General features: G+C 61.4%; 3 protein-coding genes across 8 annotated transcripts; all 3 read right to left on the reverse strand.

Annotated features, from left to right (window-relative positions):
- Window positions 1-7,474: 7,474 nt before the first annotated feature.
- CYB561D1 (cytochrome b561 family member D1) lies at window positions 7,475-14,477 on the reverse strand. Of its 3 annotated transcripts, none has more exons than XM_075909945.2 (3): window positions 14,288-14,477; window positions 13,295-13,332; window positions 7,475-11,912 (listed from the first exon to the last, which is right to left on the reverse strand). In XM_075909945.2, exons 1-3 carry the CDS (start codon window positions 14,442-14,444, stop codon window positions 11,409-11,411), a joined length of 699 nt encoding a protein of 232 aa, XP_075766060.1. In that variant the 5' UTR covers window positions 14,445-14,477; the 3' UTR covers window positions 7,475-11,408. The 3 variants fall into 3 exon arrangements, with proteins under 3 accessions (XP_075766060.1, XP_089629771.1, XP_006132219.1); XM_089773645.1 differs by lacking the exon at window positions 14,288-14,477 and adding an exon at window positions 13,502-14,151; XM_006132157.5 differs by lacking the exon at window positions 14,288-14,477 and adding an exon at window positions 13,419-14,151.
- A 1,079-nt stretch (window positions 14,478-15,556) lies between these two features.
- ATXN7L2 (ataxin 7 like 2) lies at window positions 15,557-34,367 on the reverse strand. 4 transcript variants are annotated; one of them, XM_075910004.2, is made up of 12 exons: window positions 34,209-34,367; window positions 27,940-28,011; window positions 26,896-27,000; window positions 25,296-25,500; window positions 24,320-24,627; window positions 23,194-23,276; window positions 22,569-22,813; window positions 22,166-22,358; window positions 21,784-21,905; window positions 21,152-21,199; window positions 19,203-20,046; window positions 15,557-17,745 (listed from the first exon to the last, which is right to left on the reverse strand). In XM_075910004.2, the coding sequence occupies exons 1-12, from the start codon at window positions 34,339-34,341 to the stop codon at window positions 17,731-17,733; spliced, it is 2,373 nt and encodes a 790-aa protein (XP_075766119.2). In that variant the 5' UTR covers window positions 34,342-34,367; the 3' UTR covers window positions 15,557-17,730. The 4 variants fall into 4 exon arrangements, with proteins under 4 accessions (XP_075766119.2, XP_075766120.2, XP_075766121.2 ...); XM_075910005.2 differs by having other exon boundaries at window positions 27,940-28,008; window positions 34,209-34,366; XM_075910006.2 differs by lacking the exon at window positions 21,152-21,199 and having other exon boundaries at window positions 15,560-17,745.
- A 5,397-nt stretch (window positions 34,368-39,764) lies between these two features.
- On the reverse strand, window positions 39,765-56,015 carry SYPL2 (synaptophysin like 2). Its single transcript, XM_075909921.2, has 6 exons — window positions 55,762-56,015; window positions 55,604-55,675; window positions 49,988-50,112; window positions 44,548-44,749; window positions 43,614-43,805; window positions 39,765-42,955 (listed from the first exon to the last, which is right to left on the reverse strand). Exons 1-6 carry the CDS (start codon window positions 55,807-55,809, stop codon window positions 42,827-42,829), a joined length of 768 nt encoding a protein of 255 aa, XP_075766036.1. The 5' UTR covers window positions 55,810-56,015; the 3' UTR covers window positions 39,765-42,826.
- Between the last annotated feature and the right edge of the window lie 11,438 nt (window positions 56,016-67,453).

A 67,453-nucleotide genomic window follows, 5' to 3' on the forward strand; every position in this document is an offset into this window, starting at 1 on the left:
CAGGATCTAAAACTTCACATGCACTAAAATAGGATCCAATTGTAACATTCAAATTGATCAGTTACAAGAGCACCTCTGACTTATGCATATTTATATTCATAAGCTAATGTTCATAAAGCATGGGGGGGCCACCCTTCCAGCCCTCTGCTCATTTCTCTGGCTATTTCTGAATGTTTCATTTGCTGACAGTTTTCTGGTAGAGAGGTGCATAGCACCGATATCGGGCTCCGGGTCTCAGTGCATGGTCTCAGTGTGTGCATGTGAGTGTATGACTGAGGTCTATAAAATCTTGACAGGTGTAGAGAGATAAGGAAGAGCTATTTACTCCTTCTCGTGCGACAAGAACTAGGATCACCAAACGAAATTAATAGGCAGCAGATTTGAAACAAAGAAAAGGAAGTTTTTCTTCACCCAGCGCATAGTCAACCTGTGGAACTCCTTGCCAGAGGATGTTGTGAGGATCAAGACTCAAACAGGGTTCAAACAACAGCTAGATACATTCATGGAGCTTAGGTCCATCAATGGCTATTAGCCAGGATGGGCAGGGATGGTGTCTCCAGCCTCTGTTTGCCAGAAGCTGGGAATCAACAACAGGGAATGGATTATGTGATGATTCCCTGTTCTATTAATTCCCTCTGGGGCACCTGACGCTGGCACTGAGGGCAGACAGGATACTGGTTCAGATGGGCCATTGGTCTGACTCAGTCTGGCCATTCTAGGTTTGGGTCCCTTCACCAGCGCAGGATGCTTTGCAGACCATGCCTGTCGCTTAGGGTGACCACACGTCCCATTTTGGTTGGGACACTCCCCATGTTAAGCTCTGTCCCAGCTGTCTCAGCATTTTCCCCAAGAGCAAACAGAACAAATGCCCGGGGATGCCCGAACAGCGGGGTGTGGAGGAAGGTGCAGTAGTTCCAGCCCTGATCTCTGGCCAGCCCCGCATGTGGGGAGAATTCAGGCCAGCCTCACACCGTGTCCCATTTCCCCTTGGGGAACTATTGTCCCCCAGAGCTGCAAGGAGGAGCTGGCAGAAGCAGCCATTGCAGGGAAGCCATGGGGGGCGGAGGGGGCAGTCACACCTGCAGGCGGGTCCTTTTCAGAGGCTAAACAAGCTCAGCCCTTGCCAATTCCCTGACATCTATAAGGTGGAACCGGCGTGCCCAGGGGAGCCTTGGCGAAAGGTCGGTGCGGCTGTGAGGTGGAGACCCAGACACGTCCGCCTCACACCTGAGCTAGCGTTGCCTGTAGCCATGGTGCACAGGCCTCTGTGAAGGTGCGTTGGGGTTTTCCCATCTCCTGCACCCCTGTAGTGGCACGAACAGACCCCACCAGCCAGTAGAACAGAGGGAGTTTATTGCTTCTCCAGGATACAGCACAGCACAGATGTCATCTGGTTACAGGAACTGGGGCTAGGAGGCCTCAGTGCCCCCCTTGAGATGGGGGTGACTGGGCCCCTAAATTCCAGCCCCTTTCCCTAGGCTGTCTCCTCCATGCTCCCAGACAGAAACTAACTAACTCTCCTCCAGCCCTGCCCCCCAGCCAGGGGACATTCCACCTTCCTTTGTTTCTCCCCCTGGGGGGTAGCTGGTCGGACAGGTTGAGAGACCCTTTTTGCATAATGACTCACCCCCTGCCCGGCTGGGCCGTGCTACAGACAGCAGCCAGTGGGGGTCACCCACAGCCCACTGCCCAGCATAGCAACCAGCAAGGTACCCCCACTACGTCACAGCCTCCAAATTCCAAAACGAGCCCCCTTGCCCGGCTGTGTCCCAGGAACCTTCCCAACCCTCCAGCCCACCTGCCATCACACGTTTCACATACACAGCCTGGGCCTGGGCTCACCACGATGCTCCTCCGGCGGGAGAGGGCAGCTGGGTTAGCCTACGAATAGACAGGCACGCCGAGGCACCAGGACACACAGTGACAATTTCTCACAGTCAGTGGAAAAACCAGGATTAAAACCCAGGCGGCCTCACCACCTGTCACTAGATCCTGTTCTCCTCCCAGGGCTAGGACCAGACTGCAGAGTTCCCATCCCCCCCGCTACTCCAACCACTAGTTGACACTTCTGCTACCAGTCAGCACCTCGTGTGTTAAAGCAGCGCCTGTGCTAGGAAACAGCTCCACACCCAGCGTCCCTCCACCTACCCCCGGGCGTCCAGGCACCCCCAGAGCCCGCCAAGCAACGCTGCAGACACACAACGGAGGCGCACTGGCTGCTCTGCCTGCCCTGGCCACCGAGCACCTGTGGGGCACAGACTGACGGAGGCCAGGCCCAGAGAGGGAGCTCTCCAAGGAGCAGCAGTCCCATCCCCTGCCTGCTCATACAGCCAGCGCTCAAGCCAGCCCTCCCACTCCCAGGACACCAAGGCTGGCTTTTGCACCCAGTCCGGTGGCATAGGGCCTGGGGCCTATGGGGCCAGTGCTGCTCCGGAGGAGCACAGGCCTCCCTTTCCTTGCTACTGTTCATGGGGAGGTGCTGAGCCTCTCTCCAGATGCCACCCACAGCCTGGGCAGCAGCAGCTGCAGATCTTGGGGCACCCTGGAGAGCTAGGGGCCCTGAGTGAGCTCCCAGGGATGTCTGAATAGGCAGACAGAGTGGGATCCATGCTGCAGAAATCCCCTCCGCTCTCTGGCAGGTATTAGGGCTTTGAAGCCATCTCCATACGAAGGGGATAATACCTGTTAGCAATTATATTAGCACCTACGTCAGTCTCGCTGGGCGAGGGCTCTGTGCTGCTGCTCCGTCCAGCCTGGTGGACTCTGCAGAGATGCCCATCAGAGGCCCTCCAAACTGTGCGCCACCGCTCAGGAGAGATTCCAATGCCACCCAGTTGATTAGCAGAGCACCCGCAGCTGGCTTTGTGTTTCTGTTGGTGGTGCACACTCACACATGCCTCAGTGCACATACAATATTATTCTGCACATAGATGGAAACATCTGCTATTCTGTGCTGGGTTTTAGGGGCTGATTCTCTCACAGCCATGACAGCTTCTGAAGCAGAAGCTGGAGATGGGGAGCAGCCCTGGCTAAGCAGCCTGCCTTCCTGAGGGCGTCTAGGGCTAAAATGAGCCACGTGCATAGAGCCCCCCACCCGACAAACGGGTGTCACAAGGTCACTGAACCAGCAATGTCTTGGGATGATGTTACCTGGCCCCACAGCCCCCATGAATGACGTCAGCGCCGGGCTCATGGGACTAGGCTCGCCACCCCTCCCCGAGCATGCACACGTGGACACATGGACCCATAAGGAGCCCACGGATCAGTGCTCACCCTTCTCCAGTATTTCAGGGGACCTCCCTGCATCTGGTGTCCTCTGGCCTTTAGATGGACCCAGCCCACCACGCATTGCATGGGGCCTGCCCAAAGCTGAGATCCTCCAGGTAGGCAACTGCTGCCACACTTAAAAGCAGCTGGATTTTCAGGGACATGGAACGTGTCTGGCTCCCACTGAGAGATCTGGGGCTGGATCTGATGGGGCTCAGCACTAGAGACAGGTCCCCAGCACACAGGCGCCCCGGCTGGCCTGTGTTTTCAGGGACCCTGCTGGGTCAGGCACCTAGGAGACATGGAGGGCCCTGGGGAGGCGAGCGGAAGGCAATGCGGGAGGAAGGAGAGCACAGGAGTTGAAGCTGCTAGGCAGCATCAGGGGAGTCTGGAGCTGTTCTCAGGCATGAGAGGGAGGGGGAAGCTAACTGCAGAGTGCAGGGGGAGCAGGGCAGAGAAGGGCATGCAGCGGGCAGTCAGAGGAGGCATGGAGGGGGGAGGACGCTACAGAGAGCTGGGGAAGGCGGGGTGCGGAGCTGGAAGGAGGTAAGGGCATGACCCAGGGTGGCAGCGGCAGGGCAGGAAGGTCAGGTTACGGGAGAAGAGGAGGCTGCAGCTGCCAAGGCAGAAGGTGGCAAAGACCTGGAGAAGGGCTTGGCCAGTCTGGCGGGGTGGGTTTGGGATCCCAGGTCAGAGGAGTGTCCCAAGCAGGAGGGTGCCTGGGGCACTGCAGGGCTGCAGCTCAGAGGCCTGGCATGAGAGGCTGGCCTGTTCTCGGCACCCACCCCGGGCAGGACAGAGCCAGCGCAGAGACACAGCCCGCAGGGTGGCTGCCAGGCTGCACCTGCCCTCCCCAGCCTCCCCCACCCCAGCGCTGAGTGCAGCCGGTGTGCAAAAAACTGCCCCGTTTCCCCCCGGCCTGGCTGGCCCAGCGTGCGGCTCTGCTCCCAAGCGCGTCCGGGTGCCCCTCGCAAGCTGCTGCATCCGGAGGGAGGAGACATAGGGGGAGATCCCAGGAGTTCCCTCTGGTGGGAATCCCCCTCCCAGCACCCCACGCTGCCCCCCTTGGGTGGCCAAGTCCAGGCCCCTTGTCTTGTTTCCTAGGAAACTTGTCTGGAGCCTCCCCTCCCCCTCCAACCTACTTCTGTTCCTGCTCCGCCAGCACAGCAGCCAGCCGCGGGTCCCCCGAAGCGCGCAAGCCTGTCACAGCCGTGACACGAGCTGGCAGCCACGCCGCCTGCATCCTGGCTGGGCTTCAAACGCACCTGGCGGAGCAGAGACTTGAAAGGGACGCGCTGTCAGCCGGGTGCCTCCAGGAGCCCGGGGCGGGGGATCCAGAGAAGAGAGCGGGTTGCAGAGTCTAGCCAGGCAGCTCTGCGCCAGCTTGCTCCTGGGTGGAACCGTCTCCCCCCAGGGCTCAGCACCCAGCAAGCGGGGCAGGTGAAATCCACCAGCCCAGATGCACAGGCTCCAAGGCCAGAAGCAGCGCCCAGCAATCACTACAGCAGAGCGCTGAGAGAACCCACATTGCCTCGGGACAGAGAACCCGTCAGGCCCCATGGCGGCAGCTTGGGTAATTCCCCAGGGCTAACCATCGCCGCCTTAGCACTGCTCTGAATCCCGCCTGCGCCATGGGGCCAGCGGCCACTTGAAACACTGGCCCCGTGTGTTGGTTAAGCTACAGAGATGGGCTCCTGGAGCTGATGGCCAGAAGGCAGGTGTCTAACCCTCGAGTCGTTCCCCGGCTCTTCGCTGACCCCTCTCAGCAGGGAACAAGCTGACCAGGTTGCTCTGTAGCAGCGACTCATCCCTTTTGTTGTCCTCCCCCCATCTGTGTGCCAGCTGCAGCCGTATGGGCGGCAGCTGCATGGCGCTGGTAAAACGCTGAAGCGCTTAGGGCCGAGCCCAGATCCCTGCAGGGCCCACTGGACATGCCGCCGCGAAGCAGGGGTCTCACATTGCCAGCCCAGACCTAGCCTCGCTGCTCGCAGCCGTGGGGCCGGGAGCACAACGTGCCTGCCTGATTCCGGCGCGGATCACCAGGGGGGCAACAGGCCACGCCCCCCCCGTGTACAAAGAACCCACCTAGGGTGACTGGACCTACGGCTTGACTGATGGGGGGGGGCAAATAACAAAAAACAGGGCCGGGGTACAGTCAGAGGGAGGGAGCGGGATGGGGACACTGAGCAGAGAACCTGGGATAGAACCCACCGCTCCTCAGAGCTGTCCAGGGACGCGCCCAGAGCAGCCTTCGCCCTGAGCCATAGCTCTGTTACCAGGGTCAATAGAACTGGGCCAGCTGGCCTGGCCTAGGAAGGGTGCGGACAGGGCCAGTTCCCGGGACTGGGGGAAGATCAGGCAGGCTAGGAAAGGAGGCGGGTCTGGGAGTTAAGGCACCGACTGTGGGGTGGGCTGGGTCCAATCCCTCGTGATCCTGGGCACGTCAGTGAATCCCATGTTGAGTGCCCCCCCCCCCCCCCCCAGCGACCCGCTTTCCCGACAGCCGCCCCTAGCCCGGGGCCTGTTCTCACTCCTACAGCCCCAACGCACATTTGAACGGCGGGTCCCTCGCTGCCCGGCCCAAGATCGCCTCTCCGGAGGCCTGGAGAAGCAGGATTTGGATCCAGCATGTTGCCCTCCGCACGAGCAGCGGGCAGAGCCCCGCCTCGGGGCGTCCCCTCCAGACCCTAGGACAGGGGCTGCCGGCCCGGCGGGCTCCAGAGGACCGAAGAGCAGCGGGACTCCCCGCTGCAGGCCCGGCCTCGGAACTCCCTCTGCTCGCTGCTCCCACGTGTTGTGCCGGGGGAGGGGGGAAGCGACTCACCAGGAACAGGAGCAAATCCCGGGCGACGAGCCGAGGTCAAATGCTGCTTCGCCCCCAGGGCAGCGCCTGCCCCGCGCGGCCCTGCCTGCCAGCCCCCGGCGGCCTAGCCTGTCCGCTCGGCTCGGCTCGGCTCCCGGGCGGCAGGCTGCCGGCCGCGCTAACTAGCTTAGCTAGGGGAGGAGGGGCAGGAGAGACGCCGCTTCCCACCCCCGGGCCTGCCGGGGTCCGTGCAGGAGTGAGGGTGCCCGCTCACACTGCAGCTCGCTCCCAGCGCCACCGACCCGAGCTGCGGGGCGCAGGCAGAGGCCGGGCCGCCCCCGGGAGGGGCTGTGTCCGGGCCCCGCGCACCCACTGGCCGGCGGAGCATCACTCGCCGTGGCTGCCCCGAGACGCAGGAGTCCCTGTCTCACCAGCGGGCCCTTCCTCCGCCTCGCCGGGGAGCCCGAGGTCTCCAGGCTGCGAGCGCTCGGGGCCCTGGCGCTGGACGGGACGCGGAGCATTTGCTGAGTCCGACGGAGCGAGCCAGCTCCGCCCTGTCCTGCCAGCGGGGCTGCTGCCCTGTGACCCCCGGCTGACACCCCCCATCTGCAGGCGCCAGGCGGCTCCCCGGCCAGGAAGCCTTTGCAAGCAGCACCCCCGTGTGGGCAAGCACCGCGCCGGCAGCCGCTGGTCCGCTGCTGTGCGGCTGAGCCGGGATGCGGCTGCTCGGGAGCAGCTGGTGGCCGCATCGGGCAGGGCAGGGTCGGAGAGCCGCTCCCCCTCCCGCACGGATCGCTGCACGGCCTCGTGCTGGGCAGGGGGCTTTGCTGCTGAGGGAGGGGGTGCTAATGTATCCACCCCCCCCCCCGAAGAACAGAGGGGCCCCAGTGGGCAAGTCCCCAGCCCCTCTCGGTGCAGAAGCAGGAGTAACTAGGGGCAACAGTCCTGCCCACTTCCCAGGGGTGGCAACAAACATGCAGTTTGCAACAGCTTCTCCTCGTTCATGCACCAGGAGCGGATCCCCCTGCCCACCAGAGGGAGCTGGGCAGACATTCCCCCCTGCTGGTCTCAGGCCGGCCCAGTGGTTTGAGCAGGAGGGCTGGAGTCAGCTGTGCATTCTGCTGCCATCCTTACCTGGGGCACCGTGGTACCTCGCTTTGCCCGTGTGTAAAACGGTGCGAATATGCCAGGGGAGGGCAACGAGGTGATTGGCAAGGCTGACCTGCAACGTGGTGAGAGGCTGATGACAGGTGTCCCGGTGCAGTGCTGCCACTCAGACCCAGCGGCGCTGCGACAGCAGCATGGTGCTTGGCGCTCCTGCCCCGACACCCCCTCTTCCTACAAACACTCAAGCCCTCCCCTGCTGGTCGCCAGCCCGCCAGGGCTTCAGCTGTTAGCTCCCCACCAGCCCTGCAAATCAAGGGAGTTTCCATCCTAGAGCTTGCCCAGTCGCATGTTAGCAGCAGAGCAGGGAAAGGAGCCAGACCTGGTGTCAGCCACTGGACTCTCGCCTCTTCCTCCATGCCCCACCTCCCAGAAAGCAAACACAACGGGCTGAGCTGGGGTCAGGACCACCCTGCCAGCAAAGCCGCCGTGCGTGTGCGCCGCAGACAGAGCACTCAGCAGCCAGGGTTTCATTGTTGCACACCAGAATTACATTCCGCAATGGGCCCATCGCTGCAGGGCTGGGTTTGAAACACACCACACAGGCTAAAAGCACCCACAACACACCGGTGAGACAGATGCCCATGACAGCGCTATTGGGAATGCAGAGGACGGTGACAGCAATAGCAGGGTGAAGAGCCCTTGGCCACTGTGTGATCTAGAGTCACCTGGAGAGCTGAGATCAAACCTTCACGCCTTAGTTTACCAGTGAGCCTCTTCCACTGAGGTTACTGTGTTCTTGCCACCCTCTGCCCCGGAAGCTGGCAGTCACCAGGGCAGCATGCTGGCTTGCTCAGAAAGCTGGAATCAAAGCCTGAACAAAACCCAGCAACTGTGGGGTGTGATCAGAGGCCCAGAGACTTCACTGCATCTGCCCCCACCTCCCAACCTGTCTGCCCTAGCAGCCAGCAGCCCAGCATAGCCGCTAGCCAGTCTGCTCTCCCTCTCCCCCAGGCTACAGTGCTTCTGTTTGATTTCCACTCCTGCTACGATCCACGACAAGATGTGCCATAATGAGGTCTATGAAGTCTGATATTGTGAGGCTTGCTGCATCTGATGGTGTGCCAGGCAAACCCCAGCCCTGCCTGGCCTGTTCCTACGGACAGCAGGTGGAAACGGTCAGAACGAGATCCCAGACTGCAGCTCTCCCAAGAAGTGATCTCGAAGCAGCTGCTTTTTCTGTTTCCACCCCAGCCCAGGGCAGGGACAGTTGGGGATTTGTACAGTGCCAAGAGGCCCTCCCAAGGCAGTGCAAGGGTAGGGGACAGTCCTGGTACCTGGCTCTGCACTAAGGAGCAGCTCAGATCTGGATCGGGACCAAACTGATAGGCCACACTGTATGGGACAGCCAGGCAGGGTCTCTCCGGAGCCCACAAAGTGGCAAGTTCCCTCCAATGGCCCAGCACCCAAAGCCCGAGCTTGCAGCAGGGGGGTGTCCCAGGTCACAGCAGGAAGCACCCACCACCTGGAAAGCTCCCTGCAGCCAGAGGACGTGGCTGTCAGCATCCAGGACTGCACTTCATTAGCTCCCCGAGATGGGACATTCCCACCACCTCAGGGCACGGACTCAGCCCGGCTTCTTGGACCCTAACGCAGGGGCGAGAAGGGGTTCCGTTGGGTTAGAGGAGCTGGAGCTGCTGGGAATGCAGCTGAAAGGACAGTGCTCAGCATGGGAAGCGCAAGTGATGCTCCTGCTTGCCGCAGCCCACTCCCAGCTCTGCAGGGTTAATTCAGAGCAGGTGGAGTTTCAGAAAGCGGAGTGAGCCCTTGGGGAGGGGAGCGAGAGCTGGCGCCAACCCCGCGTGCACAAAGGAATCAGCAGGCCCTTTCATTTTCCACTCGGGTGGGACTGAGCAGAAGACAGCACAAGGATTTCAGCAGCATGTTCACAGCAAGAGCCATCAAAGGGCATCGCAGCTCCTGCATGGGTCTCCGCCCTGCTAGCAGATCTGCTTTGCTCCTGCTCCCGCCCCGCCGTGCCAGTTTGCCCGCTGCACGTTTACCCACCCCACCAGTGGCTGATCCTCAGCAAGAGCAGCAGCCTAGCAGAGCCAGCAGTTAGCCAGGGCTGTGGTGCTGAGGATCCCAGGGGCAAAACCCATTGTGACCATGTGGGGGGCATGACGTTGCCAGCTAGTTTGCACCTCCAGCTCCTGCTTTTCCCCTCCACACCTGCCCCACCCTGAAAACTAACAGGAAAGAAGGTAAATGTGCAATTTAATCCAGCATCCCCCAACTGGGCCACTCTCCAGCAGGTTCCCTGGATGCTGGCGAGACAGCAGCGGAGCAAGAGCGGGTGAACCGGCAGCATCCCTGGAAGGGGAATACAATGCAAGCCAGTGCGGCACTTCCCTGAGATTCTGGAGACAGACCTGAGATTGAAATGGCTCAATACAGCAGCCGAAGGCTAAGGCTACATCTACACTGCGGGGAGTATAGCAACGCAGCTGCAGCAATGCCTGTGTGCGCCCGTAGTGTCTATGCTGCCCACAGACGGAGCAGGAACCTACCCGAGTGAAGAGAGCTAGGCTGGTGAAAAACTGCTTCCATCAACCGACAGCCAGGGTGAAGTCACTGCAGCCCCAGCAGCCGAGCTTTGGACCAGATCCAAAGTCTAAGTCCTGGGGAGTTACGAAGGCCCCAGAGCTAGTAACCCTACCCCTGGCTACAGCTGCAATGCCACCCCCAGCGGCACTGCTAACCTGGTGCGCTCCACTGCCACCCACTAAGCTGGCCCACAGCCTCGGCCCCACAGCAACATGCCGCCGCAGCGGGGGCCAAACAAGCAGAAGTCAAGTGCTGCGACTGGCCTCTGAAACAGGGGGCTTCACAGGACGTGGAGGGTGGCCAGCAAGGGCAGTGCAGGCAGCAGCCTCCCTGGGCTCCCCCATGTCCGGGGCAGGGCCGGATTAAGGCATGGGCTAGCCGGGCAGCTGCCCGGGGCACCAACCTATGGGGGGCACCTGATTGCAGCTGTAAGGGGCACACACCCAGCTTCCGGGCTGCAGCAGCTCCCAGCGGCCGCCTGGGGTGGGGGCCACATTAACCCCCGTAGCGCTGGCCAGCAGTACTCTTCCCCTCGCGGCCACGGGGCCCTGCACGGCCAGGCTTGGCCTGCCCCAGGCTGCGCGCCAGCGGTGGTAGCTGGGCCGGGCACCGCACACACGTCCTGCCATCGCCGTCTCCGCACGGCCTCCCCCACATGCTGAGTGGGGGCGGGGCCACATATGCACCCTCCCCCACCCGGGGTGCAATTAAAGTGTCTGCCCGGGGTGCTGGAATGGCTCGGTCCGGCCCTGGGCAGGGCGAAGGGGAACGTCGTGCTTGTCAGGGGTCGCACTGATGACCATAGATCTTGGCTTACCCACAGAACGGGCACAGCCGGGCCCACAACAGGACAAGTTCCCAGGCTCAGGGCCACCTGTCTGTGGCGCGACCCACTCCCTAGGATCTAGGTGCTTATGTGCATGCCTCTGGCCTAGCTGGGCCACTGCCACGTCACACAGGCTTTGGAACAGGGCCCATCTTTCCCGCCCCGCCATGGCGAGAATCCACACAAAAGGCCCCGTATCCTGCCAACTGCTCCCTCAGACTGCCGGTCCCGGGGGGAAGGGGTCCAGCCGCCCCCAAATCCAACCCTGCCGCACTGGAAAAGCCAGGGGCTCTGCAAGGGCCTGTGTGAGTCGGGGCCACACACAGCAGGGGAGAGGGCAACAGGAAGCCCAAAGTAACATTAGGAACAAGAATTAGTCCAGTCCGAAGAGAACCGGGGGCCTGCAGCCAGACGCACCCCGGAGCTCTTTGCCTCCTCTCCAGCCCCACAGCTCTGGGGTGGAACTGCACACGGACGGGCCTGAAGAGCAAAGGGCAGGGCCGGGAACTCCAGCGGGAGGCAGGAGCTCAAACCCGGGCCTGGCTTAGTTGTGATGTGACAGCTGAGGATCTACGCCCACAGGGCAGCCCTGCTAGCCACACACAGCACTGCAGGGTGGGAAGGGACGTGCTCCCAATGCACACGTGCACTGTGGCAGAAGGGCAGCCTGGAGCTGAGATATTGGGGGGAGGGGAGGAGATGACAAGGGATGGGCAGGTCAGAGCTCAGACCCGGGGTGGAGGGAGAGGGATGGGCAGGCCATGGGGAGATAGAGGCACAGGGAGAAGGAGAGGCCTGAGCTCACACACGCACCCTTTTCTTCAGTAGGTGAATGCTAGTGGTCTGGTTCATGATCACCAGGGCAGGGTAGAAGGGCAGTGCCAGGCAGAAATACCAAGCCACCCCTTTGATCTGTGCCTGGAACCAGTCCGAGCAAATCCCGAGGACCACCGTGAAGGTGGCCAGCAGGCAGACCACCAGGCCACCCGTGATGTGGTAGAGCCTCAGACGTGCCACAGCGGAGATCCCCAGCAGCTGGGGGAAGCGCAGGCTAAGCCCACACAGAGCTTGCCCGCAGGTGGCAGCCAGAGTCAGGACGCCCAGGAGGCTGTGCCAGGAAACCATGTGTGGGAGCTCGCTCCGATTCTTGCTGGAGACGATGAAGCCCAGGCCCAGCGCAGCCATCACGAGCACCAGCGTCTGCACAGCCCAGTGCAGCCACACCTTCCCCTGGCGGGAGCAGAGGCAGAACGGGGAGCTCTCGGGCGAGAAGAGAAGGATGGCTTCAGGAAGGCAGAGGCAGAACTGGGGAGACAGGAGACAATTAGCAACACGATGCCCGGCTGCCCTGCACCCCACTGGCCAAGGACTCCGCGAGGGACAGCAAGTGAGCCAGGGATGGAAGAGCACAAGGGGAGAGTCCATGCTCCCACGGGTAGAGCCAGATCACCCCCAGCAGCAAGACTCAGTGTAAGTAACGGGGCCTGGAGACTCGGCCTTCCCTGCGAGTCAGCACAGTGCTAGCAAATCACGCACACGTCTGCTCCCCTCAGCAGCGTCAGGGCCATGCAGGCACAGGTCAGGCAGCACACAACACTGCTGCGGCACACGCGGACACTGCCGCGGCTCTAGCGTGGCACACGTGGACACTGCCGCGGCTCTAGCGTGGCACACGCGGACACTGCCACGGCTCTAGCGTGGCACACGCGGACACAGCATCCACTGCCAACCTCTTCCCCAACTTCCCCACTGACCAGCCCTAAAGAGACCCCTACTGCATGTTCATGGGGGCCTTCGAGGCCCCTCCCCCCACTGGAGCTCAGGTGGGATGCACTCCTGCAGCTCCCGTGTTTCTGTGCTGGGGAGGAGGGTCAGCAGGGTACGCTGGGCTGGAATACGTAGCCCACGTGCGTTGCAAGATATAGCTAGTCCCTAAGGCCTGTCATGGGAAGAGGCTTTTCTGGGGGTTTAGAGTTTGCCCTTGTGTTGTTCTCATTTAACTTGTGCCTGCAAGTGAGTGTAAATGTGCGTGGAAAATGGTGACTGGTGGCCAGTCTATCAATCAAACTAATCAATAATTCTCATCCACTTCACATGCAGAGGAACTGCCTAGCTCCTGGCAGCCTCCCACTGCCCACTCAGAATTCCCAGCGACACTCACTTCCCTTGCTGAAGTCACAAGCGTCCCACCTTCACCCACCCCCCTGCTTTCAGCCATCGGCCCAGCAGCTTTGTCTTCCAACAGATCCTCCAAACCGCCACCGAGCCATGCCTGGAGCCAGAGAGATGTCGGCTCAGGGCTAAGAGCTGGCATTCAGGTGGCATCCTGCCAACCAGGGAGCACCTACTTGAAACGCATGGGCAATACATTCATTACTGACACCAGTCGCTTACTCTAGAGACCAGATGCTCTGGAGTCTCTGCATCTTTCCAAGCACCACATCCGCCCACTGAAAGCCTGCAAGCCAGTGAGCGCAAGCCTGCTAGGCCATGCTAGTCCTCAGGAAGATAGCATGTGCTGCGGCAGATCATGGTCTGAGTCCAACAGGCTCAACCGAGCGCATGCTGCCAAGGGCGGTGCTATCTGAAGGACCCACGGCCGAGGAAGCCAGAGTCTCCAAAAGCAAACCAAAGCAGCCACAAACCCTGGGCATTTCTAGCAGATAAACAGAAAAAAATAAACTTACCGCTAGAGACATGAAGACCGGGTGCCAAGAAAACAGACCTGGAAAGGAGAGAGACAGTGCTTAGGGCTGGGGAACAGGCGATGATGCGTCAGTCACCCATTCTAGACGAGAGCACTGCTCCTACCTGGCAGTTGCTCTGGCCTGGCTGGGGAGCAGGGATGGAGAGTGCATTGAACACTCTGGCGCGTTGGTCTGAATCCTGCCTACCTGGTGGGTTTGGGGAGGCCTGTGGAACGCAGTCCCTTTCTCCCCTTCCCGGGCGGTCGCTATTTCTAGCCTTTGCAGAGAACAACCCTTCTCAGATGTAACCAGTGCTTCTTAAAACCTGCCGCATGTTCTCAGTGGAAGCCAGCCTGAGTGCGGCTTTTTAAACAATGTTAAATTCGCCTGGGTCTTTGCACTGCAACGTCTCAGGGATGCTCCTTCTTTCACGCACTTCTGCCTCCTCTCCCGCAGAAGCACCGAGCTGACCCAGACACTGGCGATACTGAAACTGCCTTGCTGGGAAACTTGCGACGCGCTGAGTGGAAAGCTAAGCGGGCCATAAGGTCACCCCCTCGCCTCCCCCGCTCTGCGAGGTCCCTTTAAAAGCCAGCGTCACCCATGGCCGTGGGGAGTGACTGGCAGCGAGGAGCAAAGAGCTGGCTCCTGATCTCCGCCCCCAGCGGCCGGAGGGACGAGGCCCCTGGGGAATGCTGGGCCAGGATGGCTCTGGCCAGCCCCGGCAGCAGGGGAGACGGGAGACGCCCCAGGGCAGGGAGGCTGCTCTCCCCTGCAGAGGGACGCTCCAGAAGGGGGTTGGGACCTGGCGCCTTGCAGCCCCCAGTGCACCAGCCCGGGACACCGCGCAGGGCCGCCCAGTGGCTCCGCAGCCGGCTTCCAGCCCCCCCACTGCCTGCCCCCCATCCCGCTTCACCAGCCCCCCCTCTGCCTGCCCCTCATCCCGCTTCACCAGCCCCCCCTCACTCCCAGGCCCGGCCCTGCCCCACTCACTGGTGCCGGGCCGGGAGAGCAGCAGCAGGAAGAGGGCGAGGCCCAGCGCCACCACGTGCGCCAGGAGGCCGGCGCCCCGCCGCAGCCAGCGGGAGACGCGGGGCTCCGGGCTGCATGGCGGGGCTGGGGGCGGCCTCGCCCCGGCGGCACCGGCCATCGGGGGCGGGGTGGGGCCAGAGGGAATGGGAGGGGCGAGGGGGGGCGGGGGCAGAGGGCGGAGAGGAGGAGCAAAGGGGAGGGAGGGGCTAGAGGGGGCAGACGGGAGGGGCCGGGTGCATGGGAGGGGCCGAGGCAGGTGGGAGGGGCCGAGCAGAAGGGGAGGGGGCTGACGGGAGGGGCTGGGTGCGTGGGAGGGGCCGAGCAGAAGGGGAGGGGGCAGAGTGCATGGGAGGGGCCGAGGCAGGTGGGAGGGGCCGAGCAGAAGGGGAGGGGGCTGAGGGGGCAGACTGGAGACGGGAGGGGCCGAGGCAGGTGGGAGGGGGCGGGGGGAGTCTAGGAGGAGCAGAGGGAGTGGGAGGGGGCGGGGGGAGTCTAGGAGGAGCAGAGGGAGTGGGAGGGGGCGGGGGGAGTCTAGGAGGAGCAGAGGGAGTGGGAGGGGGCGGGGGGAGTCTAGGAGGAGCAGAGGGAGTGGGAGGGGGCGGGGGGAGTCTAGGAGGAGCAAAGGGAGTGGGAGGGGGCCGAGGGGAGTCTAGGAGGAGCAGAGGGAGTGGGAGGGGGCGGGGGGAGTCTAGGAGGAGCAGAGGGAGTGGGAGGGGGCGGGGGGAGTCTAGGAGGAGCAGAGGGAGTGGGAGGGGGCCGAGGGGAGTCTAGCAGGAGCAGAGGGAGTGGGAGGGGGCGGGGGGAGTCTAGGAGGAGCAGAGGGAGTGGGAGGGGGCGGGGGGAGTCTAGGAGGAGCAGAGGGAGTGGGAGGGGGCGGGGGGAGTCTAGGAGGAGCAGAGGGAGTGGGAGGGGGCGGGGGGAGTCTAGGAGGAGCAGAGGGAGTGGGGGGGGGCCGAGGGGAGTCTAGCAGGAGTAGAGGGAGCCGGGGTAGCTGAAGGGTGGGTCTGGGGGACTGGAGTCCTAGTGGGGGGGAGGGGTAGTGGTACCCTTTCTCCTCTCCCTTCCATTAGCCACTTCTCCTCCCCCAGGAGCCCTGACCCTGGGCCACCTGCCTTTGGGTTCATGGGCCACGGCCCAGGGCGCTTGCCCCTATGCAGCCTGTTTTCCAGGAAGGCAGCCTACCTGGGAGGTCCAGGCCGCATCGCCCCTTTGGGCCGTTGTCTGTCTCGTGCCTGGTCCCCTGCTGTGCCAGCTGGCAGCCAGCCCAGGATCCCAAAAGAGGCAGCTCCAGAGGGGTTTAAGATGCAGGCCCCCACCCCGGCAGCATGAATTCAGCCTTCCCCATGGACCGCAGGGGCTCTGCTGCCCGTGGCTAGCAAGAACAATGGGGTTGGAGTTATCTCCACAAAGAGGGGACTGGTCACTGACACCCCCCCTTCCTCCCAGCAATGGATGCTGAGGGCTTTTTCTAAAACCCGGCCGTGTGTGCCTGCCAGCCCGTACTGCTCCGCTGGCTCCACCTGGCCTAGGAAAGGGCCTTTCCTCACTCACCTTGGCCAGCCCGCAGCAGCGTAGCCAGCACTGCCCAGCGTCCAGCTTGCTGAACACTGGCCTTATAAAAGCCTATTTTCAGTCGCTTACAACTTTGCCAAACTTTAACCAACTGGGCTGAAATGTTCCACACCGAGTGTCTGCACCATGCTCTCTTTTTGTGGGGGAGTGAAGGGGGATTTCAGCCAACACAGTCCAGCTGCTTTTGAGATGAAGGCTAGTGAAAAATACCTTGTTTTCCTCCCTTTAAAAAATTCTGGTCCCCTCTTCTTTGGAAAACTCCAGCACCTCCCTGCTTCGGGGCCAGGCCTAGAAACTTGACAGGGTGGTAGACATGTTCTTTGCCCTCCCTGTGTCCACACTGCAACGTGTAGCTTAACACGTCAGTGAGAGGCTGGCAAGGCACGCAGCAGGGAGGCTCCAGTAGCTGGGCCTGAGGACATGACAGCTCAAACCAGCAGCAGACAGGGGACCTGGCTTGGGCCGAGAAGAGCCGGGTATTACTGTAGTCACACCTCCAGGTCCGTGTCATGGACCATTGCTGAGCACTGTACAGATGTCAGCCCGAGGCCCGAGCCACCCCTCCCAGGAACAGCCCTAGCCTGTTTAAAGCCAAAGGCCTCTCCCCCAACAGCCTGTCCCTGGAATGCCAAATGAAAGGAGTCAGTCCTTCAGCCTTCCTCCAGGTCTCACCATCCAGTGACATCGGATACTAACCAGCTTTCTTGGAAGTGGGGAAGAAAAGGCAGCTGGACCGTGGGCTTTTACCCCCTCTGTGCCTGTTTCCTTCCCGCCCTTGGTCTAATCCAGGTTGGGGCAAGGACTTTCTCTGACCATGGATTTGTACAATGCCCCAGGGCCTCGAACCATTCGCACAGTGCTACAAATAATTCATAACAGCAGCGTTGAGGGGTTGGACCAGTACGAGCTGGGCCAAGCCACAGATACGACTCTCAGGCAGACCACGACTGGCTCCTACGGCCGGTCAGGTACGAAGCTTCTCCAGCAAAGCCAGAGAGTAACATGAGAACACGGGGGTGGGGTTGAGGCTGTCCCCGGGGAGCGGCGTTCTCTTTCCATCACACACGCACTTCACTGGGTGCTAGTCGCTGCCCGGGCTGAGAACACGAAGGGGCACTGAGGTAGCGATTGGGCCAGATCCAATGAGCAGCAGAGGGAATCAGAAAAATGGAGGCTTCACGCAGCAGCCTGAGCTGTTGCACTAAAGGACTAGCGTGAACACTGCATGTTCCTGACAAGCCCCCTTCCAGGCCAACACACACACGTGTGCCACCAAGCACAGCTTTGGGAGAAGGGAAACGCCTACATGCCAGCAATGGGCAACCTGCAACAAAAAATGCATGCCAGGGCTCAGCCTGCCGAGGGATCCATCTCCCCCCACGTAGCCAGTTGGAACATCTGCTTCCTCACCCTCTGGGATGAGGTGGGACCTGTCCCTGTCCCTGCCCCAAGCTGAAAGCCACAGGCCACACCACCCTTTCAATACTGGTTTTTCTTTTTTTTAAAAAAGAAACAAAAACAGCAATAATAATTCTTATAAATATCCCAGCCCGGCTGTGTGGCTGCCTCCTCGGTCCAGTCCATCCGCTTCCAACCTCCTCCCAGGTGTGGGTCGGGTTTGCGTCTCTACGGTTTCCCCCTTGGGATTTTGTTCGTTCAGGTTTTTTAGCAGCAACAGAACAGGAAAAGAGTCTTGAGGTATTTTTATAGAGTTTTTTTCTTTTAAAAAAAATAATATAAAGTTATAAAAAGCAGCGGCCTCTGAATCTGACCCAGGGCCTCCCAGTCCTCAGGACCGATGGCTCCGTCTGCATCGCACAGGCACTTGCTTGTTAATGCGCTTTCGACTGTAAGGAGACAAGAGGACGGGGGTCAGCACAGAGACAAAGGAGCAGAGCAGACAAGCGTGGAGGGCCAATGCTCCTCCGCGGCAGGGGCTCGGGAAGGAGGGTGACTTGTCAGGCGCTCAAGGGCTGTGTCTAATTGGTGTCTACTTACAACAACAGCACCTCCCTTGTTTGCATCTGAATAGCTGAATGAGCGCTCTCCGCGCCAGGGCCCTTCCGAGAAGGGAAGCATGGAATTGGCATTGCGTGGCCCGGGTGGAGATCTGCGACGTCACAGCCAGCGTGCCTCCCCCGGAATCGCCCTGGGCCCTGAGAATCCAGCGCGGCTCTGGCTTTGTGCACAGCGAGGGCAATAAAAGGTTCGCCAGGCCACGGTAAGAGACTCTAGTGGCGTTCACAGTGCTCCCGCACTGATCCTGTGGGACACTCTCCTGTGACCCGCCTGGCCCTGCAGGGCTAATGGGACTAGATACCCCCACCCCCTGTGGCTAGGCAGGCCTTGCAGGTCAAATAGGAACAGACCTTGCCCCCTTCCTCCCCCCACTAAGCTGGCCCTACTAGGCTACTGGGAATAGACTCCACCCTGCTGGCCTAATGGGAGTCACAAGGAGGAGAAACATCCGTTTGGGGGGGCGGGTTGGCAGCAGCCATGACTGACGCAGCCAGAAAGCAGGTCGGCTGAGAACAGGGACGTTTCGCCTCTCAAAGCAGAACAGCAGGTGAAAGCTCATAGCCCCCAGAAAGCGGGTCAAGGTCGTTCTGCTTGTGTTACCGGTGGGGAAACTGAGGTGCTGAGCGGGGCTGGGAACAGGGACTGTTTCTTGGCAGAGTTCGGCAGCTCGTCCATGGCCCCCCCCCCCACAGCGTTCTGGACCCCCAAATCTGTCTCGCCCTTGAGCCAGCCCTCACCTATATGCCTCATGTCAGCAGAAGCCCCCACCCTTCCCAGCAGTCAGCGCGCCCCAGTACCATTCCCTGTAGTGCTGAGAGCGCCACCAGGCAAGGCCTCTGCCTCAGTCCCACAGCACCTCCTGCTGGCCGTCCTTAGCCTGACCCCCCACCCTGCTCAGCAGCCGTTTGCCCCCAGCCCACTCCTGGCAGCACCACCTGCTGGGGAGGAGCCCTCCATAGAGGGCTTGCAATACAGACCACTGAGCACACAACAGCTCCCCTGGGGGCCTGGGGACGAGCTGCCAGCTGACTGGGCTTCAAGGAGCAGAGCAGGGGCTCCTGGCAGCTATTCTGTGCGCATCTGCTCAGCGCCCCGGAGCTCAGCAGGGCCCGTGCGGGAAGGCTGCCTACACGCCAGGGTGCAGTGGGCCACAGGCGAGGAGGGGGACCGTGGGATGAGAGCTGCTATGGAACGAGGGGGACGACAGAGCGGCAGGGGGCGACCCCGGGGCCCACCGCTCTCTTGGTGGGCAGGGCAGCCTGCTGCGGGGCGCACGGGGACGTACTTTGAGTGTGTTCCGCTTCTCCTCGAAGCCCAGCGCGGCGACGGCCTTCTTCCTGCGCACAGCACAGCCCGAGTCGGCGGCGGCGTGGTGCTTGGCCTTCACTGGCCGGCAGTAGGTGGCCGCGTTCTTGCGCTTCTTGGCCTCCTCCTCCGAGAGGCAGTTGGCCTGCAGCGCTTTTGGCCCGTTCAGCGGGGAGCCCCGGTTCTCCAGCTGGGAGGCTTTGACCGGAGGGTGGCCGGGAGCCCGGCAGTCCAGGTGGCCGGCCCGCTTGACTCTGGAGCCTGGCGAGATGGTGCCGTTGAGGGAGGTGCTGGAGGGGGAGCCCAGGGAGGGTTTGGGCTTTGCAGGCGGGTGGGGCACGTGGCAGCCAGCCAGCTTGCCCTTGCCCGGGTCCAGGAGGCAGGTCCGTTTGTACGGGGGGCCAGTCGCAGCCCCCAGAGGCTGCTTGCGCTTTCGGGCCAAGGCCTCCGGCTCCGCCCCATTCGCCGTCTCCTTGGCTTTGGAGGACTTGCTGGCCTTGGTGGAAGGCAACTTGCTGAAGGATGGCGAGGGGGTGTTGGCCGGGAGCGGGGAGGTGATGGACTGGCTCCCGCCCGTGCAGTCGGACTGGCTGCAGGCGGCCGCGGCGTGGGGGGAGCCCACCGTGTAGCTCAGGCTGGGGTGGCCCCGGCTCTCCCTGGCGGCTGTGGCTGTGCAAGACAAGGAGGTCCGCCCGGGGGCGCCGTGGGGAAGGCTGCACACCTGCGAGGAGCTGCCCATCTGGGAAGTGCTGGACATGGAGGAGCCCGGGCCAGCGGGCGACAGGGCCGGGTGCTGCTGGGGGTCAGCGGCTGGCGGGATCTTCCTAGTGAGGCCAAGAGGCAGAATCAGAAAGGGGGGAGGAGGGGCTGCTGCTCATTCAAATGACACCCACAGATCTCAGCCCCCCGTAGGGATAGCACAGGTTAGCCTGACCCTTGCAGCTCCCTGCCCGCCCTGCGGGGCACACGGCCGGTAAGGGCTGCTCCAGCTGGCCGGAGTCACCCCTGTCCGTGGCAGCCCCCCCGCAGGTTACATGCTGGGGCTCCCCTGGAGCGGGGCGCAGCGGCTGGACGGCTTTGCTGCGGGCTCTGCTGAGCTTTGTGCCGCAGACCCCGCAGGGCCTGTGACCGCTTTAACCTCCCTAGTCCCCCCTCTGATCCCCACATCCCAGCCATCCACCTGCCCTTCCCCCGTCTCTTTCCAGGCTGTACCCCCCCTCACCCACCTGCCTTTCCCATCTGATCCTGGGCCCTGCCTTCCCCATTCCCCTCCACCCCCTGTCCCTCCCATCTGATCCCAGCCCCCCTCCCAATCCGATCCCAGGCTCTCTCCGCCCACATGCCCGTCCCTCATCCAATCCCAAGCACGCTCCCCTCACACTCCACCCACCTGTGCTTCTCCTAGCCAATCCCCGGCTGTCTCCAACCCTGCCAGCCCCCTCCCCCATCCGATCTAAGCCGTGTCCCGGCTTTCCACTGGCTCCGTCCCCCTTCCAATGAGATCTGCCTCCTCCCCACCCACCTCCTCCCCACTCTAGCCCTGTCTACCTGCTGGGGACCCTGGGCTATTCCCCCCCCGGCTGACTCTCTCCCATGCACCTGTCAAGCCCGGTGCTCCAGCCCCACCTGCTGGGAGCAGGCAGGACTGAGAGTGGCTGCAGGTGGGGGAGGGTGTCGGGGAGCAGGGATAGAACAGGCCAGGGAGGTATGAACCGACCCAACACAGGTTCACACGAATTACTGAGGTTCCTGGCAGGACCCAGCACTTAACACTCCCATGGGCTGAGATCTCAAAGCACATTCCAAATGCTAGCTCAGCCCCAGGCCCCTGACAGACTCGGGACGAGATGGGGAAACTGAGGCAGCAAGGGGGCTGGCCCAAGTCACTCAGTAAGTCGGAGTGAGCTAAGAAGAGAACCCTGCTGTAACCTCTGAACACCGCTCGCCCTCTTTGGAGTCCTGCTCACAATGGCCGTCCTGCAGGCAGAAGGTGGGGGGGAGACAGGGGCAGGAGCAGGCATTACCGTACTGACTGAAATAGAAGCCACCCTCTAAATGTAGTAAGGCCGACAGGAACAGAAGTGATTGACACGTCGGCTGACCTCCCTTCCAGAAAACTGCCTCCTTAGCGCTCCCTTGGGTCCCCTGGGGCTTCCTCCGCAGCCTTGCTTCCAGCCTGGGGTCACGACACCCCTCGGCCATGTGGGGCGAGCGTTCCCGCGTGAACGGCTGCAGATCCTACCGTGCGTTTTCTCATGGCCCTCCCAGCAGACTGAGTGCCAAGCAGGCACCGCAGCCGGCAGAGGGGTGATGGTCGCCCCACCCTCGGACAGCTGGCTGGGGAGGGGAATGGCTGGACTGGGAACTGCCAACAGCCCCTCCGGCTTGCACTCCCCCCGCCCAGCACTCGGCTCTGTCCGCCCCCTTCCCTGCCCACATCGAAATGCAGAGCAGGGGCAGTGCCGCTCGGCCAGTCTCCCTCCCAGCCTGAGCCGAGAACGATTTCCTCCCGCACACCCCGGCACCCAACCCCAGCCCTGCCTCCCTGGCCGGACACTCACTTCCACATGTGCGAGCTGAGGTGTCTCTCCAGCATGGAGCTGAGGGCCGAGCAGAACCGGTCCAGCCGTCGGTTGAACACGTAACAGCCGGGGCTGACCAAGCGGCTTCCGAAGGTGCAGAACTGGTTGGGAGTTAGGAGGGGGGAGCGTCAGGGAGGCTGAGACCCACTGAAAGCATGGAGTAGCCTCCCGCCGTGGGCCGGGAGCCGAGCCCGTAGCATGGCAGAGGGGGCGGTCTGCCAGCTGGTCCCCATCCCCCAATCTCCTCCCCCACCCCAAATATGGGAGCGCTGCGTGACGCCGAGCTCCAAGCGCCTCCACGTGACAGACGCTGCTCCTGAGAGTCACGGGCCACAGGCCCACCCCTGTGCCGAGCGCTCACCGCCTGAGGCCGTGGTGGCCGCATTGCATAGTGACAGTCCAGCCCGTGGGATTCCTCGGCCGCGTCGTCCTCGCTCTCGTCACTCGACACCCGGCTGCTGCCCTTGGGCACGGGGAAGGGGTAGAGCCCTGGGTCTCTGTCACCACAGGATGCGGGCGGCTCCTCTGGGTCGCTCTCTGAGGACACCCTGGAACTGAGCACAACGAGAGGCGGAGGAGTGAGAGCTACATCTCTGGGGCCAGCGGGGGCACGGCTGGAAAGGCAGGCGGGGCTGCTGCCTGGTTCTGCGAGGATCCCTGCATGGGGACGGCAGAGCCAGCTCCGCAGAGGCGCCGGTGCAGCACCCTCCTACGCCGGGACTGCCACGCGCCGGGGAACCCGGGGGCGCCTGTTGCTGTGTTACCTGGGAAGTGCACAGTGGGAGTGGGGCTGCCTTGCTCGGCCAGGGGACGTGCTGGGTAGAACCAACGAGGTCTGCGCCCCAGAGGAGGCCTCCTGGGAGAGTCGGTCGGGGGGCGCTTCCTTCCTCACCGGGCTCTTCTCCTTGGGGGACTCCCCCTTCCGGGAACTGGCCTTCAGCTCCGCCACCAAGACGTCAAAGTCCTTTGCCCGACCCTGCACCTCGCGGCGCTGGTGCACGGAGTGAATCTGAGACAAGGGCGGGGGGAGAGCATCACCGCCCGGGCTAGGCAGAGCCCCATGGGGACACCCTCGAGTGCCAAAAGGCCCCAGGGGCTACAGACCCTCATACTATTCCAGCCCGTGGAGATTCCTCTGGGCCTCCCGGGGACAGGCCTGTGTTTGGAGCAGAGGCCCAAGGCTCCCATTTCCCTGTCTGCATGCATGCACGGGGCCTCTGAGAGCCAGCCAGCGTTACAGCGCCTGCCCCTCTCCTCCAGCAGCGCTAGACCCTCACGAGGTGGCACTTCATAGCCATGCAAATGCTTCCTGCACAGCCCTCCAGCCGGGCCGTAGGGGCCCAGAACTCACCCCGCCTCCGATTGCTCCCCCAGGAAGCAATGACACACCTTGCAGGTCAGCAGCCGGGTGCAGATCTTTTTGGTGTCGGGATTCACAACTCCACATTGCCTGTTCAAATCACACTCCTTCCCTGCAGAGCAGAAAGACAGAGCTGAGATGCAGGGGAGGGAAGTTACCAGGCTTGGCTGGATCCCCTGCGCTCGCCCTGCTCTTCAGGGTCTTCTCCAAACTTCCTAAGATCCCTGCGCTTGGCCTGCAGCTCCGATACGGTCGGCTGCTGGAGCAAGCGCTTGTGACGGGAGGGTCTTGCCATTTCAAAAGGGAAAATCTTGCTGCTTGCCTCTATTTCCCAGGGATGCCGCGATCACTGGCTTTCACGCTCTTTGCCGCTGGGCACAGCGTGGGCACGACAGCAGCGGTGCTTTATAAAAGCCTCCCCTGGAGACGGGAGGCCCCGTACTCAGAATTTGTCGGTGCAAAGCAAGGGGGGACTGGGAGCGTACGGCCGTGGGTACGGATGCCAGGGTGGATTTCAACACACTGGAAGCAGCGTTGGGCCAGCGCAGGAGATGGAAAGACATGCAACCCATTCCCTGAACACCGTGGGAACCACTCACTCAGCCTCACAATCCTGGGGAAGCCACTGATGTTCCCATTGTCCAGGTGGGGAAACCAAGGCACTGCGCATTTAAGTGACTTGACCAAGTCAGCCCAGTGGGCCAGTGGCAGGGTGGGATGAGGACATTGATGGCCTGACTCCCATTTCTGGGTTTAAGGCGCTGTCTCAGGCACACTCTCGCAATACGCAACGGGCAGCCCCATAGGCTAGCTGGGCACCAGAGGAGTCCGAGGATCTGAGCGGGCCTCAGTCTGCCTGGGGCTCCAATCAGAGGAGGGCTCTGTGGGCTGAAGAGGGAGTGGCTCAGCTGGGGGGTGTGGCAGGAGAGAAAGGGAGATGCCAGGATCTCTGCTCCCCCCATAGGGCAGAGAACAGACCCCCCCCCACCCAAGGAGAGAGGCTGAATTGAGTCGCTAAGCACCCGTGGCTGGCAGCCCAATACTGAGCCATGCAGCTGTTGCATCGCACGGGCGCCCAAGGGCCCTGCTCAGCGGCACCTTGGCCTGATTCAGCCCCACCCCAGCGAGCAGCGAAGCAGGACCAGCAGGACTCACGCGCCATCTTCTTGTGGGATTTGGGGGGCAGTTTGGTGGGGCCCGGCTCCTTTTCCCCCGTGGCAGCGGTGCTCTCTGGCTTCCTGTCCAGGCCGTCGGTGGGCACGACGGAGTCGACTCCTGCCTTGGCTGGCACAAGCGGCTCGGTGGGTGACACGGCCAGGGACAGCTTCCCCAGGAGCTCTTTGGAGCTGGCAGACGGCTGCCCGGGGATGGAAGCAGCCGCCTTCGGAGGCACCTTGATGCCGTGTCCATCTGGCTTGGGAAGGCTGGAAATCTTCTCCAGGTTCACCACTGGCATGAACAAGCTGGAAGGAGACCAGAGGGTCTGAGAACTCAGCTGGGGAACCTGCCAGCAACAGCCGCAAACAGAGGGTACCAGAGCCTTGGGCTTGTGGGACCTGGACCCTGGGCTCCCCTTCTGGGCCCCGGGGCAGGGTCTGTCCACCAGCCTTGAAGTCGTGGGTGCTCTGGCCCACCCGGGTTGCAGGCAGCCGCGGCGGCTGGGCTGAACGGGCACTGGGAGGTGAGGGCTGGACGTGCTAATGCAGGGCCCTGACACCCTTGTGCCTTTCCCTGGAGAGGGACCAGCCAGCCCGGACCAATGGTCCCCGCTGAGGAGGCACAAGAGGTGGTCTGGTCCAGAGGGAGCTGCTCTGGAAACATCTCCACCTGCTCCTGGAGTGGGGCCTCCCCTCCCCCAGCACATGGGGGGGTCAGGTTCCCGCCACTGTCCCCCTTCACCCCCTCCCCATGTCAGACCCAGCTGGCTCCTCCCTCCACCCCCCCCCCGCACAAAAGCAGGACGAAGCTTCCCCTCCTCCCCCGCCCCGTAGCCATCCTGCCTGGCCAGCCCCTCACATCAGAGGGGCACAGGTTCCCCCCCACGCCAGAGAGGGGCCGGGCTCTCCCCAACACTTTGGTGTGGGCCCCTGCCCCCCGTGAGGGCCGGCCCCCATTCGCCCAGCCCACTCACCAGAGGTTGTCTTTCTGCGCCTTGTCCGGCCTCTCGGGCGCGTGCTGGGGCCGGCTGCGGGAGCTCTGCGACTTCTCCCGCGAGGCCTTGGCACTGCCATGGGCCCCGCAAGCGGGGGGCTGCCCATTGACGGCATGGCACTTCTGGGCGTTGGCGGACGCCTGCGCCCGGGCGTAGAGCTTGCTGAGAGGTCCGTGCCGTCTCTCTGCGAGGGAGACCAAGGCTCCGTCAGTGACATGGGCCCGGCCCGCATGCTCTCCAACACCCCAAAGCACCAAGGGCCGCCTGAGTCTGCAGCCAGGCAGCCCCGTTCATCTCACCGCCAGCCACTCTGAAGGCTAATGATGAAACAGCCACGGTCACGTCCCTGCCGACCATTTCAACAGAACCCCCCAGCCGGCCTGGGGCAGCCCGTGCAAGGCCAGCCTGCTGGGTTGGCCTCCGCCGCAGGGCTGGTCAAGAACCCAGCAGGCGGGCTCCTGGGCCTGCGCACAGTCCGCCTGGCACCCCCTCGCCTCTGCCAGGCAGCCCACGCGTTCGGGAGCTGGCCCAGCACACCACGGCGGGTCCAAGCGCCGACCACTCTCAGACCCTTCCACGCCCCGGTGCGGCATCCGGATCCCAAACAGGCTGCCCCACTCCTGCTCCCTGCAGGCCCCGGAGAACAGCCCCCAGGCCAGGCAGGGCAGCCAGACACCCCTTGCTCTGCCCACCCAGGAACCAGGCCCCCTGTGCTGTTCTCCCCCTGGTCCTTTCCACAGCACCGGAGGCAGCTCTCTCGCCCTGCCAGGGACTGCCGGGGGCTGGAGTGCGCGATGGGCGCCCAGCGGCTGGCAGCTCCCCCAGGCTGCGGAGGAGCTGGCGGGACTGTGGGGGGGGGGAGCAGAGGACAGTGGCTGGGAGGGAAACACGGTGCCAGCTCATCACTTCTGGAAGGGCACTAAGAGAGTTTCCCAAACGGGCTCTGGCCCCCTTGTGAGAGATGGGAAGGCTCCAGATGGGCCACCAGGCCCTAGGCGCACACTTCTCCCAGCCCAGAGTGCGGGCCCCCCCCACGCAGCCAGGGGGGCTGGGCCTGGCCGCCCCTCTCACGGCCTGGCCGCCCCTCTCACGGCCTGGCCGCCCCTCTCACGGCCTGGCCGCCCCTCTCACGGCCTGGCCGCCCCTCTCACGGCCTGGCCGCCCCTCTCACGGCCTGGCCGCCCCTCTCATGGCCTGGCCACCTCGCGGCAGCACCACGACGCCCTGCACCTGGTCACAATGCCCAGAGAAGGGAGCCAGGCCCAGCCCCACAGGCCGAGCTGCTGGCCCCAGGGCTGCCTCGCCCCCCACTGGGCAGCACGAGGCCCGCAGGGCCAGTGGGGGGGCGCATGTCGCCAAGCAAGAGCCAGTGCAGGGAGTGGGTGGCCTGGGTGGTCAGCAGCTTCCTGCACAGCCCCCCCCCTCCCCCCGCCCCCATTTCTCTCCCCACTGCAGAGCCTGCCCCAGGCCCGGGCTAGAAGGCGGCGGTGTGGCCGGGGCAGAGCCCGGTGAAGGAGCATAGACCCGGGGTTCCCGCTGGGGCCCAGCTGCTGAGCTCCCCCGCAGTCCATCCGCTTACCGCAGTGCTTCTGAAAGGCTTGAGGCTTGACCACTTGGCTGCAGTGGTTACACACCACCAGGTAGAACTCGTCATGGGCGGGGCAGTGCCCAAAGATAGACATGTCTGCCAGGGCGAGAGACAGAGCCGTGAGGGGGAGGCCACCAAGGGCCTTGTGGCCTCGGGAGGCTGCGGCTGCCCAGGCCCAGGGAAGCCCGTGTCCCGTGCCCAGGGCCAATGGAAGTCCCGTCCCTCTCCAAGGGTGAGCAGGGGGCTCCAGCTCAGCGCCGCTGCCACCCAACGGCACCAAGCCAGAGCGGGGCCCCTCCTGGCAGTTCCAGCAGGAGCCCAGGGTCAGCTGGGCCATGGAGGCCGACTGCCCACTCAGCCGTGGTGCTGGCCCCCCAGGGCCTCGCCGGGAACGCCAAAACCTCGGCTTGTCAAGCGTTCAGCCGGGACAGCCTGCAGCCCTGCCCCGCCCCGAGAGCGGCTGGGCCAACGCCACTCACTTAGGCCACACGCACGCTGGGTTTCCGGGGCCCTGCCTGCTGTCACGCTGAGGGGATTACAGAGCCCTGGGCAGGAGCCTCCCGCCCACCAAGCAGGGGAGGAGTCGGGCCTGCAGTGACGGAGAACACCAGCCTTGCCGGAGATGTGGGGGGCCCAGAGGAGCCGCCAGCCCCCACAGGCCGCCTTGGGCTCCCGGCCAGCCCTGCAGAGCTCCGCAGCGGGCAGTGAGGCCACAGAGACGCACAGCCTGGGAGCATGGTACCCTGCCTCTGCACCATCCACTTCCCCCCGCCCTCTGTCTCAAAGGGGACGGGGCATGGCCAAGGGGGCTGATGTGACTAGGCCGGGGCAGAGCCTCTCCTCCGAGGGGTCAGGCCTGTGAGAACAGCCCAGGCCAAGCCAAGCGACGCCGACAGCCTCAGCCACAAAGTTACCTGCTGATGTTACCAAATCCACAGCTGCTCCTGTGCTAGCCAGCCCCCCCCACTAACGGAGACCCAGAGCCGGGCTGGGGCCAAAGGAACAGGTTATTGAGGGAGCGGGACGTGCTCTTACCTTCCTTAATGAGGGTCATCGCATCCAGTTTCTTGCTCCCATTCTTAGTGCTCTCCTCCACCTCGGCCCCTGCTAGAGACAATCAGCCCCATCAGCAGCGCCAAGAGCCCCCAACCCAGAAGCCACCCAGAACCACCAGGGCCTGCTCCCCACCGGCTGACGGGCTGAGAGTGGAGGAGAGCGGACTGAAGAGCCCTAAGAATCAGCCAGGAACAAGGTGCAGGGCCTGGGTCTCAGGGAATCTGTCCCCAGGACCTTCCCTTAGCCTCCCTGAGTCAAGCAGGACATCAAAGAGCCCTCGATGGGCTATTCGCCACATGGCAGGCGGGGGTGCAGCCCTGGGCAAAGGGATCTGTGTCTGGGTCTGCAAAGGGCCGATAGCGCAGCCCCCTTCCCTGCAAAGCACCACACCCGCCCGCGAGGATCCTGCAGGACTCCGGGTTTGTCTACACAGCCAACGCTACTCCCGAGTAACAGGAGTTCAAAGGGCAGTCTATTGCGGAACAGCTTCCTTTGGGGACACTTTTCCCAGCTTTTCCCTCCATTCCCAGGGCCCTGCTGGCCATCTCGGCAGAAACATCCAGCCAAACACGTCCAGCCAACGTGGCAAGATATCCGGGTCACGCATCTGTCCCAGCACTGCTCCTCACAGCACATGCGGAGAGCCCCGAGCTCCGGGGCTGCCCCCACGTCCCTGGGACACCATCCCCCAGCCAAGAGGATCTGCAGAGGGTGGGGGCAACCAGCTGACTCCACACACATTTTCCTTTCCTTGAGCTCAGCGATCCGCAGACCAGTGTGACCGTGCACCCCGCTCCCTGCATAGCGCAGCCTGGGGAGCTGCCCTAAACAATCCTTCCAGCAGATCATGGAAAGGCAGATCTGCCTGGTATCACTCCCAGCTCCATCCCCGCACACAGAAGGGCAGGGAGAGGGTCAGAGGGGAGACATCTCCTGGAGCACAAGAGCATCCCACCCCCTCTACTCCTGTCCTGGTCCCATGATCCCCTGGGGTTGTGCCAGGGCTGCTACACTGCACACGCAATGGGGTGCACGGTGCCTACACGCCAGCTCCAGGATTCCAAACAGCCTGGTGCCACCCGAGCGCCACCTGCAAACAGGGGGGCTGGGTGGGTATTCCGGGTGGGGAAGGAGCCGTGGCTCATTGAAGTGCTTTAGGTGCACAAAGAGAATCGGTTGCAGGGGCAGATTCCGGAGCAGATGTGACTCCAAATGGGGCGTCGTGCAGTTAAAGCACCAGCCTGGGACACAGGAGATCTGGGTCACGCTTCTGCTCCCCACTGTGCATTTCTGAGCAAGTCACTTCATCTCCCCACGTGAGAGGGGCGGATGGTTCTTCCATGCCCCCAGCCTTTGTCTAGCTGGGCTAGAGCAGCTACAAGCTGTGCCCATGCAGCCCCAGCGCAAGGGGTCCTGAGCGTGGCCAGCTTTGGGCCTCTGCGTGACCCTGTCCCCCACGCTGTGCCCGTCTCTCGACCATTCACCCAGGCACCCCTGTAGAATGCAACTCAGCAAGCCCCACGGGAAACGGGGCACGGAGAGGCTCATCCGCCCACCATCCTGCAAGAGCACAGCCAGGGCCAGACGTCCCGACTCCCAGGGCCTTGCTTTCATCGCTCTGACTGCTCCCGCTGCAGCCGATAGCCGGACACCCCCGCCTGCACGTGCAGGGCAGGACACAAGCGGAAAGAGGTTGCTGTGTAACGCCGTTGGCGGAGTCCAAACACGGACCACTCTCACAAGCCATCGGGCAGTAAGGAGCTGATGCCCACTCGCCCTTCTCCTGGCGCTGTCATTTCTTTGGGCGTTAAACCCAACTGATGCTTTTTAAAGAGTAGATTTGAAAAGGATTCTAGAAATTATAGCCCGGTAGGGCAAATCCATGGCCCGGTCTCGGGGGGGGGGGGGGACGGGGGGGGGACCCAAAAGGCTCCCAACAACAGTCAGCCTCGGAGAGGGGAATCTCTGCATTTTTATGAAGCAACAACTTGAAAAAAGCTGCCTGGATGTGAAATGCCACAGTGTGAGATAGTTCAGGCCAGGGAGATTTCTGGGAAGAGACTCAGATAAAAACTAAACTAGGCTTTCGCCAGCCCCCATCGCTGGACCATTTTCAATCTACAAGCAAAAAACATAGCCCTCGGCAACAGCGTGAACTTGTCTGTAAAGGGAATTTTCCTCGCAGCCCGGCTATAAATCCCTGAAAACACAGGAGTCATTATGCAAACTCCGCCAGAGCCGGAGCCCTAAGTAGATCAGGAAGCACGATGCTCTAACTACATCAAGAGCAAGGGAAAGATAATGGAGGGGGAAGGGACTGTAAGAAGCGTCAGTCACCAGGGACAGCTCCACAGGCCTCTGCTCCCCCACTTCCAGGGCAGCACAGGAGCAAACAGATGACCCCCCCCCCCCCATGACTTCTAGAATTTCAAGGACAAAAGTCTCCAGAGACAGCTCCACCCCCGGGGAAAGAGGGCAGGCGGGGGAGTGAGGGGCGCAGGCACCGGGGGAGTGAAAAGCAGCATGGGAGGCAAGAGGGCTCAGGGATGGAGGAGCAAGCAGGACCACCAGCCGGATGCAGAGGTGCAGGCTCAGGCCACAGGAAGGTGCCCAGCTGGGTAAGGCTTAGGGATCAGTTGAGGGGAATACGCTCAAGTCCAAGGGGAAGTTCAGGTCTGACGGGGAAGCTGGTGGAGACGAGGATCCAGGGAGCGTAAAGTAAGACTCGGGGTGGGGGCGGGAGAGCTGTTTCAGGGGATATCGTATTGGGGGTTCACAGGCTGTGGATAATGGGGTGTGTAGGAAAAAGTTGGGTGCATGGAACTGGGGCCAGAGGAAAAAGGGGGAGCTGATTCAGGGGCCATGGAGCACAGAGAAGCAGCAGATTCAGGGATTCACAGGAGAAGTTCAGGGGGCACAAGGCACGGGTTCCAGGGGCAGCCAGGAATCAGAGGGCAGAGCCCAGGGGATCAGGGTGCCTGGGGGGGTGGGTCAGAGCCCAGGGGATCAGGGTGCCCGGGGGGGGGGGGGGAGGTCAGAGCCCAGGGGATCAAGATGCCTGGGAGGGGGACAGAGCCCAGAAGATAAGGGTGAATGGAGGGGAGTGGGAGAGCCAGAACCTAAGGGGTGAGCCAAAGCCTGGGGGATCAGAGTGCTTGGGGGGGGTGTCAGAGCCCAGGGGATCGGGGTGCCCGGGGGATCGGGATGCCGGGGGGGTGTCAGAGCCTAGGGGATCGGGGTACCCGGAAGGGGGGAGGGGTCAGAGCTGAGGGGATCAGGGTGCCTGGGGAGGGGATGTCAGAGCCCAGGGGATCCGGGTGGCCGGGGAGAGGGGGTCAGAGCCCAAGGAATTGGGGTGCCTGGGGAGGAAGGGGTCAGAGCCCAGGGGATCAGGGTGTCTGGGGAGGGAGGGGTCAGAGCCCGGGGGATCGGGGTGCCCGGAGGGGAAGGGTCAGAGCCCAGGGGGTCAGGATGCCCGGGAGGGAAGGGTCAGAGCCCAGGGGATCGGGGTGCCGGGGGGGGGGTCAGAGCCCAGGGGATCGGGGTGCCTGGGGGGGGAGGGATCAGAGCCCAGGGGATTGGGGTGTCTGGGGAGGGAGGGGTCAGAGCCCAGGGGATCGGGGTGCCCGGGGGGGGGTCAGAGCCCAGGGGATCGGGGTGCCCGGGGGGAAGGGTCAGAGCCCAGGAGATCAGGGTGCCGGGGGAGAAGGGTCAGAGCCCAGGAGATCGGGGTGCCCAGGAGGGAGGGATCAGAGCCCAGGGGATCGGGGTGCCCGGGGGGGGGTCAGAGCCCAGGAGATCGGGGTGCCCGGGGGGGAGGGATCAGAGCCCAGGGGATCGCGGTGCCCAGGGGGGGAGTCAGAGCCCGGGGGGGGTCAGAGCCCAGAGAATCGGAGTGCCCGGGGAAGGAGGTCAGAGCCCGGGGGATCAGGGTGCCGGGGGGGGAGTCAGAGCCCGCGGGGGTCAGAGCCCAGGGGATCGGGGTGCCCAGGGGCGAGGGGTCAGAGCACAGGGGATCGGGGTGCCCGGGGAAGGGGGTCAGAGCCCAGGGTATCGGGGTGCCCTGAGGGGGGCAGAGCCCGGGGGATCGGGGTGCCCAGGGGGGAGGGATCAGAGCCCAGGGGATCGGGGTGCCCGGGGGGGAGGGATCAGAGCCCAGGGTATTGGGGTGCCCGGGGGAGGGATCAGAGCCCAGGGGATCGGGATGCCCGGGGGGGGGAGGGATCAGAACCCAGGGGATCGGGGTGCCGGAGGGGAAGGGTCAGAGCCCAGGGGATCGGGGTGCCCGGAGGGGGGCAGAGCCCGGGGGATCGGGGTGCCCGGAGGGGAGGGGTCAGAGCCCAGGGGATCGGGGTGCCCGGGGGGGGTCAGAGCTCAGGGAATCGGGGTGCCCGGGGAGGGAGGGGTCAGAGCCCAGGGGATCGGGGTGCCCGGGGAGGGAGGGGTCAGAGCCCAGGGGATCGGGGTGCCCGGGGAGGGAGGGGTCAGAGCCCAGAGGATCAGGGAGCCTGGGGGGGATAGAGCCCAGGGGATCGGGGTGCCCGGGGGGGGGGGACAGAGCCCAGGGGATCGGGGTGCCCGGGGAGGGGGGTCAGAGCCCAGGGGATCGGGGTGTCCGGGGGGGCAGAGCCCAGGGGATCAGGGATGGGGGGTGCCCGGGGAGGGGGGGGGGGGGGTCAGAGCCCAGGGGATCGGGGTGCCCGGGGAGGGGGGTCAGAGCCCAGGGGATCGGGGTGCCCGGGGAGGGGGGGTCAGAGCCCGGGGGATCGGGGTGCCCGGGGAGGGGGGGTCAGAGCCCGGGGGATCGGGGTGGGGGAGGGGGGGTGAGCCCAGGGGGGGGGGGGGTCAGAGCCCGGGGGATCGGGGTGGGGGAGGGGGGGTCAGAGCCTGCCCGGGGGGGCAGAGCCCGGGGGATCGGGGTGCCCGGGGAGGGGGGTCAGAGCCCAGGGGAGGGGGGGGGGGTCAGAGCCCGGGGGAGGGGGGGTCAGAGCCCGGGGGATCGGGGTGCCCGGGGAGGGGGGGATCAGAGCCCCGGGGGAGGGGGGGTCAGAGCCCGGGGGATCGGGGTGCCCGGGGAGGGGGGGTCAGAGCCGAGGGGTCGGGGTGCCCGGGTGGGGCAGAGCCCGGGGGATCGGGGTGCCCGGGGAGGGGGGTCAGAGCCCAGGGGATCGGGGTGCCCGGGGGGTCAGAGCCTGGGGGATCGGGGTGCCCGGGGAGGGGGGGGCAGAGCCCGGGGGATCGGGGTGCCCGGGGAGGGGGGGTCAGAGCCCGGGGGATCGGGGTGCCCGGGGGGGGTCAGAGCCCGGGGGATCGGGGTGCCCGGGGAGGGGGGGGCAGAGCCCAGGGGTCGGGGTGCCGGGGGGGGGTCAGAGCCCGGGGGATCGGGGTGCCCGGGGGGGTCAGAGCCCGGGGGATCGGGGTGCCCGGGGAAGGGGGGGGGGTGCAGGGGGGGTCAGAGCCCGGGGGATCGGGGTGCCCGGGGAGGAGGGGTCAGAGCCCGGGGGATCGGGGTGCCCGGGGAGGGGGGGATCGGGGTGCCCGGGGAGGGGGGGTCAGAGCCCGGGGGATCGGGGTGCCCGGGGAGGGGGGGTCAGAGCCCGGGGGATCGGGGTGCCCGGGGGGGTCAGAGCCCGGGGGATCGGGGTGCCCGGGGAAGGGGGGGTTAGAGCCCGGGGGATCGGGGTGCCCGGGGAGGGGGGTCAGAGCCCGGGGGATCGGGGTGCCCGGGGAGGGGGGGTCAGAGCCCGGGGGATCGGGGTGCCCGGGGAGGGGGGGTCAGAGCCCGGGGGATCGGGGTGCCCGGGGAGGGGGGGCAGAGCCCGGGGGATCGGGGGGGGGGGGTCAGAGCCCGGGGGATCGGGGTGCCCGGGGAAGGGGGGGTCAGAGCCCGGGGGATCGGGGTGCCCGGGGGGGGGGTCAGAGCCCGGGGGATCGGGGTGCCCGGGGAGGGGGGGCAGAGCCCGGGGGATCGGGGGGCAGAGCCCGGGGGATCGGGGTGCCGGGGGGTCCGAGGGGCCGGGCGGGGGCTCTCGCGGGCAGCAGGCGGGGCTCGGGGCGGCTGCGCGGGGCACCCGGCGGCGCTAGGACCCGGCGGCGGCGCGGGCGGCGCTAGGACCCCGCGGCTCCTTTGTTCGGGGCCGGCGGCGGCCGGGCGGGGGCGCGGAGCCGGACGGCGGCGGCTGCCCCGCTCCCGCCCCGGCCCCCCCGCCCCGGCGGCCCGGCCCCGGGCGGCGCGCGCGGCCCCTCACCTGGCTCCGCGGGCGGCCCCGCCCTCTCCACCCAGGCGCTCCAGCTCTGCCCCGCGAAATCGTCGAGGCTCGGCAGCCGCCGATCCACAGCGGCCATTGCTGCCGCCGCCGCCGCGCGTCCACGCCCCGCCATCACCGCCGCGGGAGCGCGCGCCCCCCGCCGCCCGCCCGGGGCGCCGCGCGCATGCGCGCCGCGCGCCGCGCCTCCTGGGAAGTGTAGTCCTGGGGGCACGACCCCGCCAAGGAGGGCGGCTTTGCGCATGCGCGCAGTCAGGACGCACCCTCCCCATGGCTATGGCTTGGCTTCGGGGCCGGGAGCTGAGATCCGCGAGTTCTAGCCCCGCCGCCCGGGGGTGGCTGGAGCCAGGACACGTGGGTTCCGCTTGGCGGGGCGCAGGCAGCAAGTGGGAGCACCTGCAAGGCAAAGCCCGGCTCTCCGCATGGCTCACAGCTGGGTACCCAGCTCTGCCTGTCGCCCTCTGCAGCACAGCGCTGGCTGGGCAGCCCAGGGGTACAAGGATCCCTGATGCTGGACAGGGCGTTGCATGGGGCAGGGGGTAGCCCCTCACCTGCCACTCAGTGCAGCAGGTTCTTGCACAGAGCACTGCAGGTGTCTAGCACTGCACAGCAACACAATGGCCAGACCCGTGGCACAGGACTCGGTTTCAGCGGGGATGAACAGAACAGGGCAGTTATTAAGTGTTCACCCCCCATTGTCCAGTCTCAACTCCCGACCGTCATTTAAGGACACCCAGGGCATGGAGCAGCATCCCTGACATGCTTGCCTAATGGCTATCATGGCTGTTCTCCAGGAACTTACCCAGTTCTTTTTGAACCTAGTTACACTTTTGGCCTTCACAACATCCCCCAGGTGGCCTGAAGGATTCCTGGGGGGCCTGGTGCTGACATGCGGGGCCAGGCCCACTCCCGCACTCACCAAGCGGCAATGGGAGCTGCGGGAAGTGGAGCCGTCCGGCCACAGCCAGCCCCACCCCACTGCTGGCTAGCTGGCTCGCTCCACTTCACACTGGCAGCAACCCGATCCCAGCCTGCTCTGCTCCCATGAGCTCCACTTCCCTTTGCTGCGGTGAGTGTGTGTGCCAGGCCTGACCCCTGCTGCTGGTGCCAGGCCTGACCCCTGCTGCTTGTGCCAGGCCCATGGGTCACGTTGCTCAGGGAAAGAGGCAGGAGGAGGCGGGTCTTGGGGAGGGGTGAGTGGGAGTGGAGCAGGGGTGAGAAGAGTCAGGATGGGGTCAGCAGAGGGGAGGATGTCCAGGACCTTGCATTTCCCCGGGGACAGCTCTGTGTACCAGAGTAAATAACACTTCCCTGTTCTCTTTGTCCACACCAGTCACAATTTTGTAGACCTCTGTCATATCCCCCCTTAGTCTCCTCTTTTCCAAGCTGAACAGTCCTAGTCTCTTTAATTTTGCTCATCTGGACGCTGTTCCACACCCCCACCCCCCCTAATGTCTGTTTCCCCTCCTCTGTACTTTTTCCAATTCTAATACATATTTTTGAGATGGGGCGACCCGAACTGCATGCACTGCTCTAAGTGTGGGCTTAGCATGTGTCTCTACAGTGGCGCTGCCTTATTCGCTGCCCCACTCCTAATGGCTCCTCCCGCGCTGTTTGCTTTTCGGACTGCTGCAGATCTGCATTCAGCAGATGTTTTCAGAGAACTATCCATGGTGATGCCAAGATCTCTTTCCTGAGTGGTAACAGCTAATTTATACCCTATGGTTTTGTATGTATCATTGGGATGTTTTCCAACATGCGTTACGTTGTAGTTATCAGCTTCAACTTCATCTGCCATTTTGTTGCCCAGGCACCCAGTGTTGTGAGATCCCTTGGTACCTCTGCAGTCTGCTTGACACTTAGCTGTCTTGAGTAATTTTGTATCGTGAAAATGTTGCCACCTCACAGTTTACCCTTTTCTAGATCATTTACAACTATGTTGAATAGCCCAGCTATTCCTAGGGGATCCTAGGGGGACCCCGCTGGGAAAACTGACCGTTTAGTCCTCCTCTGTTCCCTGCTCTTTTTTTATACCAGTTACTGGTCCATGAGAGGACCTCCCGCCTTACCTCATGACAGCTCACTTTGCTTATGAATCTCGGGTGAAGGGCCCTGCCAAAGGCTTTTGAAAAGTCCAAGGACAGTATATCCATTGGATTATCTATGTCCACATGCTTGTTCACCCCCTCAGAGCATTCTAGTAGATTGGTGAGGCATGATTTCCCTTTAACTCTTCACCAACAAACTGTGTTCATCTCTGTGTCTGACAGTTCTAGTCTTTCCTATCGTTTCAATCAATTTGCCGGGTGCTGAGGTTCAGCCTGCAGCCTGGAATTGCTGAGATCACCTCTGGAGCCTTTTGAAAGAGGGCATCTCATTAGCTATCCTCCAGTCATCGGGTGCAGAGGCTGATTTAAGCGACAGGTTACAGACCTCGGTTTGCAATTGCCTAGTTGAGTTCCTTCTGGGTCTGGTGACTTATTACGGCTTGGTTTATTAAAACCACCTCAGTCTGAAACAGTGCCTCATATGTGTCGCCTATGAAGAATGGCTCAAGTTTGGGAATCTCCTTCACATCTGCTGTGAAGACGGATTCAAAGGATTCATTTAGCTGCCCTGCAGTGGCCTTCCTTGGATGCTCCTTCGGCACCTGGCTTGTCCAGTGGCTTCCTGCTTCCAAGGCACTTACACTTTTTGCCGTTTAGGTCTTTTGCTAGTTGCTCTTCAAATTCTGTTTTCCTCTCCATGCCCACGTATACGTCCTCACTTGACTGGCCAGAGTTTAGGTTCCTTTCTCTTTTCCTTAGTAGGAAACACCACCCATCAGTTTAGCACAGGAAGTGAAGAAGTACCCTGTCTCACTGGAAGCTGCTAGTGGGAATCAAGGGAGGCAGAAGGTAATGACCCGAGATCAGGGACTAGAAGTAACCATCTATCAGGATACTGGGGTGACAGATCCCCTGCAGCCTGGCCTCACCACCTAGCATGCAGCTGTAAGAAGCCTGCACCACTGCCTGGGCAGCTCCTGCCTCTCCTGTCATGGTGCCAGAGGACTCCCTGGGGTCAGAGAGGACTGCAGCCCAGGGGGCCCTGGAAGCTTGTGTCTGTTGTTCCTGCGCTGGTCCCTTTCTCCCCTTCCACAGGAGATCAATACAGTCAGCCAGCCGGCATCTGCCAGCCCCGCTGCAGAGTGAGTTCATCCATCACTTTTGCTCCTTTACTAATGAATATTTCTCCCCTAGAAGCGCTGCTGCTAAAGGCTCCAAATGACGCTGTTTCTCCAGGAATTTGTTGCTCCTCTTAGCAGGCAGTGGTGGAGCTGCAGTCACAGTGTCCGGCTCCTCCTGCCCCTGTAGCCCTACCCTTCCCATCAGAGCACACAGCTACGTCAGCTGCCCACCTGCTTCAGTTTGTCATTTGGCCTGGAGAGGAGTCAGGCCCTGGGAATGCGCCTGGGGGCGGGAAATCTCAGGGCTGATGGGCAGGAGGGCCCTGGTGCAGCAGCAGGTTAAACTAAGGGCCAGCGGGGCCCGGTACAGCCGTGCCAATGCAGCTGCAGCACAGCCGCTGAAGACACTCTGTGCCCACGGGGGAGAGCTCTCCTGCCAGCCCAGCACACACAAGCGCTGGCGTCGGTGTCCCCTCCCGGATGTGGCTCGTTCACCCTCCGGCACGACACGCAGCGCTGCCATGGGCTGCCGGGCAGACGCAGCCTGGGGCCGGGGAGCTGTGCAGCTTCTCCCAGCAGGGCCTAGCCCCCTGCATCCTTAGGGCTTTGACAGTGCATGAGCCTGCAGCTCTGCTCACGTGGCAGGGCACTGCGAAGGCCCATTTCCTCCGGCGAGGCCTGCCCGCAGACACATGCAGCAGAGCCTCTGAAGCGCCCTGAGGGGCATTGGGGGAGGAGGGGACACGAGCCCCGAGGGGCATTGGGGGAGGAGGGGGCACGAGCCCTGAGGGGCATTGGGCGGGGCACGAGCCCTGAGGGGCATTGGGGGGGGACACGAGCCCTGAGGGGCATTGGGGGGGGCACGAGCCCTGAGGGGCATTGGGGGGGGGGGACACGAGCCCTGAGGGGCATTGGGGGAGGAGGGGACACGAGCCCTGAGGGGCATTGGGGGGGGGGACACGAGCCCTGAGGGGCATTGGGGGGGGCACGAGCCCTGAGGGGCATTGGGGGGGGGCATGAGAACACACAGCTCAGGCTGAGAGCGAGGGCAAAGGAAGCCACAGGACACTCGCTGGCTGCCGAGCTCCTCCCGCACCTGGCCACAGGGAGCGAAGGCTGCAGGCTACCCTGTCCTACCTTCCAAGGGAGGAATGTGGGTGTGAGCCATGAGCAATCAGGAAACTGCCTTCCCATCTCTGCCACTGTGTCCAGGTCCCTCTGCCTCGCACCCTCTCAGCCCAGCACTAGACCCAAAGGTCCTGGCTACAAAGTGCCTGGCCAGTTTCTGATCCGTGACACTAGTGTGAATCCAAAGTGACTCCATCCACGTCAGTGGAGTCACTGTCGATTTCTTCCACCGTAACCGAGATTGCACTCCAGCCCCTCATCTTTCTGGGGGCCACGGACACTGATGAGATGTACCTAGTCCTGTGCAGCAGTAGCCACCTTAACCTCACTGTCTTCCCCCCACACTCACACTGGGGGGGGGGGGGGGGGGCACTGCACTGGGGTCAGCCAGGAAGCATTTGCTCCAATATTTTCAAAAGTAGAGAACCATTTTTGCACAGCCTGACTGGCACTTGCCTGGGGACAATATGGCCCTGACCCACTGATATGGCCCCGGCCCACCTGCCTGGTGGGACTTGCTCTGCCCTTAACCGATGGTGATTTTCCCGTTGCTGGGGAGTTCCTGGTTGTGCGGCTCTGCTGACATGAGCAGGCCCAGCGAAGGCTCTCTCCCCTTGATGCTGGGGCGGTGAGAGGGCAGTGGATCCCCAGCCAGCTCAGCGGGGTGGTACGGACAGGTGGCTGGGGATCCGCAGTATGCTACGATACGCCGGCCCTGCCGCACTGGGGGCAACCGAGGCTGCTGGAGAGGGGGCACTGTCACAGCCACCCAAGTGCCTGCCCTGCAGGTGAGTGCAGGCTTGCTCCAGCCAGCGACATACCCAACCCTTCCCTGGAGTGGTGCAGGGCATGATGGGCACGGGTGCTGCACTCCACCCTGGGAAACATGAGGGTCACTGGCTGGGGGTGGATGCCAAGCAGAGTCCCTCAGGGGCCCAGTGCCAGCACTCCCTGAGCCGCGGGGCAGGATGGGGTCTGGATCTGCTCTCAGCCGACAAGGGTGGGAGAGAGCCAAGTGCAGGCAGCAGCTTGCTTGTGCTAACAACTCCTCCCCTTGCAGGGGTTTGAAGCCAGGGAGCTGAGAGCCAGGAGCACAGGCCTGCACCTCTCCAGCTAGGGCTGGCAGTAACAGTAGGCTGTTATCCTCGAGGTGGCTAGCCCCTTGAGGAGGCCGCCTGTCCGTCGTCCGTCACGCGACTGCTGGCCACGGGTGGGGAGCACAAAGGAAACCAGCTCGGAGCGGCGCTTTGCCTCGCGGCACTTTTTATTCAAACCACAAGCACCAGAAAACCATGCAATGTACTCCTGGGGAGGGGCCGGGCCGCGGCCTGGGGAGACCAGGGAGCAGGACAGCTCGGTATTGGGCCACGGCCCCCTTGCCAAGTCCTGCTGCAATCCGTGGCTGCCAGAAGGGTGGAGCAATTGTCCCTCCACTGAGTGACACTGGCCCAGGCCTGCCCCCATCCCCGCCCCCAGCCAAGAGACTCTGACTACAGGAAAATGCAAAGCCAGCACCAGCTAAGGTTGGTCCCTCCCTCTCCTCGGAGCCCAAGCAGCCCCGTCCTCTGCGGCTGTCTGTCACAGGGCAGGGCCCAATGAGGCGCGCCCGGGGTTGGGGGTACTCATGCAGGGGGACTGCAGGCTGGCACAGGAGCGGGGCAGGAACCCTGCTCCTGGTGCTGGGCAAAGGGCAGGTGCCAACCTTAGTGCCACTAAGCAGAACACAACTCGCTCTCCCCGTTCAAATAAATAAACAAGACAGAACAAAACAGGCCTCACAGTGGAAACGGTTCCCAGCCGGCTGCCCACACGGGCTGAGGGTACCAGACGCAGAGAGCCGCCCCCGCCTGCCACTGCTACCCATCGCCGAGAGGCAAAAGCAAGGCCCAGCCATCGCCCTGCCACAGGCCGGAGAGAAGTGAGAGCACGGGGCCCCGCCGTGGCTTCTCCACAGCAGCGTCACTTTGTGACCGTAGCGGAGCCTGGTGGCTGAGGACTGGCCTTCGCCCTCCCCCGCCTAGCCATCCGGGCCGCAGGCAAAGCAGGAGCCAAAGGTACTGGTGCCACTTTGGTGCTTGGCTGTCCTGGTAAGAAGCTGACCAGCCCGGCTGCCCGCAGAGCCACCGCCGAGCACCGGAATGACCATTCCACGTCAGAGCAGAGGCCCATCTAGCCTGGCATCTTGGCTCCAGCACCAGCTGCTTCAGAAGAAGAGGCAAGAAAACCCATGCTGGACAATTAGGGAATAGCCTGGCCCTTCCGGACCCCTGGCAGATAGTGGTGGCTCATGCCCAGAAACACGAGGGTTTCTGCCTCTAGGAACACGTGGCCAGGGCCAGCAGGACCGGAAGCCTGAGTGGGGTGGGAGAACAGACTGGTCTCGTCTCTTGCCCTGCGGTGCAGCCCATGGGCACAGTAAGAGGCTGAGGACCCCAGCACACGGCCCTGGGACTGTGCTACAGGGAGCTGGGCATTGCAGGCCTGTGGGACTCAGTTCTCTGCTGTTCTGGGGTAAAACCAGGGACGTGAGAGGTTAACATCACCCGGAACTGGTTCCTGATTCTGTTTAATCAGCGGCGGCTGCAGCAGCAACCCGTCCGCCATGGGCAGGAGGCTGCTCCAGGCCCGCGGAGCCCACCACGGACAGGGGCTGCTAGGGGCATCTGGTCCACGGCAGGCCTGGGGGAGGTGGCACGGGCAGAGGCTGTTCTGGCCAGGCTGGTTAACCAATTCAATGGGCTTTTACCTCCCTAGTAGAAACCCCACAGGGCTCCTGAGTGCCGTGGCGGGCGGGGGGGCTGGCGGAGTGGAAATGTACAGAACGTGCGGGGAGCGGGTCTTTGCTGGACAGACGGTCCCCAGCTAACAAAGCACCATTAAGATCAGTCTCCCCTTCCACAGAAGGGAGGCCCCCCCACCTGACGGGAGGGGGGGTAAGAGCAGAAGTCAGGGGAGGCTGGCTTCGTTCCGCCGGGCTCGAGGGGAGGGGGCGAGCCCTTTGGAGCAGGCCAAGGCTCTGCAGCTCAGAGGGGTTTATGGCGTTCAGGGCCCTAAAGCAGCCACTGAACAAGCCCCTTCTCGGAGAACGAGGCAAGCTGGCATCGGGGCCTGAGCGCCGAGCTACTGTTCTGCCCAGCAGCACCGGGGCACAGAGCTGTTACAATGATGCCAAGTGGCGTCGGGCCGGCTGCCTGGTGCCCCCGTGGCCAAAGGGGCTCAGAGCACCGAGCGCTCAGTGCTGCTGGGACAGGGACAGGACTGGTCGGAGTGGCTGGTGAGGGGCCAGCCATACTTCCGCAGAGCAGGAGATGGATGACGATCTCTGGACAAAATGTGCGCCGTGTCCTTCTGCCTGGGGCCTAGGGTCCTGAATTAGGCTAGTGGATCCTCAAGCTACGAGCCACATCCCCTAGAATGGCAAGCAAAGCTCTCTGGCTCCGGGCACCAGACAGGGTCAGTCTCCTGCCGCTGTCCCTCGCGGAGCCGAAGGAGACGACACTCACCCACACGCGGAGGTTTATAACGAGGGACTGGAGGAATCAGGATGCGCTGCAGCTGTAGGACAGGTAGGGAGCAGGCACCGAGAGCGGCTAAAAGGGCTGCCTTGGGAAGGGCCCAGCTGGAGACCTGAGCAAGGAACCGCGTCCCCCCCACACGCCGTGTATGAGCTGGGGAAAGCCCTCTTAGGCCTCCAGGTGAAAGAGGTTTCTGGTCTCATGCTGCTGCTACACTAGATTCTGTGGCCGAACACGTGGTCTCCCACTGAGCCAAAGTGGAATTCAAGAGCAGCTGAAAACCCTCCAGCAGCTTCCTTCGGGAGACACAGAATGCCGCAGGCAGCAGGGAAGAGCAGAAACGCCTTCCCTTTCTGCACTTCCGCCTGCCTGCCGGCCTGGGACTGCCTCTGCCTTGCCATGGCTGGGCAGTAGGGGGTGCTCTGGCATGAGGGATGGTCCTTAGGGTCTCCCCAGCACATCCACTCTCACCTGCGAGTGACTCCCCGCCCATCCTGGGGCATCTAAACTCATCCCAGCATCTGTGAAGAGCAATCCCACAGCCGCAGGCAGGGTGGCCAGGAAAGCAGACACAAACCAGTGACACTTGCTAACAGAAATACTACACCCGGGGAGCCCTCAGCGAGTTAGATTCCAAGCCAGGACTCCTGCCTGCCAGTCGCTCCGAGGGCGCCAGCGTGACGACAGACCTTGCAGCCACGGCTCCCCCAGCGCTGGGGCAAAGGCGGGACTGCGACAAGGTGCTGGCTGTCCGGGGGGAGGAGGTCTCGGGGCGGGCGGGGTGACCTTTACTGCTTGTCGATGGCTCCCAGTTCAGCAGAGTTCTCCTTGCTGGTGGCCTGCGCGTGCCACGAGGTCTCTTTGAACACAAACCAGCAGTTTCCAGCCCACAGGATAAAATTGATGAAGCCGAAGAGCTAGGGGAGGGTCGGGGAGAGAGCAAAGTGCACAGTCACTGTGGATGCACCCACAGCAAGACCTCCCAGCCTCTGGCCTGGGGGTGTCTGGCCATGCACACCCCTCTCTTGGGTGGAATCAGAACTGTGCAGCTTCCTGCTCCCGCCCCAGGGACAGAGGCTGCCTCCTCTCCAGCTAATGGAGTTCCTCCCTTAGCTCACCAGGCCTAGGCGGCACGCTGACTTGGCAACGTTCCCTCAGCTCGCCAGGCGCTGCCTCTACTCCCCTTGTGGCTAAGTCCCAAGGGGCGCCCCCTCTCCAGGCAGCGCGCTTGGCAAGGGGACAGCGCCCAATGCACTAGCGTGAGCAGCTCCTGGTGTCTCACCCCGCTGGCCCCGTGGGCCCCTAGCAGCACGTGGCAGTCTGCCTGGTCGCAGGCCGCCCGTGTACACAGGCCCATGGGTCCTGGAGCTCAGTCAGTAACAGCTCGTGGTTCCTGGGTCAACCCCCCCACTCCTGGGGCATGGACCCTCCACCATTGCTCTGCACTAGTTCTGTGGTCACTGCCTTGCAGCCCGGGAGCCAGATCCAGAGCTGGGCCAAACGGGCCGTTACACCAGGTGCAAATGCGGCCGAATGGGCCCGGTGCCCCCTTGGCCGGTGGCCGCGGGCTCTTACCACAGAGATGTTGGCCAGCCCCATGGCCGGCGTGGCCCCGGCGTTGCACACTGTGCTTTTGAACTGGCACACCGACATGGCAGCAATGAGGCTGGACGGCCGCGTGGCCCCCTTGACGTCCGACAGGCCTTTGCCCCAGGCTGCGGCCGCCACCAGCCAGAAGAAGGTGAAGGAGACGCTCACGCAGAAATCCTGCGGGTAGGAAATATCGTGCTGGCTCGGCTCTGTGCGGCTCCTCTCTCTGGCCCAGGCTCTGCTGGCTCCGGGACTTCAACCCACCTGGCCCTGTTGCCTCCAAACACCCCCTGCCCAGGGACCAGTCCCCCGCTCCCTGCTCTGTTCCCAGCCCATCTGGCTGGTGGATTAGGGCAGACACCCAAAAGATCTAGGGCCAATACTCCAGAAAGGCCCCGAAATTCCCTGGCAGGCCCCCAAGTGACCCAGGTCCCCCTCCCCCCATGTACGTGACTCCCCCGATCTTTGATAAGCAAAGGGGTTTTGAACTGCAAGGCTTCCGTGGCCCAGCACCTGTAACGCCTCCCTCTCGTGAGCTGCAGGCCTGGGCACCAAACAGCCCTCCTGCCACATCCCAGCCCAGGGTCCACAGCTCCAGAACCAGCCTCGCACCCACGCTGAAGGCTCCAGTCGCTTGGCCCCTGACCCTGCTGGGATTGGGGGGAGGGTGCCTGCTGCGGGTGGGCTCTGCGTCCGTCTGTTCCCAGGTGACGGCACCACAAGAAGAGGCTGCGGGGAACCACTGATGCCTCAATGGTGGGGGAAGCCCACAGCTCACTCAGCTCCCCAACTTCCTCGCCCAAGAAATGGGAAGTGACTTGTGGCAGAGCCAAAAATGGGAGCCAGGAGTCCTAGCTGCCGGCCCCTGCTCCGGCTCTTCGGAGCCAGCCCAGCCGTGGGGCTCAGGCAGGGATCTCACCGCAAAGGGAAGCCGCTTGTTCTCTGCGTAGAGGGAGTGAAAGCGCAGGTAGATCACCAGGGCTGCCATGCTGTAGAGGAAGGAGAAGACTCCCAGGGTCACGAAGAACTCGGCAGAGGCTGAGAAGTCCCCCATGAGATACAGCGTCCGCTTGGTGCCGTTGCTGTCGCAGGTTGGCATCTCGAAGGGAATCCTGGCTAACCTGTGGCAGGGAAAGGGGTGGGGAGAGGCGCTTAGCAGGGGAAGGCACGGCACGGGAGAGGGGGCAGGCGAGGCCTACAGGAGCCAGGTTGTGTGGGGACAAGCCAATGGTTGTTGGGTCGAGTCTCCGAAGGCCTGCCCCCCTCGATGGGGGAGGGCCCATGGACCCAGGTGTGGACTAAGTGAACAGGCAGGGGGCCCGCAGCCGCCGCGTCAACCTTCCTATGGACGGCAGGGACCCAGGGGGTTATGGGGCCTGGTGTGGGGCAGTGGCGGGTGCCAGAGCAGCCCAGCAGCCTGCTCCACTGCGCCGCACCATGTCACTCTCCTGGCCGCAGGCTGCCGGGTCGCTCCGGCTCCTGCCCCCGCGGTGAGTGCCTCAGAGCACCCACAGGGGCAACGCCTGCTGCCGCCCCGTGCCAGGCCCCATAATCCCCCGGCTCACGTTGCTCGGGGGAGGGGTGGGACACGGTGGAACTGAGGCAGGGCAGGGGCGGGGCCTGCCTTAGGTGGGTTGGCCCAGGCCTGCACCCCCCTAGGGACAGCCCTGCAAACTGGGTTGGGGGGCAGGGACAGGATAAAACTAAGACACTAAGCAGAGAACCTCACAGGGCACCCACTGCCCAGAGGAGTCCCAGGAGCTAGTGGATGCAGAGGTGCCAACTTCCCCCTCTGTCTCAGGCTCTGCCTCCGCATCACCCCTTCCACCAAGACCCTGCCTGCTGCCCCCCACACCCATTCCACCCTCTTGCCCAAGCTTCGGCTGTAGCCTCACCCAGCCTCAGAGCACCCACAGGAACCCTTCCCTGAGTTGTGCATGGACAAGGGGCTGGAAAAAGGTCCCAGAGTCACAGAGAAACCCTTGTCCGACTGCCTCCTCTCGGACAGGTGGAGACCATCTCGGCCTGCCTGTCGCAGGCTGGCTGTGCTCACAGGCGGGAGTAACCCACAGAGCCCAGCAGCACTACTCCTTGATGATTTGTGTGTGTCGACACTCCAAGAGTGAGCTCCCACTCCACAGCAGTCAGTCCTTGGCCACTCTCTCTGGGTTTCCAGGCGGCTGCCCATCACCGTGGTGTCCAACCACGTCTCTGCTAAGACTGCAATGCAGCCAGTTAGCCAGTAGCAAAGGGTTTTGTGACTTGTCCCTTCAGCTCTGGTGTGGCGCCCACCCACTCATTTCACAGCTGCTAGGAGCCATCAGAGGACACCAGCATCCCGCTGTGAACGCTCTGATCAGACTGCACCCTGCCGGAGGCGGGTAGCTCTCCTTTGTCGCAGCAGCCCCCTGGTGCTACTGACACAGGTAACTTCCACATGCTTGACTAGGACACAGCCACTGTGGGGCAAAAAGTTTCCTGGTTTTGACTTCAAAGGAAAAGAGGGATTTTCTCTTCAATCTGACCCTGGCCCTGCTCTCTTGAGACTACAACAGCACCTAGCTGGTACCTGAGCACGACCGCTGGAAACTGAGAAAGCAAGGCCCAGGCCGGAGTGGGACCTAACTGGCAATAGCCCACCTGTGACAGGATGGTGGATGAAGACTTGACCCGGTCAGTCAAGCCTGCTTTCCCGGGTGTGAGCTTGGGGACTGGGATGGCATCTAGCATATGTCGGAGGCCCTGTAGATACAGGAGCTCGGCTAGCGACAGCACTTGTACGCTCAAGGCCTCACCACACTCTCTTGCCAGCTGTCCCTATTGAGCAGGGACTGTCACGGTTATTTAAGTAGCATAGTACTCCATTCCTCGCTCCCCACCCCCAGCCTCCTAGCCATGCTCCTAGTCAGATGCATTTCAGTGGAGATCAGAGGTGTGCCTCTATTTATAGCGATCGAATGTTGGCAGGCAGGCCAAGATGTGTGGCTAGATATAGCCATGTTCACACTTTTCATAGGTTTAGCTTCGCAGCGTGGATTTCAGTCTAATTCTGGCCTCTTTTCTGCTCACCCAAGAGGCCTTTTGCTGATCCCTAACAAACAGGGCTAGTCCTGCGCTCGCTTTGACAAGCCTTCCCGGCTTTGGGAGCCGAGGGATCAATGCCAGCCCGGCCATCATGGAACAGAGCATCGGCTCATCAGGACCCATAGCCTGCTTCTAGCAATGGCCTGTACCTGACTCTTGAGCTGAAGCCTGCAGCAGTCAGGCATGGGGTGACGGGTCCTGCAGTATATTCCCTCTCCCCACCTCATCCTCTGGTGATGGAGGGATATTTTCCACAGCCAGCTGCCCCATTGGAAAGTTTACAGCCAAGGGAGCTCTGCACGGTGCTGAGAAGGATGTGGGGAGACGCTCCCGGGGGGTGGGGGTGACTTATGAACACTGCATGTGACGTGGTTGCTGGCATGGTGCGTGGTTGGGACAATCGCTGTCTGCGTGAGCAGGTTTAGTTTAACAGGAGGGTGCTAGGAAGGCAACACGTTGGCTGCACATAAGCAACTGCCCGGTCATTTCAAGACGGCGCCTAAGCTAGTGGCTGTGAGGCTATTTCCAGCTTCCAGCCAAGTTACAAGACTGGTTCTGCTGGGAGCCAACCAACCATACAGAAACTAGAGTTAAAAAGGTCTCCCTGCCTAGAGGCGCAGCTGTCAGGGAACACGTTGTGGGGGGCAGACAGACAGACACCCATTTGGTGGAACTGAAGCAATCAGACTGTCCTAGGCTACTCCATGGCAGTGAAATAAGACAGCCATAGGCACAGACTGGTTCCTGTTTGATCCATCTCTCACGTTATGCCTGGCTCCTGCTGTGCAGGCTGACGGATGCTGTGGCAGTCTGGTTGTCCGGAATGCCAGTCCACTGCACCTGCTCAGAGGGCTAGCTCAGTGGTTTGAGCATTAGCCTGCTAAACCCAGGGTTGTGAGCTCAATCCTTAAGGGACCATTTAGGGATCTGGGGCAAATCTGTCAGGGCTGATGCTTGGTCCTGCCACAAGATCACGGGACTGGACTTGATAACCTCTCAAAGTCCCTTCCCTTCTAGGAGATAAGTATATCTCCATATATATATATATAGACCTGTCAGGGGAAGTGCTGGAGGTGTTCTGCTTGGGGGCCAGTATTTGATTGAGGGAACCATGTGAGTCCACCACAGGGAAGTAAAGGCCCAAGACCTCCCACCTGAAGGGGTACATTCAAGGGGAGCAGCCAGCCCTGGAAACAGCACTTGCAAGTTGTAGCTTCAGGAGCTAGCTGAGTTTGTCTGTACAGGATAAACTTAAAAAACAACACGGGGTCTGGTAGCACTTTCCAGACTAACAAAACATGTAGCTGGGATCACGAGCTTTTGTGGGCACAGCCCACTTCTTCAGATGACCGGAGTGTTGAGTTTAGGGTGTGCACACTCAAAAGTCGTAGCTGTGACACTGACCCAGATGGGCTACCAGGAGTTAAAACAGTCCCCTCTGAATTAGTCCGGTTTTCTCCCGATACCCACATTCGCTGATTAAAGAGGAGCTCTGAGCCCTCCAGCCTGCAGAGAATCTACCTGACTGGAACAGATCAATGGTTTATCTACCTGGTTCAGTATCTTCATCTCCTAATAGTGACCAATGCAAGACGCTATAAGACAAGTGCCTTGTTTTCAATGCTGTGCCGGGGGCGGGGCCAAGGAAAGAAAAATTTCTTCCTGACCAAGCCAGTGATCAGCATTTCTCCTGAAGCACGCGGACCAAAAGCCCTTCCAGGTTTGATCAGAGCGACAATAACTGCAGGTGCCTAATCATCCTTTGAAGCGTTGCTGACAATAGTGGCACAAATTCCTCTCTTGTAGGAACTGATCTCGGGTCTATCCGTGCAGTCAGTCATACAATGCAGCCTGACGATGTCCCAAAGGTTTCACCTCTGTCCTGCAGCCCCCCCCTAGTGTGGTGTGAGCAAAGGGCTCCCTTTGCTCGAGGGGTCTGTATTTAACCGCTCTCCAGGACGAAGGGCTAACGGGATCAGCTCAGCTCTCCCGTGGGTAGTCTGTCTCCAGGACACAGATGCGGTCAAAGGTATTCAAGCATGCTGCTTTCGAGGTCTCTAAGTCTCCAGCAGAGGACTGAGAAGGGCCCATGCAGAACACTGCATTCGTCCCCATCCAACGAGCATGTCCACGTTACTGGGCAAAACGCATGACATGGGAGAGGGAGAAAACAGCCAGACCAAACCCATGACCTGCCGGCGCGCACTGTGAGAAAGCACGGCCCAACTCCGGCCACCACTCTGGAGGTGAGAGACCCGCCTTGGGTGGAGGGGGAGGTTTCTCCATTGGCCCTAACCTTATTTACCTCTCAGGCCTGGCTGTACCTCCTCTTTCTGCACAGAGTTTTTCAAAGGTTAGTAACCCTAGTGCACTCAGCCATGCTGGGAGCCCTAGGGAGGCAAGTCAACTGTAGCTAGCACCATTTTAAGCATTTACCTCTCAGAGCAAGTCAAGACCATGCTGATGTGAAAGGACACAACTCCACTGACGTCAGTGGAGACAGACCCATTCACTGCAGCTGGGCTATGGTGCATCAGGTGGCCACAGGAGCCTTGCATAAGACAGGCCTTTGGCAGAGCAGGGAAGGGACGGCCGGCAACTCCTCTCACTGGCTCTCCCCACCAGTTCATTCCAAAATGTCTCAATGGCTTTGCAACCAAGCTTGCATAGCACCCACTTCACTGCCACCCTGGGGAGCAGGCAGAGTGACCCGCCCCCACTCTACGGGCAGCCAAGGCTGTTGCTTTGGATCCGTTCCCTCACAGCTTCCTGTGCAGCTAGTCTGGGGTAATAAAGCCTTATCCCAGCCAGCTCTCCCCCTCCCTTTGCCCACACCCACTGCAGAAAGGGTTTCCAAAACCCAAATGGGAGTCATTTTTCATAGGGGCAGCTAATCAGCCACCCTTCAACTCCCAGGTAAGTTAATCTGTTCAGGCAGCATTAAAGTTACAGAAAAACCTGCAGTGAGACTCCTGTTCTAGCAGATATATGGTGCAGCAGGGAGTTCCATGGGTTGACAATACATCACCTCACAAAGTATTTCTTTTTTGAAAAAGGCAATAGAAGCAAGCAGAGTGTGGTGGTTTGGGAAGAGTGCTCATCTGGGCAGCCTGGAGGGGGTAGGTGGGATATGGGTTCAAGGACCTCTCTCCACCGAGACAAGCATTGTAGTCAGGCTGGTCTCTCTATTCCGATGGATTCATTACCATCTCCAGGGGCAGGGAACCGGAGAGGAAGCAGGCTCTGGGTTAGTGCCCAACCAGGTCCCCAGTCACCTGAAAGGGTAGCCAAACTGCACAGAGATGGCAGTCATCTCGTTCACATCATCAGGGCATTTCACGGTGGCCCCCGTCTCCCCACTAAACGAGCCGCAGCATCCAAAGGCAAAAATAGCAAAGAGCTGGAAGAGAAAAGCAAAAGGGTTGGGAGTCAGAGGGACTCCGGCTGGGGATAATGAACTAGCCACATGCAACAGGTGCTAGCTGGGAGCTCTTCTGGGTTCACAAGGTGGCCCCAGTGATCACAGGCAAATACGCCTGAATTTATGTGGGGCATCGCAACATAACAACAGAGCAGCCACACATCCTCATCAAGGTAACCTCCTCACTGTTGCAATGTAGTACTATAGCCACACGGCACCCGTCACCTGGGGCCAGGACCCTACGCAAGGAAGCCAGGAAGACACAGATCCCAGGATCACCCTGCCTCCCACGCAGCCGCTCTTCGAGCCCTCCCCTGGCAGCGGCGAACGGGGAGGAGGAAGCAGAGGTGGACAACCAGGCAGGGTTGTGACCCAGCTGGAGATGGAAGAGTCTGAGGAAGGTCCGGTAAGGGGCAGTGAGTGCAGCTGGGAGAGAGGTGCTAGGATATGGAGCTGGTGGGACCTGGCCTGTGACCGCCTGCGGAAAGCCACCCCCAGAGCTCTCAGTCACTGTGCTCCTGGGCAGGAGCTGGCTGCGCTGGCAGCCTTGCAGGGAAAGTTCTCTGCGCCCCCTTAGCAGCCCTCTGTGCCAGCCCCTCTCCCCAGGTGGGTTTGCTGGAATCCTACGCGCTATGCTGCCTGACTAGCCCGTCTCGAGATGGGCCTCCCCCGCCACTGGTACGTGCCCCTCCTATGCGCGGACATCAGCACCGCCACCCTGGGTTACTCCAGCTGCAGAGCTGGACCACTGATTGCCACAAAGGGCAGAAATGAGCCCCAGAGCAGGGAAGTGACTTGCCCGGCCACGGGCACAAAGGCAGGGAGGAGAAGTGCTGGGCATAGAGCCCCAGTGTCTTAACTCACTGATCCCTGCTCGGATAGATCCCTCCCCCACCCAGCTGCACCAGGGAATATCGGCACTGCCAGGATAACTCCTCCCATAATTCTTCCTAACAAGGCCTGCAGGCTCTGGTGCTGGAGGGACTGGCACAGGCAGCTCTCAGAAGGGACAGCACGCCAGGCTGGCGGGGCTATTGACACAGCATCCGTGTCTGCTGTGCACTACACCCACCTCCAGCTACTAGCTGCTCTAAGCACCACGAACAACAGGGACTGACACAGGCATCATGGCTCGAATACAGCAAGAGCTGTCTCACTGCTGGAGACAACTGGGCCAACCCTCTCCCTGGGCACGCCGGGGCACCCAGGGCTCTGCTCACAAGGAATGCACTGAGCTGCAGGGGCAGACAGACCCACTGACTGCAGCAAAGCACCAGGATACCTGAGCACCCAAGGCAGTGAGCATGTGGCTGGCTAATTAAGCTTCCCTGTTCCAGAGATCTGTCGCCCCAGCGCTTCCTGTCAGGGCTCCACGGGGCCTGATCCCCACCAATGAACAGCTGACAGCCCTAGTAACTGCCAGAGCAGTTGACAGACAGCCCATGTGCTTAGTGATTCCTCCTCCCTGCTCTGCTCCTCTGTTCCATCCCTGCCCATCTGTGCCAGCAACACACGCTGGCTGGGCTCCATACCAGAGATCTCTTCTTACTGGCTCCCTTCCCCACATTGCTCACTGCCCCGGTGAGCTGGCCAGCTTGTGCGCACTCCAGGAGGCTCTGCGCTGGCTTGGCAGCCGAGGTGCACAGTGCAGGGGTGGGTGGGGGAAGCAGGACTGACCCAGGCAGAAAAGGGACCTGGATGGATTCCCATGAAAGCTAGCGCTGGAAATGCTTCTTCCCTGCCCCATTGACCTCAGTGGGGATTACCTGCCCCTGTGGAGGGGTGAGCAGGAACCTTGGGATCTCTGGAAGAGTTTCTGTCGCCACAGACCCACCCAGAGAAGCTGGTGTCCCCAGAGTGGTTGATACAGAGACATGCAGGCAGGCGGGGTAGGCAGGAGCAGAGAATCCGGTAAAAGAAAAATCTGAATTTTCACAAGAACCTCAAGCTTCCTAATCCTGTCTCATTGCAAAATGCAGCCCATGCCCAGGTCTCTCTTTGAGCCGTGCAGCTAAGGGCCTTTCCCAGACTGATGATGCTCAAGGGCCTTTCTGCTTCCAACCCCAAATCAGTTTTCAATTACAGGCCCAATAAACCGATGTCTTGTTTCCCCCGCCCCCCCCCCCCCCCCCCCATAACTGTAATTCATCCATGCAGGAAATGGTTACGAGACTCAAATGACATTTCCTGTTCTTGGTTCTGAGTTGAATTTCTCTTTCTCTTCCCCTGGCACGCGGCTTCTGAATAGTTTTCTGGTAACTCATTGCAGACACACTCAGCTCTGGTTAAGTTCATGCACCTTGAACTCTGGCTCCATGAGCAACAGGAAGAAAAACAACTGTCTGTGTTCTGGGGAGTTCCCACTTCAGCTAGAAAGGACCCATCTGCGGAACCAAATCCTGAACGGCACAGGGAGGGAATCACAGAGGTAAGGGGCAGAGCAGGCCCATGGATCACCTAGGCCATTGCCAGTCGGTGCAGAACTGTTCCTCACTGTATATTCCCAAGGGCTTTGCCCAGCTAATTTTCAATGATTAAAGCAGCGTGTCTCCCACCATTCCCTTGAGAGCTAGACCACCGAGAGCTCTTTGCCCCAGATGCTCAAAGGTATTTAGGCTCCTAACTTCCACTTGAAGCCCAACGTGGGCGGTTGGTGAAGGCACAGCTGGAGGAGGCAAACCCCCAGCCCCTCCTCCAGCTGTGAGCATGCACCCCCTCCCAACCACAGGGAGAGGAGGGGAGCAGGCCCGGCACACTCTCTTCCCAGCCCCAGGGAGGGCAGAGGGCATGCGGCATGGTCCCAGCCTCCCTAGCCCCAGAGGAGGGAACGCCACCGACACGGTGCAGCTCAGCCTCTCCAGCCCCAGAGCACTGGTGGAAGAAGGAGAGCGTTCCACGCGGCACGGACTCTCCAGCTCCGGAGGAGGTCAGAGGCCCAGCCTTCCCAGCCCAGAGGAGGTTGGAGGGCGTGTGCCATGGCCCAGCCCTGGAGGAGTTTGGAGGGCGTGTGCCATGGCCCCAGCTCTGGAGGAGGTCGGAGGGCGTGTGCCATGGCCCCAGCTCTGGAGGAGGTCGGAGGGCGTGTGCCATGGCTCCAGCTCTGGAGGAGTTTGGAGAGCGTGTGCCATGGCCCCAGCCCTGGAGGAGTTTGGAGAGCGTGTGCCATGGCCCCAGCTCTGGAGGAGTTCGGAGGGCGTGTGCCATGGCCCCAGCTCTGGAGGAGGTCGGAGGGCGTGTGCCATGGCTCCCGCTCTGGAGGAGGTCGGAGGGCGTGTGCCATGGCCCAGCCCTGGAGGAGGTCGGAGGGCGTGTGCCATGGCCCCAGCTCTGGAGGAGGTCGGAGGGCGTGTGCCATGGCTCCCGCTCTGGAGGAGGTCGGAGGCCGTGTGCCATGGCCTCAGCCCTGGAGGAGGTCGGAGGCCGTGTGCCATGGCCCCAGCCCTGGAGGAGGTCGGAGGGCGCACGGCATGGCCCCAACCTCCCCAGCCCTGGAGGAGGGTGCACCACGTGACTTGGGTCAGCCCTGCCTCTCCAGCCCTGGAGAATAGGGAAAGGGTGCTGGGGGCAGCAACACTCCGCCCCAAAAGGCCTACTGCAGGGGTTCTGGGGGCAGAGCCTTCCCCCACCTTACATACTGGACATCCATGAAGCCTAAACACCTTGGAGGAGCTTGGCCTTTGTTACCCTTTGTTTTCTGACATTCAGCTGGTATTCTAGTGTCCCTCCTAGTCCTGCCCCTTCCAAGGCCCTCAATCACACCTTTCCCTCTCTGGTATTTACACCCTTTTGCTCCTATTGGGTGGAGGGCCTGAACTTGCAGCCTGCGGAAACACATTCCATTCCAACTGATTTCAGTGCGAATTCCAGGTACCTTACACCTGTGAGTCTGGCAAAGGGAGAAGCGAGGCCAATGTTCCCCAGACTGCACGTTGATTCTGGGTGCTTCTATTGTGGGGTGTTTGACTTGGGGCGCTGAGCGCTGGTGGTGCCCACTGACTTTCATAGGGACTGCAAGTGCTCAGCACCTCTGAAAATCAGATCCCCGCTGTCTCAAGTTGGGCTCCCAAAAAGGAGGAGCCCAAACCCTGAGCAGGTCTGGAAAGGTGTCAGCCATGAGGTGTGCACGACCCAAAGCGAGCAAGGGCACAGAGGCTGTGGGGGTGAGAGGCTAGATGTGGGGTGAGTCTATGTGGGTCTATTCCTAGCCCTGCAGTCACCTCCCCTGTTCCCAGCTGTAAAACAGGGGCCTTGAGGTGTGCTATGGGAGAACTGAATACTCTCATGGTATCTGTCGAGTACTGGCTTCCCTGTGCCCTGGCCCATGAGTGTGACCCAGCACACCACCAACACCTGCTGAACAAAAGCAACGAGGAGTCCTGTGACTAACAGATTTATCAGGGTATAAGCTATCATGGGTAAAACCCACTTCATCAGATGCATTCACCGCACCAGAGCTGCGTCTGACAAAGTGGGTGGTGTCCACGAAAGCTCATGCCCTCCTACTAAATCAGTCAGTCTCTGAGGTGCCACCGGCTGCCTCGCCATTTTTGCAGATACAGACTCACACCCCTGAGACTTCTGAGCATGCTGACCGGTTGTGCCACCGCCCTGAGGCATGAAACCAAGACCCTTCAAACAGTTCTCTCTGCAAACACTGGAACGCCCAGCGGTGTTATGAATACTGCCATTCTTCCATGGCAGTTTGTGCACAAGAGCCTTGGCAAATCATGGCTGAAAAGTGGGTGTGTGGCTTCCTTTTATGGATGGATATGCTGAGGCTCAGGGGGTGAAACAACTTGCCCAAGGTCACAGAGTCAGTAAGACTAGAACCCAGGAGCCACAGCTCTCAGCAGCCTGCCGACAACACCTTCTTTTGAAGGAGGTGGTGCATGTACTCCCCCCCCCCGACAATGCCTTGGGGCAAACTGGAGCCTGGCGCAGACACTGTGAAACAACTGTAGCTTTGCCCTGAGAAGGCATGTTCCTTTCGGCCTTGCCGCCAGCCAGCTCCAGCGCTTGCCACCGGAGCCACTGATCAGAAGGTGGGAGAAGGCAGATCTGTTGGGGGGTCCCTCTTCCACTCAACCCTGCGTACTGGGGTCCAACGCAGGGCAAAGTCTCTGCGAGGCAGGCGAGTCCCGGGAGCTCAGCCCCCAGGCCTGGTATGTGCAGGATCAGAGCTCTGCAAAGGTTAAAGCCCGCAGCAGCTTCCCCCTCTCCCCCCAGTGAAATGTGAGCAGGGCTGAGGCCAGGTCCTACCCCCTCCAAAAACTCTCCCTCCTTGCACGTGGAAGGGCCGCCTTGGGGGGGGGGGGAGCCCCACGCCTGCTCGGTCCCCCGCCGGTCCTGCCCTGCTCCCACACCCCACTCAGAGCCCCCCCGAGCAGCCCCCACCAGCCAGCGCCGCGTTGCTCGGCAGGAGCGTCACTCGCTGCTCCCGAAATAGAACGAGCCTCGGTGGCAAACTCACCCACTGCAGCACCTTGACGAAGCCCAGCGGCTCCTCCAGCCGGCCCCAGCGCAGCCCCAGGAGCCACCGGCCCTGCAGGGGAGACAAGGCGGGAGCCCGGGTCAGCCAGGCCCGGGGGGATCCGGCCGGCGCGGGGGCAGGGAGGGGGGCGGCGGTACCTGCTGCCCGGGCTCCTTGTCGCCGGCCGAGGCTGCGGGCTCGGACATGGTGCGGCTGCGGGCAGGGCTGGGCGCGGCGCGTGTCGCCTTGCGGGGCGAGCCCGGGCTCGGAGCGGGCTGTGCGGGGGGCGCCGCCGGCTGCTGCCTCCTGCGCGTCGCCCGACGGGCTGCACCGAGCCGCGATTCAAACTTCTGTCAAACTCCGCGGAGTCACGTGGAGCCCAAACCCGGCCCCGCTGCGGGGGGCGCCAGCGCCCTCTGCCCGCAGACGCGGCCTGCCGAGGGGCTGGGCCAGGGCCCGGCTGCCTCCCGCCCCGCCCCGCCCCGGCCGGGGGCTGCCACGCGTGCCCCGCCCACCGCAAGCGGGGCAGGGACCGAGCCGCCGCAGCGCGTGGCGATCCCACGAGCGGCCACCCGGGAGCAGCTCGAGCAGCCCCCGGCGCCCTCTCCCCGGGGGCTGCAACCCAGACCCCCCCCCCCCCCGCGCCGCGGTTCCGAACCAGCTCGTGCCATTTGCGATCCATCCCCGCCCTCCGGCCCGGCGCCTTCCAGGGCAGCGGCTGCAGCCGCCCTCGCTGTGCCCAGGGCAGCCCTTGTAGGCGCTGCATTGCCTGGAGAGCCGCGGGGCCAGAGCGGACTCGCATTGCCCACTCAGGAGCGGCGGAGAACGGGGGTCCCAGCCCCAGCCCCCCCGAGAGGAGCATTGACACGTTGCGCCATTTTTGCCCAGTCCTGGGCTTCAAAATCATGCCCCCAAATGAGGGGGACCAGGTGTCCCATTATTAAAGGGACAGTCCCATATCTAAGCCCTCCTGCAGGTGTCCTGACTTCCCCTTACAAGGGCAAATTGTCCTGCACTTGCTGTCTCCCCTCCCATGGGTGCTGGCCGGTCCCACTGCAGGCCAGAGCCCTGCTCACCAGCTGCCCACCATCAGCAGTGAGTAGGTGAGGGGAATCCAGAAGCCAGCAATGGGGAAGGGTGTGCAAGGCTGGTGGCAGGGCAAAGCTGCTGCGCATGGGGCCAGTGCAGCCCCCGCAGGGTCAGCTCTCAGCCCGCAGAGCCCCCACCTCCTGTCCCCTTTCCAGCTGCGGTGGCTGGTGAACGGAGGCAGACACCAGGCAACGGTCGGTCACATGTCACCTCTGCTGCCCACCTTCCTGCCTTTTCCATGCCCCCTTCCTGCTGCCCTCTCCCTGCTTTGGCCCTTCAGCTTCCCCCAGGAGTGGGATGCGCCCCACATTCCATACCCCCAAGTGGGCGCAGGGCAGAGAACCAGCCCTTGGCTGGAGTGCCTCTGGAATCCCCAAGGCCCTGCACCCGGAGCACTGGCCAGGCGGGGCCAAGCTGTGTGTGCGCTAAAGCCTCGCACAGCGCTGGCAGGGGAGTCTCCATCTGTCAGCTAAGCTGTAGAGTGTGTGTGTGGGGTGGGGGGGGGCGATTCGATTTCCACTCTGTTCCTGTCCTGACCCTACAGGCGCCACTGCAGCCCTGTGGGCAAGAGCACAGCACCCTCTTCACCCGCCTTGTCCCCACCGAGCACAGGACTGCTCCGTCCTCTAGGCCAGTGTTTCTCGACTCGTGGTACGAGTACCCGTAGGGGGACTGGAGAGAAGTCTGGGGGGTACGTCCGCACCACTGAAATTTGGAGAGAACTGAATTTCTGTTGCACCTTCTACCGCGTTTTATTATTTTTGTACTTTTTATACCCAAAAAATGTCATCGCCCACCCGACTACGATTAAGTTGTTTAAACAAATGTGTTGCAATGGTAGAAAAAAATGGTGTGTCTGAAAACTGTAGGTACTTTGTAAAAAAAGGCCGAGAAACACTGCTCTAGGCACCCTCCCCTGCTGAGCCTCTCTGGCTGGGTTTGCGGAAGGCCCTGCAGTCAGGTTCCCTGGGCCCTGGTGCACAAGGCATCCTTAGGCTTTAAGCCCCTCCTGCCTGGGGGGACCAGAGGTGGCTGGGTGATGGGGGTGGCCAGCAGCGGGCTGGAGTTGTTAGCTGACTTTCGACACTGTGCAGGCAGGAAGGGCCAAGCTGCTTCAAGCCACAGGGGATAGCAAGTCGAGCAAAGACGAGCTCTGCAAGGACATGGGCCACGTCATCCCTGCCTCCCCCTCCTGCTCCCTTGCAGCGGGAAGGAGCTCCCATCCCTTCCCTCCTGCTAGTCCAGTGGTTCCCAAAGCGTGGTCACTAGTGGTCCACAGCAGTCCTGCAGCTGGGCCCCGGGCTCGGCCCCTCCCCTCCCCGCAGCGGGGGTGCTCCAGGCCTGTGCCCTTCAGGAGATTGGAGTGCCAGCGCTGGCTTCCTGTTACAGGGAAGGGGGGAAGCCTCCTAGGCCAGATCCAGCTCGTGGGGGAGGAAATGGCAGCTTAGGAAACTGCTTGCCAGGAGGCTTTCCTCCACTGCTCCCATTAGCCAGAATCCCAGCCAATGGGAGGGGTGCCTGGGCCATAAATTAAATTAAAAGAGATGCCTTTCTCCTAGAGCTGGAAGGGACCTTGAAAGGTCATTGAGTCCAGTCCCCTGCCTTTACAGCAGGACCAAGTACCATCCCTGACAAATTTGTGCCCCAAATCACCTCCACAAGGATTGAACTCTCAACCCTCAGTTTAGCAAGCCAATGCTCAAACCACTGAGCTATCCTTCCCCCAAGACCTCATGTCCCCATCCCTCTCCTGCACCCTCCTGCAAGACCCCCCCTACCCCAGCCCACTCCTACACCCTCCTTCCCAGTTAGAATCCCCACCCCAACCTGTTCCTGCACCCTCCCTCCCAGCCAGACCCCCACCCTCAGCTTGCTCATGCACCCTCCTTCCTGCCTAGACCCCCCAGCCTCACCCCCTCCTACACCCATTTTGTCATCATGAGTAATTGGCTGGTGTCTGTGGAAAGGTTTGCATTGAGCAGGGTGGGCTGTGAAAAAGTTTGGGAACCACTGTGCTAGACCCACCCTGGTGTAAATTCTGACAGAAACCTGGGAAGGGGAGCGTGTGACCTTGTGTGGTTGCCCCCACCCACACACGTGTTGCCTTGGGAAGATGTGGCAGCAGGTACCAGGAGCAATGGGTTCATCTCGGGGTCCCAGCCAGGCATGGAGGTAGAGAGGGCTGGGCAGGGAGGGTCCGGTAAATTGGTCTCCAGACTCTCCTTCCCCATGTGAGAGGGGTGCATGGGAGTGTGGGTGCATCCCCTCTCCCCCATGAGAACCCTAAAGCCTTCAAGATAAGAAGGCAAACTAAAATAATCCAACTGCGCAGTGTTTCTTTTAACAGGAACTCAGTCAACTTGATATTAATTTGAACATTTGCATTGCACAGTTCTGCCAGCCTGAACTCACTTGAATAGGAGTCATTTTACCAGGTCCTGTATTCAGCATAGGGGAATATGGTCACCCCGCCCAAAATGATTTTAGGATCAACATCAACTGCACCCAAGCAGTCTGGATGTTCTCTTTCAAAAAAGCACAGTTTGCATTACGTAGCGCCGTTTTTCAAAAGAGCACTTTGGACAAAAGGCGTTATTCCTCGTAAAATGAGGTTTTCCGCAGTCAACAAAACTGCTGTGTTCTTTTGATTTACTGTCAACAGAACGCGGCAGCAGTCAGACACAGGTAAAGATTTTTCCAAAAAAAGGCCACTTTTTAAAAAAACTCCCTGTAGTCTAGACATATCCAAAGAGATGTGAACATTTTAGCAAATAACTCAAATCCAAAGACAAAATTAAAACCAGCTAGACTTAGGTTCCCCCAATCAATGAGACATGGCAGATCTGTATTTAGTCTGTCTCAGATTCCATCGGTTACTGCTGTTGTAGAATAACCTCTCTTTGCCACACAGAAAAGGCCTGAGTTACTTGTTTAAATCCACATCTGAGCTCTGATTTGTTAAGAAGTTAGGAACAGGAAATGAAAACCAGAGGAGATCTACAGTGATTTCAGGAATGATTTCCCAAAATCTAGGAGCTGAAATTTAAAGGGCAGTTAAAGCCAGTGTTCAACTTTAGATTCCTCTGGGGAAATTCTGGCCCTATTGAAATCAATGCAAACTCCCTTTACTTTGACGGGGTGAGGCTTTCATCCTGTGAACCTAATGTTCAGAGAAGCCAAAGCTCCGCGACTCGGGATGAAGTCAATACAAGTTGTGGGTACCCCGCACACATGAAAATCTGGCTCTAGGTGTCAAGTTGAGCTCCCAAAAAATGCACCCCAAATGAGAGTCCACTTTTGGAAGGGGGGGCCTTGTGCGGCATGCCTTCTGAGCCCACCAACCAGTCTGCAGTCTCCATCAGTGCCTAGGTTCTATGCAGTGATGGGCACTTCCTAAATCTACTAGCGATTTGAGAGAGCTTGTGTGGCTATCCGACTGCGTGTCCATCCATCGGTGAGTCTTTTTGATCAAGAACTGCACCTAAACAGCAAGAACTAGGACCAGCAAATGTGGTAGGCAACTTCCTCTTATTATAACGTAAAGCTTGGTCAGGGTTTGGCTGTGCCAGGACAGTGGGCTGTGCCCGGAATGCGACTGTTTCTCAACAAAAGGAAAGGGAAGGGCGTGATAGCAGGGACAGTTATATCCAGAATGACCACTAGGGATGCAAAAAGTCATTTTAAAAGATCACCAGGTAACGGCTAAAAATCTTAGGAGCAGCATTGTCGGCTCCACTCCTGCGGATGAGGCTTCATTGCTGCTGCCCAGGGCGGCAAGGGAGCTCCTCCAGTTAAGTGCACTCAGTAAGCCTCACCCACTAAGGGGGAGACTTGCCAATTAGTCGGTTAACCTTTTACATCCCTAATGACCACAGGAAGGTGGCAAGTGCCGCAGCCCCGGGGAGCAGCCAGGAGCTGACCAATGCAGCACCTGCCACCCCAGGGCAATCTGGGCAGCAGCTGGTAGCTGGGCTGCACTGTCGCCACTGCCCGGGGCTGTCCCTGTGGGGCATTGGTGGCTGGGCAGTGCAGCCTCCACCCTCCTGAGACAGCCTCCCGGAGCTGCCAGCAGCCAGGCTGCGTAGTGCCCATCACCCCAGGCCAGCCCTGGGAAGCAGCCAGCTGCCACTCTCACCTCCTGCCCTGAGCCTCCCTCCTCTGTTCTGGGTCCCTCACCCCCAGTCCTGACTCCTGCATCCCTCCCGCACTCCCACCCCGCCATGACTCCTGCATCCCTCCCGCACTCCCACCCCGCCCTGACTCCTGCATCCCTCCCGCACTCCCACCCCTGCCCTGACTCCTGCATCCCTCCCGCACTCCCACCCCGCCATGACTCCTGCATCCCTCCCGCATTCCCACCCCTGCCCTGACTCCTGCATCCCTCCCGCACTCCCACCCCTGCCCTGACTCCTGCATCCCTCCCGCACTCCCACCCCGCCCTGACTCCTGCATCCCTCCCGCACTCCCACCCCGCCATGACTCCTACATCCCTCCCGCACTCCCACCCCTGCCCTGACTCCTGCATCCCTCCCGCACTCCCACCCCGTCATGACTCCTGCATCCCTCCCGCACTCCCACCCCGCCCTGACTCCTGCATCCCTCCCGCACTCCCACCCCGCCATGACTCCTGCATCCCTCCCGCACTCCCACCCCGCCATGACTCCTGCATCCCTCCCGCACTCCCACCCCTGCCCTGACTCCTGCATCCCTCCCGCACTCCCACCCCTGCCCTGACTCCTGCATCCCTCCCGCACTCCCACCCCTGCCCTGACCCCTGCATCCCTCCCGCACTCCCACCCCGCCCTGACCCCTGCATCCCTCCCGCACTCCCATCCCGTCCTGACTCCTGCATCCCTCCCGCACTCCCACCCCGCCATGACTCCTGCATCCCTCCCACACTCCCACCCCGCCATGACTCCTGCATCCCTCCCGCACTCCCACCCCGCCCTGACTCCTGCATCCCTCCCGCACTCCCACCCCTGCCCTGACTCCTGCATCCCTCCCGCACTCCCACCCCGCCATGACTCCTGCATCCCTCCCGCACTCCCACCCCGTCATGACGCCTGCATCCCTCCCGCACTCCCACCCCGCCCTGACTCCTGCATCCCTCCCGCACTCCCACCCCTGCCCTGACCCCTGCATCCCTCCCGCACTCCCATCCCTGCCCTGACCCCTGCATCCCTCCCGCACTCCCATCCCTGCCCTGACCCCTGCATCCCTCCCGCACTCCCACCCCTGCCCTGACTCCTGCATCCCTCCCGCACTCCCACCCCGCCATGACTCCTGCATCCCTCCCGCACTCCCACCCCTGCCCTGACTCCTGCATCCCTCCCGCACTCCCACCCCTGCCCTGACTCCTGCATCCCTCCCGCACTCCCACCCCTGCCCTGACCCCTGCATCCCTCCCGCACTCCCACCCCGCCCTGACCCCTGCATCCCTCCCGCACTCCCATCCCGTCCTGACTCCTGCATCCCTCCCGCACTCCCACCCCGCCCTGACCCCTGCATCCCTCCCGCACTCCCATCCCGTCCTGACTCCTGCATCCCTCCCACACTCCCACCCCTGCCCTGACTCCTGCATCCCTCCCGCACTCCCACCCCTGCCCTGACCCCTGCATCCCTCCCGCACTCCCACCCCGCCCTGACCCCTGCATCCCTCCCACACTCCCACCCCTGCCCTGACTCCTGCATCCCTCCCGCACTCCCATCCCTGCCCTGACCCCTGCATCCCTCCCGCACTCCCACCCCGCCCTGACCCCTGCATCCCTCCTGCACTCCCACCCCTGCCCTGACCCCTGCATCCCTCCCGCACTCCCACCCCGCCCTGACCCCTGCATCCCTCCCGCACTCCCACCCCGCCCTGACCCCCCACTACCCAAAGTCCCTGCCCTGACTCCTGCACTCCCCACATCCCCAGCCCTGAAGGACCCAAGCAAGACTGGGTAAATCCAGTCTGCTTTATATGTGCAAGAGTTCGTCTGTCTGTGAGTGCGTCTGTACGTCTGTCTGCTTGCCCAAGAACTTGTCCTAAATGAGAGGTGCTAGGACCACAGCATTTGGAATGCAGCTTCCTCTTATCGCTACATATAAAACAAGGTTTCCTGCAGGACAACAGAGTGACGCCATCTGTGTCCTCAACCCACCTCCCACCTCCATCCTCAGCCGCTTGCTGTGGCCAGCTTCGGTGCCATCCCTCTGGGCATGGGCCGCTCCAGCTCCTGCTTCATGCCCTGGGGGGGCTGTACCGCTGGGGAGGAGTTGCTGGGGCTGGGTCACCCCACCATCCAAGCCCCCCAGGCTGCTCCGTGTCCCCTCTGCCATCCGAGCCCAACCCCATCCCCTGGGCCGCCCTGTGTCCCCTCTGCCATCTGAGCCCGCCCCAAACCCTTCACCCCTTCTGCAGAGACCCCACCCCCCAGCCTGCTCCTGCCCCCTCTCCCTGGCTACACACCTGCCCCCAGCCTGCTCCTGCCCCCTCTCCCTGGCTACACACCTGCCCCCAGCCTGCTCCTCCCCCTCTCGCCTGGCTACACACCTGCCCCCAGCCTGCTCCTCCCCCTCTCCCTGGCTACACACCTGCCCCCAGCCTGCTCCTCCCCCTCTCCCTGGCTACACACCTGCCCCCAGCCTGCTCCTGCCCCCTCTCGCCTGGCTACACACCTGCCCCCAGCCTGCTCCTCCCCCTCTCCCTGGCTACACACCTGCCCCCAGCCTGCTCCTCCCCCTCTCGCCTGGCTACACACCTGCCCCCAGCCTGCTTCTGCCCCCTCTCCCTGGCTACATACCTGCCCCCAGCCTGCTCCTGCCCCCTCTCCCCTGGCTACACACCTGCCCCCAGCCTGCTCCTGCCCCCTCTCCCTGGCTACACACCTGCCCCCAGCCTGCTCCTCCCCCTCTCGCCTGGCTACGCACCTGCCCCCAGCCTGCTCCTGCCCCCTCTCCCTGGCTACACACCTGCCCCCAGCCTGCTCCTGCCTCCTGTCCCCTGGCTACACACCTGCCCCTAGCCTGCTTCTGCCTCCTCTCCCTGGCTACACACCTGCCCCCAGCCTGCTCCTGCCCCCTCCCTTGCTCTTGCACCCTCTCCCCAGCCAGACACCTCCCCCCAGCCCTCTCCTGCCTCCTCCCCTGAGCCAGACACCTCCCCCCAGAGAGAGGGGGGTTAGCAGGCGTAGGGAGCAAGGGGCACAGCCATGGGGCCATCACTTAAAGCAAGTTTGGGATTTGTTTGGGTCAGGGAATGGGATGTGCCCGAGCTGGGACCATTTCTCATGAAAACATACAGAAGAACGGCAGGGTCACCAGGCAGCGAAAGGGGCTGGCCAGGGGCACGCCCTCTGTGACTGCCTCCGCTCCAAGCCTCCCACCCCCCCGGCGCCTTTTAGGGAGGATGGGGAGGGGTATGGAGCCCCCTCTGATTCATACTGGCTTTCCCCTTGGTCAGGGAGCGAGGGGAACGTGCCCAGTTTGCTCCATTCCTCGCTCTGGCTGGGGAGCGCAGGGGGCAGACACACCTGGTCCTGCCCCAGCCGGGGGGGCATGCACCCCTCCCCCGGCTGTGCCTGCTGGAGCTGCAGTGGCCACAGAGAGGGGCTTCTCACCTGGCCCCAGGATGCTGCAGTGCGAGAGGCCCGGGTTTGTTGGGTCTCCTTGGGACAGCCTGCACCCCCAGCCCCGCCCCCGAGCAGTGATTTCAATGAGCATGGACATTTTCATTTTATTTTCCAAAACCCAACACTTAACTGAGTTAAGGAGCCGAGCAAACCTGGGTAAATCTAGAGCTTTGGGATTTGTTTCGGTTTGCTGCTCCCCAAAGCAGGACTGTGGTGAGAGGGTGGAGCCAAGGGGACACAAGGGAACAGCTGGGGAGTGGCATTCAGAAATTACAGTTGCTTGCGGGAGGAGGGGAAGATAAAAACACGCAGCTGGTATCAGCTTCCCAGTGGAGCAGCTGTTTTTAAATGAAGACGGGAGCTCTCCAAAGGGCGACTGACACCCATGGAGTTCCCACGCAAAGGGGAAAGAAGGTGATCAGAGAGAGGAGAGCCGGGGGTGACATTCAGAAGGGGCATGGGGGTCACAAAGAGGGAGCGGTGTGGTCTCAGATTCTCTTTGGGGAGTGAATGTTATTCTCTCATATTCCTGAATCCCAAGCCCTTCTCCAGAGAAGGCAAACTATCCAAGCCGGGCACTAAGTAGAAAAGTCTCTGAGTCTATAATGGGATGTTATAGACTGTACAATAGACTGTACATACTGTACAATGCATGAGTGTACAATCACCCCCCAAGTGTGCTGATATTTCACCAGCTCTGTGTCTTTCCTCTTGCTTTTAAACCCATTGCTTCATATTTTGGCATGCAACCGAGAATTATCACAGCATCGGACCCCCAGCATCTGTGTGGGAGGCATAAGGCTGGCTTTGAATGCAGGTGGCTTCCACACTGGAGCCAAGTGGAATGGCAAAAGGTTGCATCTGTGCACCAGCTGGGCAGTTAAGGTACATTTGGTTTTATGCACTACTGATGTCTTGGCTAATCTGTCTATGGAGGTTTTATGCTGCACTCATCACCTTGATAGCCGAGCACCTGGGATGTGCTTAGCATTTCAGAGCCCTAACATGTGTCTCTCCTGCGTGGTATTTTGCAATATGCTGTTTCACTAGCTGCTTTAGAATAGCTAAGCAGGCTGAGATGGGCTCCTCAGCTGGTTAAAGTGTTCTCTGGTTTTGAGCTGGCATGCGTTCAGGGAGGATGGGCTCAGCAATTGATACAAGCAGAAACTGATGCTCGGAAGAGAGGTTTTTAGGAAGTTCCCTCGCTACGTGGATGGCGCAGCAGGGAGGAAACAGAACTGAAAGCCGTGATGGTGCTGCCAGGAGTAAGGAATGGCCTCTTTGTCAAATCAGGCTGCTTGCTCTCTATAGTCATCTTAGAGCTTTACATTCTTCCAAGTGGGGATGTGTCTGGGGTAGAGCAGAGCTCGGGCGATAGGAATCCAGCTTCCACCCTGGAAGGATATGGCCTAGTGGTTACAGCCAGAAGGTTGGGAGTTCAGATTTTTTGATTCTCATCCTGAATCTTGATCTATGACTTCATGCAAGTCACAACCCTTCTCTGCTCCTCAGATTTTCCCCACTTGTAAAATGGGACAACGATAACATATAATAATAATTAACAACAATGACTACTCCTACTACTACCACTAGAGTTTGGGAAAACTAAATACATATCAGGGAAGTGCTGTGATGCCCTGTTTAAAGAATGACAAAAGATGGCTAAGAACAAGTGGGTGGCCAAATAAAAACAATTATTCAGGGCCAGACCCTCCGATTCTGGCATGCTCTGATCTCCCCTTGAAGCATATGGGAATGTTGAGTTCATGAGGAATACACAAGCAAGCCCTTAACATCAAATATGGTTTAGGACAAGCCAGGAAAAGTGGGTGGGTCCCAGGTTTCAGGTGGGTGGGCAATGATGGAGGGAGGGAGTGGGAAGGATGGAGAGCCCGGGGGAGGGCGCAGGAAGGATCAGGGGATTAGGAGGGATACAATGGGGCAGAAGGGATGGGGAATCAACCTCCCCCCACTCTTTGTACTGCTCAGCAGGCACTGGGGCACCCATACAAAACGGGCAGTGACAGGCTAGGGAGGAGTACTGCAAAAAGGGATCTAGGGGTCAGTGTGGACAAGCTAAATATGAATAAAAAAGTGACACTGTTGCAAAAAAAGGAAACAAGTTCCAGGATGCTTATTCTGGGAGCTTTGCTAATGAGCCCTTCATTTGCATTGCCTCTTCCGCAAAAAAGAGGCAGCGTAGACGTATCGTAAAGAGTTAAACTCAGGTAGCTAAGGGTGTTGCTGGCAGGGAGCCAGAAGAACCAATGGGCTAGAGAGCTGAAATTGAAGTAGTAAATATATCCCTGCTGCTGTTTCTTTTTGTGTAAGTTTTAAGCCAAGAGTTGGGAGAAAGAGAATGATTTAAGCCCAGGCATGACTACCAAGCCTCCAAGGAATTTGGGGCATGGAAGTGGACTGGATCTTGAAAGGATCGTGAGTAAATAAGGGGAAATGTATATTTAGTCATGATCAGGGTATTTTTCTTTGTTTTGGTTGTTTGGTTAAACTTCTCTGTATGAATCCACGCCCTCCCTCCCCCACTCACCATATTTAAGCTACAGCCCAGAGATACCATTTTTCTCTGTTTTAATCTGTTCTTTCTCAGTTGCTCTGTAACACCTAGCAACCAAGTCTGCTTTATCAAGTATGTCTTTTGTCTTTTGTCAATGCAATCACCTTTTTTAAGGCGACGATTTGATTCATGTGTCCGGGAAGGTAACAGGAGGTCTCTGGGGGTACGTCTACACTACATGCCTCTGTCGGCAGAGGCATGTAGATTTGTTTGTTCAGCAAAGGTAAATGAAGCTGCGATTTAAATGATCGCGGCTTCATTTACATTTACATGGCTGCCGCACTGAGCCGACGAACAGCTGATCAGCTGTTTGTCGGCTCAGCGCGGCAGCCATGTAAATGTAAATGAAGCCGCGATCATTTAAATCGCGGCTTCATTTACCTTTGCTGATCTGTCTAATCTACATGCCTCTGCCGACAGAGGCATGTAGTCTAGACACAGCCTGGGTGTGCCTGTCTAGTCTGAGAGGTCAGCTATTAGGGACACAGTTTGTTTTCTGTGGGGTTTTTTGTTTGATTGTTTCTTTTTCAAGCTCTCCTGTGGCAAAAGAGCTTGGGGTTCCCCTAGGGAAGA

The sequence above is a fragment of the Pelodiscus sinensis genome, chromosome 27, assembly GCF_052426305.1.
Source record: "Pelodiscus sinensis isolate ZL-2025 chromosome 27, ASM5242630v1, whole genome shotgun sequence".
In the NCBI taxonomy this organism is placed as follows: domain Eukaryota; kingdom Metazoa; phylum Chordata; order Testudines; family Trionychidae; genus Pelodiscus; species Pelodiscus sinensis.

What these genes read in the sequence shown, in the direction of transcription:
- ATXN7L2 (XM_075910004.2), bottom strand. Translation starts at nt 34,341, where the DNA reads ATGGCGGGGCGTGGACGCGCGGCGGCGGCGGCAGCAATGGCCGCTGTG. An exon ending in ATCCCACAAGAAGATGGCGC is followed by an intron (nt 23,277 to 24,319) that starts GTGAGTCCTGCT and finishes TCTGCTCTGCAG; the next exon opens with GGAAGGAGTGTGATTTGAAC. An exon ending in GGCCACCACGGCCTCAGGCG is followed by an intron (nt 21,906 to 22,165) that starts GTGAGCGCTCGG and finishes ACTCCCAACCAG; the next exon opens with TTCTGCACCTTCGGAAGCCG.
- SYPL2 (XM_075909921.2), bottom strand. Translation starts at nt 55,809, where the DNA reads ATGTCCGAGCCCGCAGCCTCGGCCGGCGACAAGGAGCCCGGGCAGCAG. An exon ending in ACAAGGAGCCCGGGCAGCAG is followed by an intron (nt 55,676 to 55,761) that starts GTACCGCCGCCC and finishes TCTCCCCTGCAG; the next exon opens with GGCCGGTGGCTCCTGGGGCT. An exon ending in GGCTGGCCAACATCTCTGTG is followed by an intron (nt 42,956 to 43,613) that starts GTAAGAGCCCGC and finishes ACCCTCCCCTAG; the next exon opens with CTCTTCGGCTTCATCAATTT.
- CYB561D1 (XM_075909945.2), bottom strand. Translation starts at nt 14,444, where the DNA reads ATGGCCGGTGCCGCCGGGGCGAGGCCGCCCCCAGCCCCGCCATGCAGC. An exon ending in GCTCTCCCGGCCCGGCACCA is followed by an intron (nt 13,333 to 14,287) that starts GTGAGTGGGGCA and finishes TCTCCTTTCCAG; the next exon opens with GTCTGTTTTCTTGGCACCCG. An exon ending in CGGTCTTCATGTCTCTAGCG is followed by an intron (nt 11,913 to 13,294) that starts GTAAGTTTATTT and finishes CTGTCTCCCCAG; the next exon opens with TTCTGCCTCTGCCTTCCTGA.